At 41.4% G+C, this 71693-nt stretch overlaps 3 protein-coding genes across 3 annotated transcripts; 1 reads left to right on the top strand and 2 right to left on the bottom strand.

Moving 5' to 3' along the window:
* Window positions 1-478: 478 nt before the first annotated feature.
* Window positions 479-9749, bottom strand: pld5 (phospholipase D family member 5). Its single transcript, XM_080880351.1, has 10 exons — window positions 9510-9749; window positions 6901-7037; window positions 6401-6584; window positions 6103-6211; window positions 5473-5600; window positions 4239-4436; window positions 3483-3634; window positions 3092-3257; window positions 2880-2970; window positions 479-1260 (listed from the first exon to the last, which is right to left on the bottom strand). The coding sequence occupies exons 1-10, from the start codon at window positions 9540-9542 to the stop codon at window positions 998-1000; spliced, it is 1461 nt and encodes a 486-aa protein (XP_080736477.1). The 5' UTR covers window positions 9543-9749; the 3' UTR covers window positions 479-997.
* Window positions 9750-17150: 7401 nt separating this feature from the next.
* On the bottom strand, window positions 17151-32321 carry cep170ab (centrosomal protein 170Ab). Its single transcript, XM_080880333.1, has 20 exons — window positions 32236-32321; window positions 31010-31090; window positions 30549-30694; window positions 30335-30424; window positions 29280-29358; window positions 29010-29068; window positions 28397-28559; window positions 27494-27631; window positions 26930-27388; window positions 26468-26826; window positions 26260-26379; window positions 26012-26144; window positions 23098-24561; window positions 22708-22951; window positions 22368-22476; window positions 22012-22173; window positions 21396-21484; window positions 20931-21024; window positions 19977-20028; window positions 17151-19822 (listed from the first exon to the last, which is right to left on the bottom strand). The coding sequence occupies exons 3-20, from the start codon at window positions 30651-30653 to the stop codon at window positions 19560-19562; spliced, it is 4182 nt and encodes a 1393-aa protein (XP_080736459.1). The 5' UTR covers window positions 30654-30694; window positions 31010-31090; window positions 32236-32321; the 3' UTR covers window positions 17151-19559.
* A 2039-nt stretch (window positions 32322-34360) lies between these two features.
* LOC308395461 (B-cell lymphoma/leukemia 11A-like) lies at window positions 34361-67344 on the top strand. Its single transcript, XM_080880340.1, has 3 exons — window positions 34361-34649; window positions 37273-37665; window positions 62027-67344. The coding sequence occupies exons 1-3, from the start codon at window positions 34595-34597 to the stop codon at window positions 64012-64014; spliced, it is 2436 nt and encodes an 811-aa protein (XP_080736466.1). The 5' UTR covers window positions 34361-34594; the 3' UTR covers window positions 64015-67344.
* Window positions 67345-71693: the final 4349 nt, after the last annotated feature.

The following is a 71693-nucleotide window of genomic DNA, read 5'->3' as shown; positions in this document are numbered from 1 at the left end:
AGGTTAAAGATGTAAACCACAGGCCTGAGCACGTGTTTGAAGAACAGAAATTCCTCTTGCTCAGTCGATATAGGTCCCCCCGACCCCTAATTGTTCAGCACAAAGTTACGCCAATGGTCCAGCTCAGGGCAAAACAATCCCAGTCCTGAATACTCCTGCTGTCATGTTAAAAAAGTGTGGGTGTTGTGGTGCTGACCCAAATCTCAAACTTGGATTTGTTAGTAAATTTGTCTTTTTCCAGTTATTAACTGTGAAGTGCTGGTAAGATGAGTCACTTGAGAACTCTCAAATCCTTTATTTAAATTATGCATTTTTAAACCAAAACTATTCAAGGCTTATTTTTTGTCTGCAGGCTTTTGAGCATTTAACTTGCAGCTTATTACTGGCTTGGATGGAAAGACAGGATAAGGCAAAACATACCTATAAATACTTTTGTTCTGTCAGCAATACAAATTTGTATAGTGAAACATTTTGGGCACTAAACATACCAGCAGACTGAAATAAAAACAACACCAACAAGGAAAAAGCTATGTTTTATGAAGACAGATGAATAATTTAAGAGATATGATGAACAGAATAAAACTACTGCATATGCCGGTGTGTGCCATTTCAGGATCTGACCTGATTACAGTTGCAGCCAAACTGTAGATTTAAAAACATATAAAATGCAATGAAGGACTTAAAAATAGTGGATGTATGTAAACTGTTTTGGTGGGTTACACATAGAGAGAATTGTTTTTGTCACATTGCTTGTGCTAGTATATAGTTAATACTGAGTTAATACTGAGATATTGCTTTTGGTATGCATGCAGTATTACATGCTTATATAACAGTCAACAATTAAACATATATTATTATAATACTGAGTCAAAGCAATACTTTGGCAAGTCATACAGTATAGAGTAGGTTTACATTCTTATTTGTGTACATATTTGTAAGATCTAGCATATTTAGGCTTATGGGGCTTTAAGACATACTGGGAAAAGACATTTTGTGCTTATAAATATAAAGGGTAGTTCCATTCATTTTCCTCCTTAGTTTCCATATATTTTTTTCCCTGTTGCAAGTTTCTGTATTTTCCCTGCTGATCCTTGACTCCATGTCGGCTCTGAGCGTAGCGGGACCTCCAGTCCCTTTCAAAAGTAGCTTTGACATGTTCCAGGATTGTCACTCCTCTGTCTTCAGCACTGCCGTTCATTTTGACCACCAATCCAACTCCTGCATTAATAGCAAAATCACTGCCAACCCAGTCATGGTTCCCTGTGAGCGACAAAGACAACAGTGTCAGATAGCGCCCGTAAAAGTCATTATTTAAAAAGAAATAGCTTTACATTACTGTATCTTGAATCTTGATATGTGTCTGCATATGTATATACCACTTGGTGCTTGTGTGTCTTTGGATGAGCGAGTAAGAATCAAATATAGCAGTGCTAGTTTAGTTTAGCAGTCTTAGTTAAAAGACATGTCCCCTGTTTCACAAAACATCCTCTCCTGAACTGTTTCTTGGAAAAGCACAGTAACTTTCTGGAATTTTCTCACAAACCTCTGTGATGATATGACTTCCCATAAAATGTACTGTAGCTGTAAGGATTGAACTAGCCATATGTGAGACACTTTGTGGTTGTGACTTGTCCTTTGACTTAAAGCAGCGGTCTCCAAACTTTTTTGCGCCACGGACCGGTTTATGCCCGACAATATTTTCATGGACCGGCCTTTAAGGTGTCGCGGATAAATACAACAAAATAAAACTAGTACCGGTACCGAAAAAAAGAAAATTTATTCATAACACACGTGAAAAGACCCAGGAAAACCGAGTAAACGATAAAGACGATAACAAAATAACGCTGAAAACCGATAAAAACCCTGAAAACTATACATTTCACACCTGAGCCTCAACTCTCGCGGCCCGGTACCAAACAACTCACAGACCGGTACCGGTCCGAGGCCCCGGGGGTTGGGGACCGCTGACTTAAAGTATTTATCTGAAACTCACAGTCTTTTATTTTCTTCTCATCTTGCTCTTTGTCTTTTCTTGTCTATATGCTCATAAAGCAAGCCAATACAGCAATGTTTGAGCTATTGCTCAAGTTAAAATGTTCAAGTTTTATACATTTTGCTTTGGTATGTGGTATGACTCACTAAACCCAGCTACTAAAAAAGCCAATAAAAATCTGTACCTCAAAAAATTTATTTCCCACTGTTTTGTTTTATATTGAATTAACAAATGCAATGTAAGATGATCTTTTATTTCCCTTTGGACAAACAGGCTCATTGTCCCATTTCAATCTTTGGATAAAGCTATGATAAAATAGATACCTCCTGGCTATAAGTAATAAAAACAAAAAGAGAGTGGTAACAGCATACTTATGTATCTCATAGCATTTTCCAGTTGAACATCTGTTAAATGCCAACCCTAACTTAGTATGCTTGCTGACCTTCTTCATCCCTTCATGACCACAGTGTACCCATCTTTTAAAGCAGTTTCCAGCAGCACTCACTATGTCACAAAGCTCAAATCTTCTTGAACATGACAATGAGTTCACTGTTCTCAAATCTCCTTTACAGTCACTATTCTAAATAAAGTAGTGCACCTCTTGGGAAGTCGTGGAACAGGACATTCTTATCACGTGCTGCTTGATAAATCTACATCAACTGTTTGATGCTTTTATGTCATTATGGACAAAAACCTTTGGGAAATGTTAACATTAAGAATTAAGGTAGTTTTGAAGGCAAAAGGGGTCCAACTCCATACTAGCAATGTGTACCTAATGAAGTGGCCAGTTAGTCTATGCATATTTTTGTTGTCAAAAACTTTATATTAAGATACTTTGAAACCTGCACCTCAATAAAAACCCCAAAACACACATTATATTTCCTACCAATGTAGACTGCATTGTCGGTCACCATGTACTTGTTGTGGTTGAGCCCAAGCTGAATGTCATCGTTCTGCTCCTTGTGACTAAAAAAACGCTAGAAAAAACAACAATTTAACAAAAAGCATGTATAATAAGAAATAATAATTCATAAGTGCAGTATGAATTAAAACTTGTCCATGAGTAGTTAAAACTACAGGTGTAAGTGATTCGCTTACCACTTCCAGGGAACAATTGTAAAGCTGAACGCAGAGTGACTTGAGGGAGGTCACAAAATTAAAGGTGAGTGGATGAGTTTTCTTCCAGAAGCTTATGAGCAGACGAACTTTGACCCCTCTTAATACCACAGCTTCTCTGATGACTTCATCGATAGACGACCAATACCTAAAAATCCAACTAGTGTTATTATTGTGGACAATGCTTTTCAGTCTAAAGATACTGAAGGGCATAGAGTTCGAAAATTCCACGTTGCTATATTCTGGGTATATTCTAGTTTGCCATGAATTGTGTCCTCTGATACAGACACACATGTACAGTATGAATGTAAAATGACCTCATAAATGTTCCTGTAAAAAGGATTTAAATGTCAAAGCTTGCCCCGGCACACACCTTGTGACTGAGGTTCCTCTGAAACTCCTTTTCACCAGAGGGAGATAGTCTGTCACTGATATGAAGATAAATGTCTTTGCACTCTGAATGACTTGATAGATGGCATCTACATCTCGGGTGCGATCTTTGGAGCAGAAGAGTTCAGGAGAGGTCTACAGAAAGGACAAGGCATGTTTGGTCCCCAAAATTATGTAAAAATCACAAAAATGAAACAACTGAGACACACGGTTAAAGTTTAGGATAACTTTCAAAAATGTGTGTGTTTCAATTCAACAAAGAATACACAATCCACTAATAAAAATAGGTATATACATTTCAATGTAACATTTCTGCAGAGAAAAAGGAAAGAAAACAAGAAAGCACATTTCAACGACCATTTATCATTACTAGAATAAGTGGGGCAAAAGATCAAGGTTGGTTTGCCAACAGCCTTGACAGTATGGCTCCATTAGTTTCCTATAAGATGATAAATGTTTTAAATGTAGCTGATAAATGCCTTGTCGCTTTGAGAGCAACAAGATTCATTAACGTAGTGAGATATTCAGACTCAAGTTGCTCCTTAGTGCGATAATAAGATGATTAATCATTTTCTGTTTATATTTGTTATTAATATGTAATAACACTCTTATAAAGACATTCACTATAAGCCCCGAGGCAGGAAATTGGTGCCTCAAGAAGTATATGAACCACTGCATTTTGTGAAGAATTGATTTATGTATGCACTAAGTCCTGTAACATAAGAAAGCTGTTACTCACAGACACATAAGCGGTGGCGGGGGTGGAGTTAAGTTGTAGCTGCAGGGCATTGTTCTTTCCATAGAGAGCAGTTACTCTCTTTGACCAGATGGAGGGGATGTAGTCCCTTTCGTGGAGCTGCCAGTAAAATGAAAAGACTCGGTGGAGGTCCAGAGCCAGACAGCTGCAGTTATACACCACCACCCCCAGTTCTTTCCTCTGTGGTGTGTGAGAAAGAAGTAGGAAGAGGTGATGCAGCAGAAAAGTTAAAATATTGAGTGTGCTCTGCAGACGTTATAGAGGGTATAAAAGAATTAAAGAAAGGGACTGAGTTCAGAGAGAGAATAGTAACGTTTCATGGATTGATGATCTTCTATTAATTTTCAGATTAAATAGGATAAAAATGAAGAGCGAAAGGTACTATTATAGAATATCACTAATTTAAAGGTATTTAGCCAAAAATAATATATGATAAAATGATGCTAAAAGAGGAAAAAGAGGAAAAGTCAAGACAATAACAAAGGCAATAAGCTGGATGTCATCATAGATATATAATCATTTCAAAGGAATCTGTCTAAAAGCGAATAAGCTGGATATTATTCCAGTCCTACCAAAGAATTTAAATAACTGGAGCACAAGCAGGCTAACACTGCAATCCACAGAGCTGCTAGTGTGGGTAAAAACAACAAAATGAAAGAAGAAGAGACAGATGTCCTAAATACATTCTTGTCTGCTCATTAAATAGATGGCAGAAAATTTCTTTTGTGTTTGGTGTTTCTGTTTTTTGTCTGTTTCTTTTTTAACGTGTGCCCCTGAAGGAGGAACACAGAGGTTTCAGTTTGTTACCACAGAGGGTCAATTTCAGACATATGTGTCTGGCTTGCAGTGCTTACTACACACATCCAGTGTATGTGTGCTATTCCTTCATTCCTTCTTGCTCATTGTGACTTACACTCATACAGCAGTCCTACCTCCAACCAGTGCTGAAGCACCAAAAAGGGCTGGGCAATCACTTCAGGTTACAGTATGCTAATGCATTCTGGTTCCTGCTCTATTATGAATTACATACTAAATGAAAAGTGAAATGCTACTTGTCTTTCTGACCATCTCAGACAACAACCTTAAATCATTCCTGATTTCTGTTGGCAGTGCTGCAGTACCTGCATAAAGAAGTATAAGAGGAAAGCGTGGCTAATTTACATTATGTGTTACTCTTTAAAGACCCAGCAAACCAGATGCTGATGTGCGCTTTTACCTTGGAGAGTGACCTCCAGTCCATATCAGCGCTCCCGATGTAAATGTGCTTCCGATCCACTATCCAGAATGAGGAATGGAGTCCGCCTCTGGTAAAAAGTGTCATGTTAACAAAATGAACCTCTGCATCTAATCCGTGTGAAGGATAAAAAGAGACAGAAAAGAGAGAAAATGAAAAGTTTAAGAGAAAAAGAAAGAGAAAATTGTGTAAATCTGACAGTTGGCCTTGTACTGTCTGACAAGAACAGGGGCCAACGCAGGCAGTCTGAAAGGCAGTATTTGACAGGAAACCAGACTGTACATTTTCATCCATTCAAGGTTTTTTGGCCTTGATTGTGAAGTCTGGCAGATGCATATGGTGTAGAGCTCCTGGGTGCTGCTGCATGCTGTAAATGCATCTGTTTTCCTTGAGGCAGGTCATTGATATTTCATGCCATACCTACAGTGTGGTTCTGCTGTCCTAAAGTGGGTTGCTTAAGAAACTCAACTAAATGTATCCTGGAGGATGAGAATCTCGTTAATAAAACTCTATAGGGTTGTCGGATGAATTGTAAATGTATATCTTCGTTGTTGTTTGCCAAAGTGACACAACAAATTGCCTTTCTGAAATAAAAATGCCACATCCACTCACTGTGTGCTGCCAAGGCCTTCAGCTCAGTCGAGTTTGTCAGACTACTGGCAATCTTCAGCTTAACCCCACGAGATTTTAGCCTGAGCAGTCTCTGGAACAAAAGCTGACCCTGAGGAAGAGAATGATGTTCTGTGTTACTGTAGCGCAGCGACTGACCAATGTTCCTGCATTTCTTTTAGAAGGGCAGCTCTTATTTCGTTGCAGGAATAACCTTATTAAATTGCATTTGGTTTTACAGATCAAATGGGAAATGCAATTGGCTCATTGTTCTACCGGACTGGTTACTGTGACTTTGTACCTGTTTGGCGGGGTTTGGGATTGTCTCCAGGTCCCAGGAGTTTAAGTCCCAGGCAGATGACACCACTTCAATTGAGTGCTTCGCCTGGTCCAACAGTGTGTGAAAGCCAACGGAGACAGGAAGGTGGGGTCTGCCATCCATGGAGAAAGAGAGGTCGTCTGGAATGTTCTCCACAAGTACAATGCTGAAAATAAAAGATTCCTTCAGTGTCTGGAGCTTTAAAGAGGAACACCACCAACACAGCAACCCAGCAGCTCAAAGCCTTTACACATAAATCCTTTTATGGGTCTAGATTTTAACAATAAAAAGTGAGGTACAGATCCACATCAGAAATCTCTACCAGAATTAAATAATGAAATAGTAATATGTAATTCTGAATTGGTAATGATTGAGTCCAGATTAAGACTATGTTGAGTTAGTAGAGACAGTCGCTGTGAATACACTGTGCTTTACATGAATGGAACCTCCACAATTTCCTTTAATCTTGCGAAACATCCTACTGGCAGTCTTTGCTGCAGTTTTCCTCGGTGATTCCATCTTCATCGTCCCCCCAAATGTCCACAGATGAGAAGATCAGTGCTACCAGAACAGCAAAGCAGCAAACAAGGGCAAAGATGGCAATGCACTTCTGCTGGGTCTGGAAGATACATTAGAAACACACACGACACTAACAAATGTCAGACACAATGTTTTATTTCTGGAGGGGTTTTTTTTTTGTGAACAGTGCTGCAGTAACTTTTCTGCTTTTTTTGTGTGTCCCTTTTGTGCACTGTGGGCACATAAACACTTGTGCAATGTGAATAATGACGATCAAAATAACAACTATGGCCTTCGTTTGACAGCAGAAACCTTGCTTTGATAACCAGTATACTGCAGATTTCAATGCTCTGGAGCAAAAAATCCCCCAGCTTCAACGATCCCACTTTATGCTACAGAGCCGGACAAGTGAAGTAGAACATTCTCCAGCTGACAGCAAATTGATGCACACTAAATCCAGTCTATAAGGTGTATTGGAAAGTGCAAGTTTTTGCTTCTCGTCGTACCGACTGCTTTGTTGTCCATGCAATTCCCATCTGAAAAGGGGTTTTATGAGCTCTGTGTCAAGGTGGCAGCCAACGTTACACTTATGTTAAGCAATATTGCAGGCAATATTTGTGCGCATGTATGTGTGTGCAGTGTATGTCTGTAGGGTTTGTAATATAGGTAGAGTGACAGTCAGTATGAGGTCAGAGGTTGTAATGTTGGAGCCCTGATCCAGCCTGAGGAGTCTTGATTTTCACAGTTTTAAAAGTGCACTTAGGCGTTTTTGTTTTGTTTTGTCAGTTGGTGAGCTGTCAACATCACATTACATATTCTCTTTTGTTGTGTTCTATCAGTCAAATGAATTGCATCCCACTGATTATCTTGGCAGCATAAGCAGGGGGTTTTTCCTTAAAAAGAAAATTTCCGTCTAAAAATTCTACAGCTTTTATTAAAAAAAATAAATAAATAAAAAAAAGCAATTCAGCATCAAAATATAGAAATATGAACAGCAGGAGGTTTGTGGACTCAAATATTGCCTCGGGCAGTGAGGCTGAAAGACAGGTGCTAGCTGGGTGCACCATACACTCTTCTGTTGGCCTCTGAGGCCATTGAGCTCTTCATTACATTTAGCAGAGTCAAGGACCATGCTTAACTTGTGGATGTGCACATGGCTGGGAGGAAATGAACAGAACTGACAGTGTGAGATAGGTCAGCCACTTACAGAAGGTACTGATGCAGTATGTCGCTGTAAAAGGACAACAACACATCTAATATACAGGAAAAAATAGCCTAATATGGCAAGGAGTGAATAGATAGCTGTTCCAATAACTACTAAATAATTTGATCCATCCATTCGCTTCTGTTTATCTATTTTAGGGTCGTGGGTGGCGCTCGAGCCTATCCCAGCTGTCTTAGGGTGAGAGGAAGGGTACACCCTGGTCACCAGTCTTTCGCAGGGCTAACACATAGACACAGACAACCATTCACGCTCACATTCACTCCTGCACTCAGACCTATGAGCAATTTAGTGTTTCTATTTAACCTAACCCAGGGGTGCCCAATCCCGGTCCTCGAGAGCTACCGTCCTGCAGCTTTTAGATGCATCCTTGTTCCCACACACCTGAATCACATGAATGGCTTGTTATCAGGCCTTTGCCAAACATGATGGCATGCTGAAGAGATCAAACCATTTGATTCAGCTGTGTCGGAGTAGGGATGCATCTAAAAGCTGCAGGATAGTAGCTCTCGAGGACCGGGATTGGGCACCCCTGACCTAACCCCACTAACTGCATGCCTTTGGACTGTGGGAGGATGCCAGAGTACCCGGAAAGAACCCACACCAACTTGGGGAGAACATGCAAACTCCACACAGAAAGATGCTGGCCTGATGGTGGAATTAAACTCAGGACCTTCTTGCTGTGAGGCAACAGTGCTAGCCACCGTGCTGCCCTAAATAATTTGAATTATTGATAAAATAATTATTTATCAAGCAAATATTATGTGAGTGGTTACAACTTCTGAATACTTCCAGTTTGGACACATTTGATTGGGTTCTGGGCAATTGTTTTTGTAATTTATTAAGTTATTTTCTTAACTTTTGTAATGTTTGCTACTGCATTTAAAACAGTGTTTGTAATTAATAAACTTATCTTACATAATTGTTGAAAAAAAAAAGCAACATTTCCAGCTCTTATATGCTAATAGTCTCTTTCTCAAAATTATTTTACATCAGATGTTTTTTGGTGGCAACTGCAACTACTGTGCACCGAGCTATAAGGATGGCTGTGTTATTTGCCATTTTGCATCATTTAAAGACTAAAGGAGAGACTGATTTATATTAAAAAAATCTTGGATAGTAAAAAACACTTTGACGAAAACCTAAAGTTTTGATATACATATGAGCTTTTAGTTTTAATATGGTTTAAAAAGATAAGGAATTTAAGAGTTTAATCAATCAGGCAGTGAAACACTGGTGTACTGAAACCTAGAGAAAAAAGTCCAAGAAAAAACATGCATTGCAATCCACCTATGGCCAAAAGGAGACTAACATTGCCTATTAAATATAGAAAGAGCTGAAAAACATCACCTTTAATGGCTCCTGTGGGGTTGGTCCTGCCATGAGAGCAGCATTCCTTTAAACTACAAGGTGGGAAACAGGAGCTCAGTCACACATCTTTGCCTCTCTTTTCCACCCAGCCCTCAGCCTGTTCAAATCTGATGTCTTCACTCTTGGTCCTTGTCTTCATCCTGCAGGTACCTCAGTGTCCCAAAAGGTCTGTCTGTGTGGGCATCAGCTTCTGGTTTGTTATGTGTCCTGACATGGTTCTTCTAGCAGCTGATTGTGTGTGTGTGTGTGTGTGTGTGTACTTGTGTGTGAACTGTGTGTGCAGTTCACTGTCTGCCTTACAGTCGAAGCGGTGAGAGAGAAGATGAAAGACCAACCCCCTCTTGTTCAAAATGGCCAATAAAGAGCCGTAGCTTTGAGCTCCAGTACCCTCCTCCCCCTCCCTCACTTTCCCTCTTCTCTTCCTTTTCCAGCTGTATTTCCCTCCTTTATCTGCCAAGTGAATAAAACTCATCTGGCAGCAAGCAGTTGGTCTGTGCTTAGAAGGGAGCGATGCTGAAACATGCCATTAGTAAATGTGACAGCTGCAGCAAAACTCCCCCAAAACATTTTGGACTCAGTAGATCGCACATGCCTGCTCACCATACTGTATGCAGGCGCATGCACACCCACACTCAGCATTCACGGTTACACTCAGAAAATATTGAGGCATCTACAAAAGCCCTATAGCTCCCATTAATAATTGATATAAATGGAAGTTGGCATAATTATCTTCTTTAATTCCCACTTTGTTTAAATCACTGCAGTAGATTTGCTTTATTCCAGTGGAATGAACCATGTTTCAATTCTGCTATAGCTTTAAGAGCTCCTCATATTATTGCACAGAAGGGTCTCAGTGGGGAAAAAAATGAAATATGTAAAATCCTTTTTCCTTCCTCCTCCCCCCCCCCCACAACTCTTTCCTCACAGATGAATATATGCTTAATGGCAGCAAAACGACATATGCTCCAAACTGCAGGTACGCTTCTGTTATGTTTATGAGACCTGTATGTGAGGTCGAAAAATGTTAGGAGGAATCTGTATGCACTACTGCATTTAAGTAAACTTTAAAGAAATGTGTTGATTTTTCTAATTTTAAGTTATACATACCAACAATTTCATCAGTAAAAAATTTGCTTTAAATTTCATATCTCCTTCATGCTGAACTGTAGTAACTTTAGCGACTCCCTGAAATCTTATGCAGAGCCATCATCCGGTGCAATTTTCAATTTAAACATTGTTTAATTGATGAACAAATACCTGCAAAAATAAAACTTCCATCAGGGTGTGCCTCAGCTGTGCTAATCAGCAGATGCAGTTGTCTCACTCAGCATTTATATAGATGCATGTTAGTAACATTCTTGCCACAAAAAAAGCATTAGCACTTAGCTATGCCACAGAGGCTGGAGGGGTTTTTGCTACATTCACTCTCTTAGGCAAAAACAGATGTATTTGCATGGCTGGGAGCAAATAAGAATGACTCTCAGAGACAGGTCAGTAAATTATGCTACTGATATAGTAAGATAGAACTGCTTGAAGTAACATTTATCAGCAGACTCTGTAGGCTAGCAGCAAAATATTGCAACAGTGCTAGTATTCCATAGCTTTGTGGACTTTATCACAAATTAACCCGTCAAACAAGCAATTTGTGCTGTAGAGTTTTGGAGTGACTCTTTTAATACAACTAATACTCATGAATACATTCTTTCTTCAAAGCTTCAAACACATTAATACACAAAATGCATGCAGAGTACAAAGTTTGAATTTTAACTAAAAAAAAAGACACATTAAGACGAGATCTCGTAGTAGTGGAATAAAAACGTAACAGGGAAAACTGCTTTGCCTGTCTAGGACAGGTGCCCTCTGCACGTCAAACTGCATTTGTGTGTGTATGTGTGTGTGTGTGTGGGTGACAGAGTGAGAGAGAGAGAGAGAGAGAGAGAGAGAGAGAGAGAGAGAGAGAGAGAGAGAGAGTGAGAAAGAGAGAAAGGGATGGGTCAACAAAACTATTTGAGTTACTTCCCATGAGAGGTGAATGTTCCTAAAGCTGCACACATGGGGTCATACAATCACACTTTCAAACTGAGAAAGAAACAAAGTGACATGCCGAATTGGATTTTCAGTGTTCCCAACCATCACAAGCTCAGACGGAGTTATAAAGGGCAATTTATAGCTCAGCAACAAAGTGAGTGAGACTCTGGTCACTGGCGGTCATGACAGAAAACTGTTGACATAAACAATTTAGTAACTGCACAGTCATTTCACTGATAGACTTTTGAATAGTAAGGCATGGAATACCTACCAAGCAACAATGAGCAAATGATCCAAATATAAGGGTTCTATAGCAGTAGAGGTATGTGTGAAAAATGATGATGGTGAAAGTATCTTGAGGTGTAAATGTTTCAGCTAGCTTTATTGCTTCTGTTTTACAAAACAGGAAATGGATCCTAAATTTCTTCAAATTTTTTGTCCTTTCTGTTAGAATTAAATGTTTCAAGATGCATTTAAAGCACCTGCTTTTTAAACTCAATTTAAAATGCTTTATTACTTTTTAACAGGCCATCTGTACTGTCCTTTGAGGCTTACATTTATAATTACTCTATATGACATCTTGTCTCCTTTTACTAGCTCCACATTAATTAAGGTGACCTCCCCTCCCGTTAAAACACCCCCCCTGTGATTGCCTGTGAAGAACGCTTCTGTGTATAGGTGTTTCACCTTCACACCGAAAGCTCAACAGCAGGTTTTCCATGAGCGCACAGGACGTGGTGTTTTCTAACGTCATAGTCAGGGTGATGTGCTGAGTGAAAGCTGACTGGGCACAGCGCCACAGGAGACAGCTAGGCAACATGCCAAAGGGAGTGTGGATGGGGTGCAGATAGGGATCCAGCAATGAAAAATGATCCTGTTAGGTTGTCTCACTCTATCAGTAATTGTCTGTCCCCAGCAGAGCACTGGGTTTACTAGTTCTCTTCAGCTAACAGGCCACATGGTTAAAAGACAGACAATCAGTTAATGTTTAACTTTTTTTTCATGACCAAGAATTTGCTTGATACAAAATTATTAAGATCTCAAGGTAAGCAGTCATTCCAGAAAACTGTTTACAATTTACCAGTAATGGAGCTTTGTTTACTAATTTATTGAATATACATTATATTAATAATGGTGATGCTTCACATGCTCTCTTTTGAAGAAATGCTTTCTGCAGGAGGCTTCAGAGGTCACAGCAAACTTTACACTTCGTCCCTTCCTGTCTCTCTGTACAGGACATTTTCTTATGTGCAGTAGAGTCCTCCAACACAAAGAACTAATTAATAGTCTCACATTTAAGAGCCACACAGTGCTAACACATTAGTATGTGTAATTATGATGATTTAAAAACCTTGCCATGCACACATTTTGGCTTTATTACTACAAGAATGAGAACAGGGTTAGCTAGTTTTTCTTGACAATTCTCTTAAATGTAACAACAATATCTCAGTGGGCATTTAAGTTACTGAAATGCAGATAAAGTGGATTTTTATGCTATGATGGACAATTTGCAGCAATAGGAAAGGGAATGTAGAGAAAATGGCTTTATACCGTTCTGCTGCTTATAAACAGGAAAGAAAGTAAGTGAATCTCTTGGAAGGACACCCCGTAAATGCATAGCTTCATCAATTCTGCTCAATATTTTAAGTATATTAACTGGCTTCCGAAGATCTAATTGGCCTAACTGGATCTAAATCATGTCTGGAAAGATTCGATTCTGAGTTAAAATTCTGTGCAACAGAACTGTGTTGGGAGTAATGGTGCAATGCTTTAAAAGGAATTAGAAATATTAGACATTTTTCCCTTTTTGTGAAAAATGCTAACACATAAAATGGTCAGAGATACATATCAGATTGATATTTATCCAGCCACCAAGCAGGAGGTAGCATAGGTGAAGATTTTAAGATTTTCATAGGCAGTGACCATGATGGACAGGTTTAGAAATTAGTCTATAGAAGCTATCAGCTTAAGTTAAGTGATTTAGAGCTAAAGTTAGAGAGGCATGACTGAGATGGTTTGAACATGGTGCAGGATAGCGGATATACTGGCATAGTTCACTGATATGAAACTACCAGGGGAAAGAGGAAGATTCGTGGAAAGTGAAGGGGGACATGCAGAGGGCTGGTGTGACAAAGGATGATGCTAGAGATGAAGTAAGATTGAGGCAGATGATTCGGTGTGGTGACTTCTAAAGGGAGAAGCCATTGCATAGCTTACTTTTCCCTTTTTGGATAATTCCTTATTTGCACCTCATCTCTCATCATGTGATTTTATCATTCTGAACAAATCATCAATCTTCAATCTTAAATATAATCAGCCTATCTCTATTTATCGGCTACCATTGGCCTTAAAGCTAGCAGTAGTTAAACTGTTACTTGAAAAGCCATCACTTGAACCACCTGTCTTAAACTTTCATTTTATCTCAAAAATTTCTCGAACAATTGTAAAACAGCTAACAGATCATCTGCAGGGGAATGAAGAGTTTCAGTCAGGTTTCACAGCTTTAAAGCATAATGTTTAAAGAAATACTTAAGTAAACGCAAATGCTTATAAAGACGAGAACGGACTCAAACTCTAAGAAATCTGCAAAATCTGGTAGGTAAACCTGAGCATTTGTCCTTTTTGGGTTGATGTGGATTTGCTGGGTGTGAACCAGCTGGAAAGAAAGTTGTAATTTATTTTCATTGGAGGCAACAAACCTCAGCTGCATACTCCAGTGTTAAAGCAGATACATCACAAGCATGCAAAGTGAATGGATTTCCAGCAGATGGAGTGAATCGCTCCTCTAAACTCACAGAATGGCTCATTGCATATTTGACAGTTGCTGACACCTTTTTTCTTCTAGCTAGTTTTACACATCTACAATAATCAAGGTTTAACTTTACCTCTTCACTTTTAAAAAAGTAACTGATGTTTGTAAGGAAGTTGCTTACCCTTTCCAGCTTTTCTCTGTTTCGCAGGTAGATGGATGCAGAGTAGCCATGCTGCTGGATTGCACTGTAACTGCTGGTTTTCAGTTGGGACACATAGGGCAGAGGTGTTGGGGGAGCCTCGTCTTGCTCCCTTGACCTTGGATCATCTGACAGTTCCATTGATGACCTGTGTTCTGCTGCTGTCTGCTGGGGTGCAGAGATGCTCTGAAGTACACACACACACACACACACACACACACACACACACACACACACACACACACACACACACACACACACACACACACACACACACACACAGAGATGCTGCCACTCCTGTCCTTTTTTTTTTCTTCTCCAATCTATCTTTCAGAAGCTGAATCAGCCACTTTTACTCTCTGTGGTGCCTGAGCTACAGTTTGTAGTACAGTCTCCCAGGCATAATGGGAGGGGCAGAAATGGGCTTCTGTAAGCTTGTGAACAGGGCGGAGGTGCAATTTGAGCAGCTGCATGGATGTACTGAACAAGACAGAAAGCATCAGAAAGAGATTAATCTTATTGAGAAAAGTGTGAGTACGCTGTGAGACACGTACACATTCTCTTTCCCACACACACAATTGTAGGAAATCGAATTTCTGCCATTTGCACTTCACATGCGGATACTGATACTGGCAGAGACAGAATGTCCTGAAGTACTCTAACTTCACCTTAAGAAACCTTTTATACAGGACCATATGCCAGGAGAGCACACACCGCACACACGAAGATTTTTATAGCCACGACAGTTTATGTTGTGAATACAAAAAGGCTGCTGGTGTAAGAAAAACTGACTTTGCCCCGACCTACTTCACAACACAAGTAACCCTGTGACCACTGTGTTCATAGTACCACAGTGATATTTACATTATTTGTCTCCTCATTGATTAAAGATTGATGGCTGAAATTATTTTAAACAATAGAATTTTGGAAATGCATTGAATGTGTTGTTTTACAAACTGATGATTTTTAACATTAATGTAATGATTATATTGTTAGCAGCCAGTTACTTTATGTTAGCATAAAGACTAAAGCCAGGATGAACCTAGCATGTAGGCAATCAATTCAGTGTAGCATTGTTTTGGTATTTTCTGACACATTGTACTTGAGTATATTTGATCCAAAAGTCCAGAAAATTTGGAAAGTGTGGAAAATGTGCACCAGTGAAGTCATATTAAATAAGCTGTTTCCTAAGTCTTTAGGAGGTGGCTTACATGATGTCAGGCTAACATTTGGAGGCTGCATTCTGAAGTGGAGCATTTTGGCCATTAGTGTTAATGTCTGGTTAACGGGAAGGCAGGGCAAGCACAGAGCATCATTCTTGTTACCGTTCTTCAATAGAGATTATAATATACAATTCCCTTTCCTTCCAATTAAAAAGCCATATGATAATCAATGACCATTACATTCACATTTTATTGACAATAATCTAAATTATCTCTCTGAGCACGGTTTCTGCCATCTGTACCACTCTATAGTTAATTTGAACACCCAGTTTGCTGACAAAGCTTCTCCTGTTGTTCTCCTCTCCAATGCAGTTCCACACTGATGAACATTCATCAGTGTGGAACTGCAGAATATGTAAATTACACAAGTAGCCCAAACAGTCACAGTGTAGCATCATACACCTTACTCACACTGAGGTAACAGGATTACTATTGCTGTAATACTACTATTGCAAGTTAAACTGAATAATGTGTAGCATGTAAGCTGTGCATGACCTAACACATAATTTCAACATTATATATGTTTAAACAATTACTTTTGAAAACTTTTTTTTTTTTTTTTTTTTTACAAACTACCAAACAGATACCTCAGATCTCAAAAACTGCAGTGTTATGAAAACTTTATTTATATGCAATAAATGCAGTGTGAGGGTGGTAAAGCCCATAGGGAACCTGAACTTAATGAAACTAAGTGGGAGCAGTTTAGTCAAACTTAGCATTTCCAGTAGATGAGCACCTGCACAATCCCTGATGTGCACCAGCAGTTGTGGTGAAAGTTGTTCACAGGGGAGAAAAACCCTGACACAGCTTTAAAGGATTAAGGAAGTGGAGCAGAATATCTGAAGACACACAATTAGTAGTGCGGTAACTCTAGCAATGTGGCCTCTAAAACCTAATTTGTCGTGTGTACTTTCTTCTGCAAAGAGTTGGAGTGAAGCCAGACTGGGAGGTGGATTGGGCAGATTGTGGTGGAAGGATGGCAGTTCAAAAGAGATTGTGAGGTGATGAAGGGCAAGAAGTGGAAACGTAAATGTAATTAATTAATTAGTATTACTAAAGTTAGACAAATAAGTTTAATAACACATTATTAATCATTACCAGTTACATTTTTAGTGGAGGATGAGGGAGTTTTAAATACTTCTTAATTCAACCAAATATAGAAATAATATTGTTATAAGCAATGCAGTTAAACTCAACCAGCCTTTTGTCCCCCTGAGAGTGGAGGCAGTTGAAAAATCCATCCATCGGGCCATTTTCTTCTGCTTGTGCAACTGGCCCAGAGCCTATCCCAGCTCAGAGCCACTGAGTAAGCCGTGGAAAACAGCTCATGATTATCATGCATTTTATTGAAAATGAGAAAAACACTGATATTGCAAGGTTGACATTTAAACCTAACATCAATACAAAAAAAGCTCATACAAAACATCCAAACAAAAAAATCTCCAAATGCTCAAACAAAAGGAAAGATAAAGTATGCCGAGCACAAAATGCAATTATTCATCTTTATTAAAGTTGTTTTGGCTAAAATGTTATTCAACAGTTCTGATCAGGATACATTCATATGTAAACATTGGTATGAGGCAAGACATTGGAAAACCTACCCAGTCATTACACTGTGGATCATTCAACAACAAAAAGCAGGACTTGGAGGTAGTCCCTGTCTATGCTGGTTCAAACACATTTAACTTGCAATCAGAAAGTAGTTTGATAAACCGTTCATCTCATCACGGTCAAAGACATAAACATGATAAAGGAGTAGCATTAGGGTGCATTACATCCTGGTCCCTCAGAGAATAATAGCAACATATATTGGCTTTGAAATGCAAAAACAAAAAGACGTCTACCTCCTTCTCGCCATCTTCCTTACATTGGACTCTCTAGTATCTAGGATTATAATGATTGTTTGAGCCAGGGCACTTGTGACAAAATGCATTTGGAAGAGGAAAATCCTATTCTGGGAGCTACATTTCAGTTCACAATTTTCATTAACACATCGGGTTTATCTTTGATAAACTGTCTTCAAATGACATCAGCACAGGAAAAGGGGCATGGATGTAAGTTTTAAACGTAACTACTTTATAATATAACACTGGTACATAACAATATAGGCACCCAGTTCTTTTCCCAAAAATAGGCACGGTGGCCGTTTCTCATGGAAAATCATTACTGAGGCTACCTTAGGCATTGCTATTGCAAACAGGACAAAAATATATAATTTGTAGGGGTGCAACAATACATCGTTATTGAACCGTTCGATACAGTGCTTTCGGTTTGGTACGCATCTGTATCGAACAATACAAAATTTTTTATTTAATGTATCAACTTTTCTTCTGACGATGCTGTCTGTGTTGAGAGCTCAGTGGATCTGGGTTCGACTACTCCGCCTAGGCTGCACTGTTGAGTGCAGATCCACTGAGCGCAGCGCAAGCTAGCAAGACAGAAGCTAATCTCGTTGCAACATGGCAACTGCCTCAACGCTACCCGAAATTAAACCTCCCCCACCTTCATTCAGATCTGGCCTTTGAAACTGTTTTGGTTTTCAAGTGAAGCATGACCCTGATGGTAAGTGCGTCATGGACAAAAGTAAAACAGTTTGTCGGATGTGCCACGCAATGCTCAATTGGTGGGAAGTAGTGTGTTAGCGCAGTTAGCTAGTTAATGTGTTGACGCCGTCAAGCCCCATGCATGGGGCGATATGCGGTAACTTGTTAATGAAGATTTGCCGCGTTATGGCGTTAATGTCATTTTAACGAGATTAACAGCACTAGTGGGAACACAACGAATATGACTGCACATTTACTCCGACATCATCCTAGTGCAAAGACAAGTGGAAGCAGACAAAAACAACAAGCACGCATGCTACAAACTTTACCAGAGTCATTTAGACAGCCGTTAGCACATGATTCTCCTTATGGGGACCTGATATGTTTAATATGCTGCTGAGAATATAGCCCAGAAGAAGCATATAGTATAGCTTTTATTTTGGAAAGAGCCATTTCTCTGTAATAAACTCTCTTTTCCAAAGATGAGTGATTTCTCGATCAGATAGATTTTTTTTATTATTATTTTGTTGTTTCAGCAACATTACATTTAAAAACTGTACTTTTGAGTTAAAATATATATTTATAATTTTAATAAATGATAAATTAAAAAGTCATGAAAATTTCTTTGTGTCGAAAAAATATTGAGTATCGAACCGAACCGAACCGTGAATTTTGTGTATCGTTGCACCCCTAATAATTTGATAAATAACTCTTAGGCAGGACAGAAGAACACTTTCAAACATGGCTCCTTGACACTATTGCACCTTTTCAGTTTGGGTTTCCATGTTGGCTCTAAGTCTGTCAAGCTTTTGTGTCACTTGCAAAGAATGCAAGGTAAAAGGTTGGTCTGCTTTTGCTCATTTCAAGCCAAAACAGTAGAATAATTAAAAGGGAATTTGGTAGGTTTAGGTTTAACATCACATCTGCCCTTTTTCTCAAATGTTTTCAAGGATAATGGGTAATGATAATGAGCTGCAACACAAAAACACAGATGGGTTACTGTATATGATGTCAAAGCTTCTTCGTTAGCCTAGCAGTTAATAGTGTAATACTGTCATATAATAGAGCTGTCATCTCAAGAGATTCCCTTTGACAGTGTTGGAATTTTAGAGTCCTAACATAATTTAGTTTGACTGACAGAGCAGAGAGACTTTTCCATATAAAAGGCATTGCTCTGGGTCCTCATCTTATCTCAGAAAAACTTCTAACCTCACACCAGGGTCTGCTCTGAGGGTGTCTGATATCTCCAATTGATTGCATTCTGGATTAATCCACCGTGGAATGTCAGTTGTAGGAATTAGAGCTCTGCTGTAGCCCTGGGTCTCGTTCTGACACTTCTGCATGGTTTGAAGATCCAACAGGTTCAGTGGACAGTAATTCAGGCCTGGAGGATGAAAGTGTGCGTGAAGAAGCTTCTGCTTCAGTTTGTAACACAGCTGCCCTCTGCTGAGCCCCTGGGCTGATCTTCTGGTCAGTCAGAGGACTGGTCAAGCCCAGGTTGGACAGGGCATCCAGAGTTCCATCTGGATCTACCATCATGTCAATTACTGTCAGTTTGGAGCAGAGAAAAACAGTCCCACTTAATACATCATAAGACTTCCCGTGGTGTAGACTGCAGTAACACTGCAGAATACAATACAACAATACAATATTTCACGCTTTTCTTCCAAAAACTAAAGAGAAGCATAGGTAGAGCCATACCCATCAGTTGTCTTTCCACCCTCTTCAAGTCTTGAATGATGGTTGAAATTTCCTGTTAAGAGAATGTGATAGAAAAATGAAAGCTGGTCTCAGGCCTGATTAAGTAAGTGAAGGCTCTTACAGCAAATAAATCAACTCGATTAATCTTTTCATTGCCTCAGGAAAAAGTTTGGAGCCGAGCCCTTTATACTCAGTAATGCTTTACGAGCCCTTTAACTTGTGTCGTGGACACACATATCTCTTTTCAGAGGTTCACATGAGGCCAGACAGTGTTACAGTCAGAATTTATGATCCTGTGCTGGAGAGAGGTAAAAGTGTGTAGAGGTGAAGTTGTAAGTCTTTTTTTTTCTCCAAACAGTCTAATCACATTTGGTGCCTAAATACTGAAATTTATTTGAAGTTAATCTAAAGGGTGTATGACATAGTTGATTTCATTCTCCAAACAGCTATAGCACTGTGAGCACTCACTATGATTGCTTAGAATAAGTAATCAGAAAATGGTAAGGAATGACTGGATTGAAAATAGTGTTCAATTAATTCAAGCCAAGAAAAGGCTAAAAGATTACTTCTATAAATGTGTACTTATGGAATATACTGTGACTGTGGACTTCTTTTTTAAAATTTGGTTGAATTAAACTGTGCCAAAATAACCCCAATAAGGAAAGATGAGTTTGCGGTTGGTTATCTATCGGCTCACATTCCAGAAGCTTCAATACATTAAATGTAGAGTCTCCATAAAATAAAGACAGAATCGGATCACAATCTTGTTACACACTGTATCTGTTTTTCTCCATTGCAATCCATCCTTTTAAAATATTTCACGGTGAACAAGCGCTGTACTGACTGATGGACCAAAATGCTACACTAATATTGTAATTTCTACACCAGTGCTGCCTATTTGGCTATAAATATCACAGTCCTGTCTGTTTCACAAGCCTTCAGCAGATTCATCACCTTGTTTGAGCTCTTGAGCAGTAAGGAGTCATGCTCTGCTTGCAGTTTGGTCTCAATCTCATCCCATTTTCGTTCTTTATCCTTGAAGAGGATCCTGCAAAGCCAGGTTGTTACAAAAATAGGATAAAAGTGAAATACATAAAACATGTTTAATATAGATTAAGTGACTGCTTAAATTATTTCATTCAGATGCCATCAGCACATTGTAGCATTGAAAAAAATCTGCCTTTGAATTGTCATTCTAATGAGAAAAATATGTAACTGGGTGGCGGAGTAAGCCTGTGTGATGTGTCATTCAAACTGTGTCACCTGCTATTTCCAACAAAAAACACAGACAAGAATCTGTACACACACAGACAATATTTGTATCATGCAATCCCTCTTTAGTGTGTGCATTGAATATATAAATAACCACAACAACACGTGAAAATCAATTTTTGTTTAGCGTGGTCAAACAATACTTGCCTGATTTTGCAGGTTGTTCTGTCAACAGATTGGCGTATCCTGGTTGACAGCTGAGTCACAGAAGCTAGCAGCAAATTGTCTGGGACCGCCTGAAAGACAGTAAAAAAATATCATCTGAATCTACCAGTTATAAATTACTGGCAAAAAGTGATTAATTTACACGGTAAAATGTAAACAACCTGTACTATTGCTACATTTAGTTAATTTAAGTACATCATTTTTTTCATTAGCTTTACCACTGCTTTTAGGTTTACATTGGCCTATTTTTTTATTAGTCCTTTATTTATCCAGGTAAAAAATCTCATTGAGATTAAAAATCTCATTTCCAAGAGAGACCTGGCATCATGGCAACAAAAGTCACATACCAATTAAGGGATGACTGTAACTAGCATGTATCGAGCTCCCTCTAGTGTCAAACAGTGGTACAGACTGACATGAACGTCTTGCTATTTTTGCTCTTAACATAACTCTAAACTTGCTGTGTTTGCTGCTCCACATACTTTCACTTTCTAATGCAGAGAAGCACATCAAATTCAAAATCTAGATTAGCAGTATGGTACATAGCAGGCCATATATTGAGGAGAACATTATATTTAAAATTGAAGCAAGGCCTTACATCATCTCTATTCCATGTCTGTCGCCGAATGGACCTGGAGCTCTGTCCGCTAGACCTACGAGATCGAAGCTCCACAGACTGCCCATTGGTTCCCAGAATGCTATTATGCTGTGTGGAGGAGCCGCCGAGGTCCAAACTGTCATCAAACACACGCTCCTCCAACTGAAACGGAAATAAAATATATTGAAAATTGATATTCTTTCCTCAGATCCAATTTTTTTGTCCATGTTATGTAATCAAACTTAAGAATTAAGAATCTGTATTCTATTAGCATTAGGATTGCTATAAATGTTATTGAATAAACTGAATCCTTATATTTTGTATGCTATAATTAGTTTAAGATGCAACAACTATACCAGAGCTCCAGGGTCGGTCGCTGCAGGGCTCACTGAGTCAATCTCCCCTGCCACATCATGAATCTCTCTGGCTAGCATGGCCAGGTCTTTTGCAAGATCTTGACTTATCCTGTGGAGCAAACATAAGTATGATGTTATTTTGTTGTGTTATTTTGTGATATTTATTTAAAACAAAATAACAGCTGTAAAATAAGATCCAATAAAAAGAACTGCAACCCTAAGCTAAAAAAAAAGAAGCAATAAAGAGGCACATGCCCTAAAGCAGGAAAAATGTGTTAGAATACTGCTATCTGACTCATTCATCCACTCATATACACAGGAGTACTTCTCACCTACGTACCTGGCTATTTCCTCGCTGTGTGCTGTCCAATCTCTCATATACTCATCCTGTTCCCTAGAGTGCTGCTTCACGGTAGCTAGGCCTGCAGGATTTGGGGTTGCTGGAGCTGAACCTCCAAGCTGGGCTACTCGAGTAGACGGGAATAGCCGTGTGTGCCCCTGCTTGGATATGTGACGATTTGAGCCATACTCATCCTCTGAGGTGGAAGCATACTCCACTGGTACACGGCGCCACCGAGTTCCAGCTGAGGAAAGAATGGCAGTGAAGCTTAGATGAAGCTTAAGATGCCAGATGAATTCTTCTTTAAGTAGATAATTGCAGGTAACTGTACAATCTTTTGGCAGTCAAAGCATAATTAGGAACATTTAAAAAAAATGTGTACACACTTACATGCAGGTGTGGCATGTGATGAGGTTCCTTTACTCTTGTCAGGTAGCTTGGAGGCACTGTTAGCTCTTGCTCTGGGTCCAGGCATTGAAGTCATATTGGACCCTCTCAATCCTTGCCTGATGCCATAATCACCTGCACCGCGGGCCCCCAGACCTCTACTCCTTGTCACAGTGGCCTCTGAGTCACTCTGGGCAGACGGGGAGCCCACTCTTGGCCTCCTTGGCTGTGCCAGAGCTTCTATTCTGGACATGCCTCTTTTTGCCATCCCTGTCTTGGATGTGGAACTAGCAGTGGAGGCCTCAGAGGCCACAGACATCCGGTCTAGGTCAGCAGGTTCAGTGTCTGAGGAATCCCCCAGCCGGGCTCGCCGCAACAGTGATGCCCTGGTAGGCCTGGGCTTGGGGACACTGGTGGCTTTACTGGCGGAAGCAGAGGCAGGAGCTTGACTGATCTTAGCCCGGCTAGACTTAGTGCTGGCTCCAACTGTTGTGCTCCCTGTCTGACCTCTAGCATGTGAGTTTTTGGAGTCTTTCGTGGAGGTGGGCTGTGAGTCTGATAAGAGAGAATTGGAGTTGACATCATCATCAGTGAGATCCAGGGAAGTCCAAGGACGGTTTGGCTGTGAAGGACCAGAAGTTCTATTCTTGACCCTCTTGTCCTGGGTCTCCCTACCACCAGCAGGACCCTTGCCAGATGAGCAAACTACAGTTTTTTCTTTCTGCTGTCCTGCTAGAGTTCGGCGTTTCTGGACTACTTTCCTTGCTCCATCAGCTTGGCTTACTGTACTTGTCGTGTCAACATCTGACTCTGGTGACATGGATCCTTCAATGGACTGACTTGGGGGATCGCCTTGGTCTGACACAGTGGTTTCTAGAAAGGCTGCTACAGCCTCTGAGTCTTTCTGCAGTGTGGCGCTGTCGATGCCAGGCTCTCTAGATTGAGTTTTGCCTGTGAGACCATCAATACGTGGTATGAGCTCTATAGGGACGTTGGAACTTGGTTTCTCCACAGTGAAGCTCTCCTGTCTCAATAGGGGTTTCCCACTACTTTCCCTGGCTTTCTCCTCTTCTTTTTTCCTCCTCCGTACTTCCTCCATTCTTTTTTCCCCGCTGGTCATGGGACGAGGTGGGAGCTTTGTCAACACACCTGACTGACTTGACCTCCCACCACCACTATCCTGCGACTTGGCTGGTGACGAACGACTAGGGCTGCCACTGTGACTGCCCACACCTCCTGTGCACTGGCCGGGTCGAGTCTTTCCTCTGCCCACCTTTTCCTCCTGGTTTTCTTTCTCCTGTAGCTCTGTGTCCTGTTTCTCCCCCATATCTGCACGTAGGCCTGAGCCTGGGGTCCTCCTTCCTAGGCTGAGATCCTCACCAGGCAGCTGGGGTAGGGTTCTCCTCTTGCGCTCTGTGTACCCAGTAGAGGCAAAGGAGGCTGAGTGGCTGGATTCACTTATATCAGCTGAAAAGAAAGAAAATATTTGATCAGAATGTGCATTAAACATACATATATAGTGGATTATATACTGGTAGAATCAGTGCACTGTTAGAGGTGTTTGCCAGATTTTTAATTTAATAGTTGGCTATAATAAAGATCCTTAATAGAAAGTCCCAATAAAAATTTGTTCAATTATTTTTGCAACTTGAAGCAACGAGAAGCTAAAACATAAAATTCAGATACAGTGGAACCCCGACTTACGAAATTAATTCGTTCCCGAGGGTCTTTCGTAAGTCAAAAATGTTCGTAAGTCAAAGCACCCATCGCGCCTTTTGAGTGAACGATAGGCTATAGGCTAATTGCTAACTGCAACAACAATACGTCGTTCAAGTGGAACAGCGAAGCGCAAGTACGAAAGCCAAGGGGGTTGTCATATGATACGGAAGGCATTGTGGGCATTCTGGGCTCAGCCAATCAGAGCCAGTGGATTTCGTTACACGGGTATTTTGCCGTAACACGGGCAGAAATATTGCCGTTACGTGCCTTCGTAACTTGAATTTTTTTGTTAAATGGGGTATTCGTAAGTTGGTGTTCCACTGTAGTTAGTCAGAAAGGTTATTTTCTTTAAAAAACAAAAAAGCTGCAATTTCAGACCTTTGACTGAAAGTGGCACACGTTAAGAAACTATTTTGTCTTCCACTTGTAAAATATTGCGATACTTCAATATTTTAACATGAAACCTCTGGCTTCACTGTGGTCACGTGACTCTATTGTGCCAAATGCAAATAATTACAGTCTGCTGTATGTTAGTGAAATAATCAGGAATAAATCTTCCTCTTGGATATGAAAAGTTGCTTGCCTAATGCCTATTTGGTGAAATGTGACCAGCAGCCTGGCAGCTATGTTAGCTAACCTGAAGTAGGCGTCATACTCTTTCTGACACATGCCATTTTAGCTTCTGTGCATTTAAGGAGACCACCTAAGCTAACTTTCTTCTGAGTGGCTGCTGTGGGCCTAAGATGGCCACTCTATTTGTTGTCCACAGTCTGAAGAGTAGAAACTACATAAAGAGAGTGATAAGTTGTCATTGGTTGGCTATATTGCACAAACCAATTAAGAAGAAGGCCTGCAAGCATTCATATCCTTGACAAATTAATTTAACTTTTATCTCATCTGGATTACTCTTTGCATTGTAATTATCCACCACTGTAACAGTATACCATAGCTATTACAGAAAAATGACAAGCCTAATGTGACAGACTGCTGTATAACTGAATTATGAGTAAATTTGTGACACCTGTCTACTTATGCTGCTTTTACAACGTGTTTATCATTTAACCCCAGTGTGTGATTGGACCCTGTGGACTTTGTTTAGCAAACGTTTACATACTGAAGCATGAACAAAATGCTGAAATTAATTTAATAAATATTAAAGGAATCCTTTTTTGAGATTTAGTAAACCTAAACTTAATACCTCTGTCCTCCGTGACCAAGATGTGGCTTTCGCCTCCTGACCCTTCAGGGTCAGTCCTAATATGACTGGCAGCTAGAGTAGCCCACTGTGACACCCAGCGTGGACCACCCACCATCAACTCTTCAGACAAGACCTAAACAAGCAAACGTGGAAATAAAACAAAAACATGTCAATAACTGGAAACAGATGTTGCTTTAGTCAGTCAGAAGACAGCTTACTGAGTATAACTTAGAAGAACGCTGTTACACCTCTGTCTCCATGCGTCCGGGTTTTCCTCGGTCTCCAGTGCCAGACCTTTGGGAGGCGAGTCTTTCTCTCTGGTCAGCACTCCCCACCCTGGACCCAGACTCCTGGTCCACACCAAACACCTAACATATACACAAGTAAGAAAACATATTATGATCAGGAGATTAGATGATAAACTATAAAAAAGAGTTATAACTTTAACATTTTTACCTTGTCAATCAGTTTCCTAGCCTCTTCTTCTTCATGATCTCCATTCTCCAGCTCGATGGTATAAGTCCCTCTATCACTATAATCATCTCCATGATGATAGCACTCGTCGCGCCCGCTCTGTTGATGGGGTGCTGAGCCACGTCTCCTCTCTGCTACTTTGGATGTTGAAGGTTTACGACGACGTGCAGGACTGTCTTCCTCTGCAAAGAGACCCTCTGGTACGTTTGCACGACCCTCTCTGATCTTCATCCCCGTGCTTCCCCAGAGTCCCCATGAGCGCTCTTCTAGCGCTGCAGCCCTGCGCTGTTCACCCAGTGCATTTTCTGAATCACTCTGAGTGCCATCCTCATGTTTACTTCCTGGATAGTGAGGTAATAGATCAAAATGTTGCATAAGAGTGATAAAGTAAGTATCGCGTGTAATACTGTACACTATACCAAACTCTATATCATATAAACACACCTTTAAGACTCCGCAGTTGTACAGGCACATCGCTTTTCACGCTTTCGCCATCATCCTCTGCAACCGTTTCTTTTAGAGCCAATGGTAACTCATTCTGAGCAAGCCAGTCAGCAACTTTGACTTCTGCTGCGACCATGGCTGTCTGAAGAGGACTCAGCTCCTCCCCAACAGCCCTTTTAGGGCGTGGCCTGGTCTCTGGTCCTACCTTCGCAACCCTGTCTTTGACAGTCACTTTACCTGAGGCCCCAGGATCAAACTCAATGGTGAAGGAGGCGTGGCCATGGGCAGGCTCTGCTGCAGCAGAAGCACCACCCTCTTGTTCTCTTGAGATGGATTCACTGCTGACTTTACTTCCTGAGGGATCCTTTGCATCCTTTGTTGGGATCTCGAAGTAGCTAGGCTCCTGATTAGAGGCTGTTTGCAGGGTACACTTTGGGATCTCCTCACTTTTCTTAGATTCTGGCACAATTAATACAAAGATATTTGTCTGGCACCATAAAGTTTACAGAATATTTGTAATATTTCCAAAAAAGTAAACTGATAATGAGCAATAATTGTTGGTACCTGCTTCAACTTTTTCTCGTTTCCGGTCTGAACTCTTGTCCTCTGACTTTCCTGGATGCTGGTCTTCAGTGTCTCCATCTCCCCACCAGGCAGGCTGGCCATACAGGGGGGTGCCCCTGTGCAGCACTGTGACATCCCCTGCCAAAACAGTACATTTCTTTATATATAGGAATGCACATATGTATTAATTGAGGCTTAGAGACCCTAAATAGGCTTCAGGTAAAGGTCATTGTAATGCAACATCCCCAATATTACTGCATATAATTTGCCATCTATATTTAGGCCCTTGATTCAGTTAAATTCTATTTATATAGTGTCAAATCACAACAGTTTCCCAAGGTGCTTTTTATTGTAAGGTAACAACCCTGCAACCCTCTGTGATCATTGACTTTAGTTGTTTTTCATGGTCTTTCAGGCCTTGGGGTGTTGCTGGGTGGACCACTGCATTCCTTTGTTTTCAGAATGCACCAGATTGTTTATTTTGACACCGTAAGATTTTGTGTCTACATCTCTTTGGATCATACTAAGAGTTCCCGAAAATGGATACCAAATGCAAGTTCAACATTTGGAATTAGCTGTCTTTTATCTGTCTAATTTGTCATTAAATAATAACAGAAAAGACTTCATCTGAACCTGTGAAAACAGGGAAATATATTTCACACATCTTGACTGTCTGATTTTGAATCCTCTGTGGCATTATACAGAAGCTAAATTACCAAACGTCTGCCACTGTCCTAGAGTACGGCTGCTATAGTTTGTAGTCCTAAAATCTATTTAAGAACTACCTCTAAAAATTCTTTCATTATCAGTTTATGTATCTGGGAATATTTTATCGATTCAAGGTATTAGATTTACTATATTATATGTGTCCAGTGTCCTTTAACTTTCAATGCTCAGACTTACCTGTTGCCTTGTCCTCTGACCTGTTGGCCTCACTTGGCTTGGCAGTGGCTCCCTCACACACCTGTGCAGCTGCTGCCTCAGGTGGTTTGACTTGAGATTTGGATGATTCTGCCTCTGGGAGTTTCTTCTGGTTCAACTGAAGTTGGCTGCTAAACTTTTCATGCTGACAAATTAGACAACAGAAACAAGGGGAATTAGCCAAAGACAAAGGTTACACAATACTGTCAAAATAATTACGATGTATATCTTGTCTAGATTTTTTCTTGCTTTTTAATCTTCCAGATAGCAGTATGGCATACTGATCGTATGCCATACTGTTCGCATATATTTTGAATGATAATGTGCTATGTTCCTCTAGCTCATGAATAAGAAATCTGCATTATTTTTTTTTCTGCAGCTACCTGGGCAGTTTTTGTTGATGAAACAGCAAATTCATCAATCTTGAAAAGTCATTTTGCCCACTTCAGCAGAACTCTTTGATCTATTCTCTACAATATTGCTCCTAACTGATGAAAAAGTACAAGATCTTTGCACCTATCCTGTTTCAAACACAACTATTTACACCGTCTTCAAACATATGAATATTGTTCTTCTGTGTAGCGTGTCATCTAACCTTGAGGGCCTCCTCAGGAATATGCATCTCTCCTCGAACCACAGTAAACAGGTTGGTATGTGAGACAAGTTAAGGTAAAAGATGACGAGCCCTTTGCAGGGATGAGAAACCTGCACTGATAGCCTTATCTATTATGCAGTAGGCAGAGTGCAATGAGAATTCACAGGCTATTCAAGAACCGATAAAGTTACAGTGCACCCCATGTTCACTGACCTTGTACTGTGTGCTACTGGGTTTGACAGATAACACAAGAATACATTCAAAGGATATCATATCCAAACCTCAATTTGTCATCAATTTTCAGCGTGACATAGATTTGCTCCTGTATTCTGACATCGTTGACAAATGTCTGGGAACAAACAAAGAAACAATGTGGTTATGAACAACATATGAGGACTTTGTACAAAAGTGAGATTATTTAGAGTCTCCTGAAATCTCAGTACTGCTTGCATAACAATGATGCTGTCCATAACACACAAACCAACTGCCAATTTTGTACCAGACCTTTAGTCACAATCCTAACCAGATCTAACACAAAAAAGCTTATTTCATGTTGAATTTAAGCAGGGAAACATCTGTACACACATAAAAATGTTTGTACTCTGCCACTTTTTTCATCCATCTGTCTTAAAGCTCTTACCCAAATTAGGATCATGGGTGTGACCCTGAACATAGACAAACACACACACACCCACGGTCAATTTAGAATCACTAATTAGGATAAAATTTATGTCTTTGGGTTATGGGAAGAAACCAGAGCACTTGGAGGAAACCCACAGATTCACAGGAAGCACAAGAAGAACATGCAAGCTCCACAAAGAAAGGCCCCAGCCGACTAAGAGGTTTGAACCAGGAGCAGTGAAGTGACAGCGCTAGCCGCTGCACCATCAAGCTGCCTGTCATAAGCTATGTATAATATTTGCACTACCAAAAATGACGTCTTTCAGTTTATTTAGGGTTGGAAAATAATTTAAATCCAAAGAAAAAACCAAATTATGTTAGAACAGGTTCACGACTACTTTTGTAAGCAGTAAATTGCTGAAGCAGTTAAGGGGCACTCTGGCAATTTAGTACTCAAAGTAATGCATTTCCTTGAATACTGAGGGCTTAAGAGAAACTAATAAAAATTTGTAAAAACGGAAGCAGTAGAAGATGAGAAAGCCACGGCCCGAAAAAGAATAAATAAGAATAAATAAGGTATACTTTCAGGGAAATGTTTGATATTTAATTTTGGGACACACTGATGTAGATTTTATTGCATTAAAAAACATTAGGCAGGGGTTGCTTTAAGACACATACACATAAATTAAAAAAAATTCACTCACCCCATTTAAGCTGCCCAGGTCCTTAACTTTGTGTTCATCCGTATTTGGCTCATAGTTGATGACAGCATGCTGTTTGTCCACACTACGGGACTAAACCATACAAGATCCAGTCAATCACTATAATCCTCACTAATCTCAGTGCTTCAGATAAAAATCCAGTCAGAGTAAGAATGACAGCTCAGATCATATGTCGGGTGGATTCACAGTACAGTACCTGCAGCATAAGCTCACAGTCATCCCTCCCTACAAAGATCATCTCTCGGGGGAGACGATGGCGTGTCCCCCCACCGCTCACCAGGAACCAGGAAGTCAGACTCATCTCTGCCTGACAAGTTCACATGTGCCCCTTAATGCATCCTGCTGAAAACAAGAACAGTGTTAGACTGCAGTTTATAGCTATAAATCTATTAATGAGACCATTAAATATTTATCCTTCGATCAATGAAAAAATATACTCTTACACTGTAAACAGGAGTGGGTGAGGCATGCTGTTTCATATAATTACATAAAGCAAAAATTATTTCAGCATTTGTGCGTGTGCTTGTGTGTCATATGCACAGTAGCTATTTCGGTTATCACCCGAGGACATTGGCAAGCTTATCAGTCCATGTAGTGCAGCTAACAACAAGAAATTTAAAAAAAAATGTAAGTTCCAAAAATAAAGAGACAGCTTACAGTATTTCAGGCATTCTTCTAAACTCCCAAAGTGAGTCGCTCAGCAGGATTGTCCTGTCATCAGCTTCACAACGCACTCCACTGAAAAAGGAGGAAGAATAGTTAGATACTGTGCAAAAAGAGAGTGCATGTGAGGGTGACAGGGAGATGGGGCTTAGAAAGAAAGAGATAATAAAACATGTAATATGACAGCTAATTCAATCAGATCCAGAAACTCTGAGCCAAACAGAAGACAGGCATATACACCGACCACAGGAAGTCAAGGAAACAGAGAAAATACAGACGTAAATAGAATATCCACTTCTCTGCTCCCCATGATTCTCTCATATGATTTCCAGGCAGTTGTCAGGATTCCCATGCACACAAAACAGCACAACAGCGCTTTTCACTGACACAAACACCCCGTCCCCTCTCTGCATTATTAGTAGGCAGGCCTGCTGACTCATGCTCCGAGAGAGTCATAGGTGAATTAGTAAGATTTAATTACGCACACGTTGTCATATGTGAGGCTCCTTTTTGTACGTCAGCTCAAGCCCAATGGGACAGCCCCCAACCTCCCAATAGAGAACTACGTGGTCCATCCTTTCAGTAGGCTGGCTCCTAGTGGCCCAGATTTTCTCTTTAGACGCTTGATCACACACACGGCTTCACCCACTCTGATATGAATCTCCTCTGCAAATGACCACACATCAACTGAGGCTGCAAGCGGCAGCAGCTGATGAGTTAGAGTCGGCCAATGACTGAGCCTGAAAATTAGCTCGGTTAGGCCATGTCTCAGTCCAGCGTTCATCGTGGAGCCATTTAAGAATGATAGCAAAGACCAGCTAATAATAAGCAAAAAGTATCATCTAATTTCATCCCAATATCGCGCAGATTGTAGGATAAACACAAGACTGGCCACAATGAGTCTAACATTTATTAGCGACATGTCATCTGAAGCGTGCATTAATCTGTCACGTTCAGTACATCCCTTTACGCACACCTTTTAAGCCAAACACAGGCTAATTTAGACAGATATCTGTTATCACGTGCTTTAAAGCCAACCAAATCATGTTTAGGATGCTGCCTGCTGATATCCCACGATCGACCATTATGGGCGACGTATAGGTCTGTCGCACAAACAGCGAAGCTCATTTCACTGTCTTCATCCTTATATCAGAGGAAGCAACCAAAGGCATCAGCGCAGGCCTGTTAGGGAAATAAAACAATGGCAAAATGTCTCTCACCAGGTGCTCTATGGGCAAACAGCATCCGATGAGTAGAAGGTTATGAACAGCGATGCTGCTGCTGCTCCTGCAACCCCTCTGCCCAGCCTAGGTCCTTCAACACTGCTGTGTCTTGGCCTCAAGGTGGCGCAATGCGCTCATGTAGGAAAAGATGAGGTTATGTAATATAGACAGCGAACCATGAGTGGCCCATATTAGGTGGATGATGGATCATTTATTTTGGGCAGTGACTCGATAATTAAATTGAGTTGGCATATAAATTACAGTCGTAAGACTGGAAACGCTGAAAGTATAATAATAGGAAATTAAATGCATGCATTGTATATAAATGATACGATTTGATTATATTTGCATTGAAACTTTTTAAAATTACAATGTAGCTGCTATGTTAGTATTTCAATGTTTTAGATTAAGCGCTAGAGTGAGTAATCTACTGGTTTCCAGCTCCGTATAATTATGTTAGGACACAGCTTATGATAGTCTATTAAAGGTCAGTCTTGTGTTGAACCACTAGATGGAGCCAAAGTACTGTGCTGTGATTTCGATGCCGACGTAAATTCAATTGTTGAGCCTGATTAGGAAGCTAGTATATAATCAACAAAATAAAAGCAAACCATTTTTAAAAGTATGGGTGCTGTTAAGGTCCTCCGGCTTTATTTGCGTTAAGTTAGAGAAGGGGCTTTTATGCGATTCTAATAAACTTTATTCATCATGAAACCAAAATAAATGAAAAAAGAATTGCCCAGCATCTTTTCGGCTGTTCTGTAACTGCATAACGACATACGAAGGTCAGGTGAGAGAGTATAGGGTATAAACCTGCCCATCAGGCCACCCTAATCCACTTGACACACACTGTTTTTGTTGGACATGCCCCCTATAGGTTCCATTAGTCATGAATTACTAGCTTTGTTTAAAAGCAAGCGCACTTGACTGTACACGTTAATCCAATCTGATCACTGGAAAACTTGGAAAAAATTAAAATCCCACATTGGCTTCAGCCATAATGAATGGGCCCAATATTTAAATGCAACAGCTGAATGAATGAAGCTGAGACTTAAGTTTTATCGGTGAGTTATAAAATTCCATTAGGTCTGGAATGCATAATATTACTTTTTTTTTATTTTATTTATTTTGTTGTTGTTGTTGTTGTTGTTGTTGTTGTTGTTGTTGTTAAGTATTTCAGAATGCTTTACTGAAATGTTGCTTACCTGTAACATAAATTAGACCTTTGGAGTGGATAAGAGTTAAATCCACGTTTCTCTTCAGTTTTGGAATACAGGCTCAGGTGCATTACACAAGCTGACAGATTACAAATTGTTTTGTAAATCAAAGCACGTTACACTCTAACTCTAATATCTTTTTTCCCTTTCTTTATCTTTTACACGTCCACCATCGAAACAAAACGAGTACATTATATCTAAATATATTCTTATATTTAAGTATATTATATAAAACTATTTATGAATCTCATTTCACATTATTTTAATTGCAGGTAGTTAACTTTAGGTTTCCCTGTATACAAGGCAAAAGCCCAGAGAGAATGGCCGGTCTATCACCACTTCTCAAGAAAGCAAACAACAAATTCAGCAACAACAACAAAAAACAGAGTTTAGTTCATCCTGTCGGAGAATAACATTTCAATTAGTTTAGCTCAAGAAGGCCGACTGAAATAAAAACACTTTATTCAGTGTTAATGACATTTCCAGTCTGCACTGTAAATTTGCATAAAGACTGCATATTCATAGTGGCTTGAAAAAAACCCCCCAACAACAACTAATAAACACGAGTGCAAGAGCTGGGTTTATCCACCACTACATCCTTGTTACATACGCTCTTTGGTTCACGCGCTTTTTACTGCTTTCCTTGTAAAACAGTGTCTCTCTTTCTCTCCCTCGCTCTCCCTCTTAGCCCAGCCCCCTTGATCCCCTTCGTCCATTGGTGTCTTCGGGGTCTCCCTTTTTTCTCTTCTCTTCCATAGGTAGTCCATAATGAGTGTCCATTGGCTTTTATTATGACTTGTCCCCCTCCCACTGGCCGCCTTCGCCCTGCCCATGTTTTGTATGTCTCAGTTCGTCCAGCGCCTGACGTTCAAGTTCGCAGAACGTCACGTCCGCACTTGAACTTGCAGCGCAGGGGGCTTCACTATACCCCCATCACTCTCTCTTTGCAAAAAAGTCATGAAGAGCTCCGCACAGCCCGCACCGCACTACTCCTCACCCTCTGTATGATCAGCAGCTCATTGCTTTTTTTTCCCTTGTTGGCTGTCAGACGCATCAATGAAGATATTTCATTTGGAGTTTACCTTGTAGGAAAGGATTTCCCAATGTGAACTCAGCTGAAAATCCGTCACTAAACCAACATGTCTCGCCGCAAGCAGGGCAAACCCCAGCACTTGAGCAAACGGGAGTTTTCGCGTAAGTGGAGATACATTGCATTTCGACTTAATTTCATTGGTTTTTCCTCTCGGTGACCCATCTTTTTCTGTATACGGCAACTTTCTTTTAATACTTAGGATACGTCCACCGCTGTCCTGACTAAAATTACAAATCGCAAACATATCCAAGACTACAGGTTATCTTTATAATCATCACGAGGTCTTCTATAGGAAGTTTTGGAGCAGCGTGACAGGGAAGCTCAACTTGTGTTGGTTAACGCGTTGTATAACACAGCCTTCAAGGTTTCTTTCGCCATTAAAGGGCATGCATGAGCTTTATGGCCAGAGACCTTTGCCTATATGAAGGCGGCACAGAGTTACAACTGCTGCCATTCACTTAAGTTTCCATGTGCACCTTTTGAAGCCACAGCACTACTACAGTGCAGGTCCTTTTTAACTGTAAAAATGCATTTACAAAGGTCCTAGTTGGTTTGGACACAGGGAAGTGGTGTTTACACACACACACACACACACACACAGACACACACACACACTTGTCCGAAGCGCAAAGACCTCGTGTGCGTTACCTACAAGGAATGCAGTTTCTTTGCAACAATTTTTTCACCGCTGGCGTTTAAACACGGCATATCCAATCCATTTGTATCCATAAATTGCATAAATACGCAGAAATCTCCGTGCGCGACACTGTTTTGAGATGAAGGAAGAGAAAAGAAGTACAGTCGTTTTACGCGCGTGTAAAACTGCAGGGCATTGATTTTGATTGAATGTCACATTCTTCGCACAGTTTAGACCAATTGTTGTTTGCCGAAGAATTATTTCGCTCCATTCGTCGGTTAAGAGCTTTATCAGTATATTGCTTTATCAATGCACTCTTCGCGCGTCAGTAAATGCGGAGACGTTTCCAGACTAGATAGGCTGTTTAAGTGTAAGTTAGAGATCGAAATGAACAACCTGTGCTTTTCTTTTATCTTTATTCTTGTATATATTTCTGCATGCTTTTCTTATTGCCGCTGAAACAAATTATGCTCTGGCAACATTTATTCTATGATTTGTCGGAAAGCTGTCAGATGGGTTGCCAGTGGGGGGCGCAATTTGATTGTAGTCCTACAGGCCACTCGTGAACTTGAACTTGATCCACTTTATCCTGTCCTGCTTGACCAAGCTCATGCACAGGATCGGTTCAGCAGCAGTAGGTTATTACATATTTTATGTTCTCTTGAATGTATTCATATTTTTTCTAAAGGTACACTAAAGGTACAATATCCCCCACATTCAAAGAGGATCCAGAAATAAAGTGTTTACAAAGAAACAGTTACAGACCTTAAATTATGAAGAAAAAATGACCAAAGAGTATAAATATGCTTTTGTTTAATGACATGAAGATTTTGCTTTTGACCAGTATAATTCTGTTATTGGTTATGACCCAAATCTGTTTAATTTACTTTGGAATATTAATTGTTTTTTTTTTAATTATTGCAAAATAAATAAGACTGCATGAAAACACTGCAAAATTCTGTTCTAGTGCTAATTGTCAGCTTTTGTGTTGCAAAAAGGCACCATTAGAAATTTAAGTAGGCACTTCCTTTTAATTTTTGCATTTATTTTAAAATGAAAATAATCCCTTTGGTGTTTTCAACGAGGGACTGTAGAATACAATGAATGATCTGCCGGTATTACAGGGAGTCATAATACTCTAAAACAGTAAAAAAAGACCTAATGATTTTTCTGATAGTGGAAGAGACCTGCTGCTGTAACCCAGTGGGAAACCTTCGCCTAAACTACTTTAAATTCTAGCACAGTGTGATATCAGAAAAAAAAAACACATTATATTTTAGCTTTCAAAGTTATTCACATCACTCTTGCTTGACATCAGAATGAGATTATTTGGTTTGAAGAAAATCTTTCCACCTAAACCAATCTCATACACCTTGTATGTGTCCATGGCATAAGCTGGTTAAGATAAGTAAAATAGGGGTGAATTCCCTCATCTTTAATGCAACTCAACATACAAGTAACAGGGCCTATCTTGCATAGTCCCTCACCACCTTCTCATCTGACCTGATATAGAATTAAAGCTTGAACCGGCGGCAAGAATTCATCACATCTTATCTCAACATCCCAGTCGGGGCGCCAAGTGTCGTTTACCATGTGGCTAGATGACTTCTTTTAAAATGCTCTCTCTGCTCACTCTCTCTCTCTCTCTCTCTCTCTCTTTCTCTCGCTCTACTTCAGGGACCTACTCCACATCCAACCCCTCAATGTCTAACCTTGGTTCACGAGATCCCAGCACTTTTAACGAAATGGGGTCCAATCATCTTGAACTCAAATTAGAATCTATTTTTTGATTCTCAGAGGTGTTAGGTTCATTAAAAAAGCGAGATTGGCAGCACAATAAAGAGGGTCAAGCAACTTAATCGTTTGACTGCTGCCTGCGAGCTGAACATGTCAGTCCTTATCGAAGCTGTCTGTGTGCTCTTTCTTCCTTTCTGCCTTCTTTCTTTCCTAAAAATCCCATCTGCACATATACTCCTCGGCCTTATTCCTTTACAAGAAAATATAATAACAGTGTATGTAAACTCAGAAAAATATCAATTCTCGCTTCACTACATGTCACAACTGTCTTTCTTCTTTTCCTTATCCAGCTGAGCCGCTCTCAGGTGTTTTACCAGAAGAAGACTCTCAGGACTCCCCCAGCCTGGGAGTGGCTCAGGGCGAGCCCCTAAAAGGGGACCAGGACCTGCTGACCTGCGGCCAGTGCCACTCTCGCTTCCCCTTAGCTGACATCCTGCTTTTCATTGAACACAAACGGAGGCAGTGCCACGGTAGCCTCTGTGTGGACAAACCTCTGGACAGGCCACCATCCTCCCCACTCGCCTCTCCTCTTTCCACATCCTCATCACACTCGCGGACCCAACATCAGCACCAAAGGAGGGTGCGTCAACCTGTCGAGGTGGCTGTTCAGGTGTCACCGCGGGATGAGGATTGTTTATCTGCACCCTTGCAAGGAATAATCCCTAAGCAGGAGAATATGACAGGTAAACACACTGGAAGCTTAACATGGCTGCCATGCAAGAGTAAACAGATGAGCAGGAGAAATTTGCATTCAAGTGTGAATAGAGTCTTGAAGCTCTAGATTGTGTGGAGTGGGTCACACTTTTAAGGTTCATAGGCAGTTTATCACAGAAGACAACAAATACTCGCTGAAATTTCCCTTCTAGTAGTGAGGATGTGTCCAATCAACGTAACCTGACGGCGAAATGTCTGCTGCTACATTTAGGAGTTGCGAATTTCCCTCAGTAGAAGATTAATAAGGATATTGATAAAAGGCACCGAAAAAGACGCATGGAGACAGACAAAGAAACAGATTATAAAAAGACAGAGAAAGAAGAGATCAGTTTCTTTTGGTTTGTTGCTGCATCACAGATGTGCTCAGATCCTTTGGACTTCACATTCTCTCTCATGTGGTCGCGAGAGATGTATCTCTATCCCTGCCTGGCTTATTACACTGCCATATCTCTTGTACCCTCAAATATGCGCCTGCTGAAGCTCACTGTGATTCTAAAATTAAAGAGATAGGAAAGAATGTAATTACGTTGATCTGTCAAGGAAGAACTGTTTATTTGAGGAACACTACAGCCACTAATTGTCAGTGTTTTTCTTGATTTGAGTAATTAAGGACTTCTTAAGGCAGCTAGTTGGTTTGTTGGTTGTCCACTGGGGCTAAATGAGGCTGTTGTGAAAACATGAGTTGCTGTGCAAACAAGCATGGGTCCCTTATGACTGGTTTTATAGAGTGGAGTTTGATTTTGACCAGCCCATTTTGATGTTTATTCATTTCCTTTAACAGATCTGATAGCATGTGCCAGACTGCGCTGATTGCCTGGGCAGTTGTGATTGAATTTGAAGCCAATTCAGGCTGAATGCATAGAGGGTAGTTTTCAATAATGAGCACTACTGTGCTGTATTAGTCAGCGCTTCAGCTTTGCAGATGGCATTGTAAAGGGCTACTGTTACTTGTTGTCAATGTTTTAGCACTCTGCCATACAGAATAACCACTGTTCATTAGTGTGCGGTTTGTTGAAAATCTTTCTCACAAACTGGGATGGACGCACACATGCTCAAAAAACACACATTCTTCTGACATGCCTCTTGGCCTTGTCAGCTGTTCGAACACGCCTTTCCTTGCTCACTTGGATCATCGTGCAATGGAGTTCACATGATATCATGAGGTCACTAACACTGTGCGAAGAGCTTTATTTATAGGTCTCATTTCTTTGGACATTGTGTAACAGTCAGGATTTCCTTGGGTTAATAATGAATAGGTTAAATTGACTGTATGTGGTGCAAGATTGCATCCTGTTGTGACGCCTCACCTCACCTTTTGTTATCATCCTGTTATAAAATCTGAGGTCAAAATTAACAGTCTGTGCTGCAGAGTCTGTGCAGGACATCATATCAGTTATATATGCATTGCATATAAGATGGCCTCGTCCCACCGCTTTTTTTTTTTGTCCAAGATTGATGGATACAGACTGGCAGTGCCAGCGCGCCACCCCATACTCCATATGCTAGCTGCCATGTTCTCTTACCCTGCTCAGTTAGAGGCTGACACTGAGCTGAGGCATCTCAATATATACTGTTCCTATGCCTCAAGCCCAGTCCAATCCAGGCGAGTGTATGATGAATTACACCCTTAAAGATTTCCCTGCATCTTGCTCCCCTGCATCATTCAAATGAAAGTGACCCTTCCAATCTCCACCCCACTCCTGAAATATCACTTGACACGGACGGATTTCCATATGGACAGCAGTTTGCGAAGGCAGCGGCTCTGGCTAGGTTAAGGAAAGTTGCTGCTTGACTAAAGGGAGCTGACACCCAGAATGGCTGAACTTGTAGGTGGGGGGATATGAGAAGGGTGAGGGCTGAGGAATTAGGGGCAGTACGTAATAGACCGATAGCTCGAGATGAAGCTGTGCCCCTCAGTCTGTCTCTACAGGACAGCTGAGGCCGTCTGGGAGTCTCATGACTGCAGCTGGGGTTTGGGTCTGCAGTCTGGGGCTCTGAGCTGTTAGACGAGGGCAGAGCAGCCTGCGTACCGTCATTTGCATGATAAACAATTAAAGATATGCATAGAGACATCGTAGCTTGTCTACAGACCACGGTTGTCCCAGAAATAGAGCAGATGATGGCTTCTCAAGCAAATGTGATTGCAGCGTATAAAGCTGCTTTTATTTCCCAGCATAAAATTGCTATTAAAGAGACAAACCGGTAAAGTGGATTCAAAGTTTTCATTTACATTAATTATTTCATGGAGTAAACGCAATTGTTATTAGCACAATAAATAAATTAGAGTCTAGTCTTTATAAATTAGATACACAACCACAGTGCATATTGTCTTCTTCTTGACCTATTTACAAGAAATTACAAGAAAAGATTGCATGAATTTTGTACCACATTTTTTGAGGTATTATTACTACATTGTTCTGCCCTGTATTTATCCATCCCAGCATTAGCACCCTTTTGAATTCTCACCAGTGTAGCCACGTGTGTTAATGAGGCCACTGCAACTGTGGAAATCGACCACCATCTCACACTTCAGCTTCTTTCCAGCGCCCTGCCTCCATTGTAACCTGGACTCTGAATCGATACTGAGTCAATTACGGCAGCCACCTTTCACCCTTTTTTCTCTATGAGGAAGAAAACATTCAAACAACAGAGAAGCATTTCTTGCAACACCTCTGTGGCTGTGGAGCATTTTCTTGCAGCAGCTTGCCTGTCCTGTTTCTCCCCGTGTGTTGTGGAGACAAAGGTATTTAGCAGGCTCCATATTGGCATTGTGCCACCTTTCTCCAATATCCCCTCCTTCACCAAGCAAATACATATACACACAGGGTGCCTGTCATGCAGAACTGGGGGGCTGGGCAGTGCGTGGAGATTGTGCATTAGTGGCGGCGGTGGGGGGTGGGGGTGGGGGGCTCCTTGGTAGCGATATCTTTTCCTGTGTCCAGTGTGCATATGCGTCAGCAGACATATGGGTCACTGTGCAAGTTTATATCCGGTGCTTTTGTTTGGGTGATCACTTTAATTGATACTGAAAAGGCAAAGATGCGTGCTGCTGCAATGATTGGACAGCAGCTAATATTTTAACATAAGGACTCCATTGTCTGTAAAAAGTGACTCTAATTTGATCCTACAGTCGCTTTGGGCTGTGATAAAATCAGTCCTATTTTTGGCAGTGGGCTCCACTACGTTTTAATGAAGGTGAACAGGAGTGGTTTTTAGGATGAATTTTTCATGGAGGACATTTTTGTATGCTGAAGCCAAGCTCTAAACACCCACAAATGTTGTCAGTGGAAATTCGTCAGCCTTTGTTGTTGGATTAAATGTTAGTGGTTCTGGCTGTATTCAAGTCTACTGAGTGTTTACATCTTGAGTGCGGATGCTGTGAAACTAATGTACGTGTAAATGTGTACATTTATGTGTGTATAAGTGTGGTTTTGACCACTTAAAATGTTTATAGGTTTCCGTGTGTGTGTAAAAGTGTGTGTCTTGCTGTTTGTAGCTTTACTACCCTGGGCGTGCAGGCTGAACATGAAAGAGTCTTTGACTTGGCAAGCCTTGCCTGAGGACACCCCTCTGAGGACTATGCCAGGCCAGACTTGGCACACAGCAGTGGGCCTGAGGGACAGGCTGGGCCTAAATGTGTGTGTCTAAGAGGGAGTTAGAGGAGGTGTGTCTGTTTTGTGGGTTTAGGAGGCAAAACGTATGGTGAGGTGGTGGCTATGACTGACAGTGGGAGTGTGTGAAGTTAAGAGCAGGTATGCAGTAGATTGTGCGTGCTGTCCTCAGGGCCTCCTGGCTTGGACTTCCTGTGCCTCTGTTTGTCTTCTAACAACTCCGGCATCACAGCCTCGGGCCATTCAGGTGGAGGCTAGCTGAAATATGCACACACACACACACACCTACACACACAAACATGCATGTGAACATTCAAAAATAGGCTCCCACAAATGCATGCACGCACCCACAGATGCACACACACCTGTTCTATGAACACAACAGTGCACACGCCTCCTTTAAAGATGCACACATATGCTACAGTGCACACATACAGTGTAAACCCCCTCCTGTGAACCTGTGTTTTGTCTGTAATAAATGTGTTACGGTAGAGGCCCCATGATGTGTTGTGAGTTGATGAGATCTGTCAGAAACATATGATCCTTATTTTACCCCCCTCCCCTCTGTCCCTCCCACTCTCTTCCGCTTAGCCTTTCCTCTCTGTCCCTATCTCTTTCTCTCCCTCCCTCGCTCACAGCCTCTCTCCACACATCGCTCCAGTAGTTTGTCTTGGGGGAGTGGAAACTGAAAGTTTTGGCTACATTAGTGTGTCTGCACCTCTTAAAGCCTTCCAACGTCCACTCTAGAGCTCATTCTCACTCTCGCAGATTTGGCTGCAGAGTGAGGCAGACATAAACACTCACACATACACTGCCTCCATCCATCCCCTTTACCCACTGTCAAACAAAGCTATACAACAGAAACATTCTTGTTTGTCTACAGCCACGTCATGCTGGATGAGAAAGTATCCTCAGAAATAAGCATGTCTTGCTGCTGTCCTGTCAATACTGTGGCAGGCAGTCACATCACGGGGTCAGAGGGCATCTGACAGCATCAGGGCCTGTCATGCCAGCCGCCGGCTTCACCACCTGCAGGTTAATGACTTTATTTTTAGACAGAACAGAAACAGAGAAGAAAAAGTGTCTTTGATACAGCTGTTGCTCAGGAAGTGGCAGATGAGAGCAGAGAGGAGAGAAGTAGTATTTTAGGAAGTAGGCAGGTTAGTTTGAGGTGAGAATGGGAGCAGATTTGACAAAGTAATTTTCCCTTTGATATTTTCCTAAAAAAATACCCATTTTGTCATAATCCTGTAAGTCTTTATTTAGGTCACTGAAACCGAACCAGATTTGGAAATTTTGTATCTCTAAGAGTAACACACTATCACAGCTTCTATCTCTATGCAGAATGTCATCTCAACCTCTGATATTCCTTTTGTGACTGTAGCATTTAAGGGTGTAGTGCTGTTGGATGGTTGCTTTGTCTTTCTCCAACTGAAGGTGATAATTCTGAGGCCATGGGAGAGCCACAGTGACAAGGACATTGTGTTAGTCTGATCCCACTGATCCTGGTCACTATCTAGTTTCTTCCTCCACAGTCTGGCTCACTACAGGTTTCAGTGACAGTACTGACTTGTCAGAACTGTGAGTCTGTTGGTGTGTGTGTATCTATTTGTACATTTGAACTTGGTTGGATGGTTGCGGACACCTCAGTCTTGCCCACCTCATCTCAACCACAAAGTTACAGGACACAGGGCCTTTCTGTCTGATGCTGCACTCGTGAAAATTCCCAACCTTTATTCTTGGTATATTCCTTGGTGGGTGCTCAGAAATGCATTGCCTCCTAATAGCTCAAATTAACCATACATTTCATCTTAGATTCAAATCCCAGATCTTTTAAACATTCAGAAGATAGTTAATTCATTTACTTTTGAGAGTATCTTGATTTAGTCATTAGATTAAATTTAGGCTGTAAGGTGGTATCGGCACACTGCAGTTTGCTTTGCACACAAGCATACGAGCACAAGCTTGCACACAAATGAGAGTGATGCACACAAGGTGATCACTTATGCACGGATGCATGCATGCACACACATACTTCCACAACTGACCCCCAGCCATCATTCCACACAGACACACGCATGTACGCACACTCATAAATGCACACTCCTGTCCCAGGCACCCTTTACTTTTGCAGGCTGAATCTCACTGATAACATGCTGGCGCCCTCATTTAAATTTGAAGCGCTTCTTTAATCTTCAAAGGCCTGATTGCTTTATGAATATGCATGGACTGAGCTGACTCTCAGTTCATTACCTTGTTGTAAATTCTAATGACCATTAGGGCCCTGCACGGTAATTGCCAATTGTTTTGCATTTTTGATTAGCCCATTACCGAAGCACATTCTGAACATGTCTGCCCTGCCTGCCTGCCAGGCCACAGCAAGAATCGGAGGGAGGGGGAGAGAGAGATGAGAAAATATACGGTAAGAAGAGAGTGCAAGGGAACCTAGTGCGAAGGGTGGTGAAACACGGTTTAGGCAGCGTAAATTTTGAGGCTTGGCTCAAAGTGTTGTTTCGGGGGGAAAGTGGGGTGAGCTAGAAGGGGGCAAAAAAAAAAAGAAAAAGAAATGTAAAAGCTGTAGAATTGGATGTTCCCTAAGCAAGCTCCATCGTGCTTGTTTCTGCAGAGCTTGAGTGCAAGAGTGTGTACCTCACTGCATTTATGTCAGCATGCGTATTTGTTGACTCTGTGTGTGGATGTCAACTTTACTATGTGTATGTACCCAAGTTTGCGTGCAGCTGGATAGGGAGGGGTGCTGTGTTGGGAGCGGAGAGATTCTGATAGTGCATCCCAATGCACGTTGTGTCTGGGACTCATGAAAGATTGATGGTTCCTAGCAGAATGGCATCAGCCTGCTACAACTTGATAACATCTAATGGATAATTTAGCACTCTAAAACCTGCAGGCCAGTCCACCTCTCTAGAAGGCTAAAGAGGACAGCAGCTGCTGGGCTTTCGGGGCCGCTGCTGTGACTGTTTGTTGGAAAAATAAATGAGAACAAACAGAAAGATGTGTAAGAGAGGGAGTAAACGAGGCAGGAAGACAGAAATAAAATGCAGAAGTGTTTCTGTGACCACGATTTGAATATCTCAACTGTGTTGATTGCCCAGCTCCGGTCACAGCAGCTTAAAAAAATAAAATAAAATAAAATAATGCATCTTAACTTGAAAATATTTCTAACACAGTCCTCACTAGCACTTCAGGAGCTAAACTAATCCAAATATCTAATTTAGAGCTTGTAGAGGTGGTTTACTGGACATGAAGCAAAAAAAAAAAAAAATCAAATTAAAGTAATTATAACCTTATTTTCCTTTTTCGCTCCTTGCTGCTACAGTTTCACAATTGTTGCTTCCAACTGTATTTATAGCAAAAAAAGCAGAGAATATAATTACAAATGGAAAAGTCATGTCACTGCATTTTTCTGTATGACAGACCACCCAGATATTTTGATCCATAAAATATTGCTTGTGTGAAGAGGGATACTTTCATTCAGTTATGATTCTTCTTCTCTCTCCCCTCGCTCTCTTTTTCTCCCTCTCATGTACCATTCATAATCTCCATAGTGTTTACACAGAGCTTCGAGGCCTACTGTCAGTCTCTTATTCCCAGACTATTAAGCTGTTGACAGTTTGGTTAATCGTCCCACAGTTTGACTTAAGGGGAATCAGAGAGAGGTCAGCAATGTCTGTCTCCAAGGTGTGTTGAGAAAGTGGCTTACATGTGTGCGCTCTGTGGCATGCCTTTTATTGGGAGTTTGTCTCATTTTGGATGGGTGGGTGAGCAAGCTGTCAGTTTGTCTTTGCCGTGGTTGTGGAGGAGCCCCAAACACATTACAGAAATGATCAAGATCTGGATCAGCTATAGCAAGTTCCTAGTTAGAGTTAATAGGCTGCCTGGATGGTTTATATGCAGCATACGGATGTTCATAGTCTCATTCACATGTGAGAGAGAGACATAACAGCATCAGCAGGAGCAGCAGCAAGGCCCAGTATGTCCAAAGGAGGCTTGGGCAGACAGCATGATAGATGGCTTTGTTAAAGGGTCCCAGGGTGTCCCCTGAACTTGAAGCACTCTGTTTATCTTGAATAGGAGACGCACATAGTATTGGGGGGCAGTGAGCAGGAGAGGGAGAAAGAGAATGATATAGCTTTCAGGGGAACGAAGAGGGGAGATTGCGGGCCGGGCTAGTGTCTGAGCAGGCCTGCATGGGGGTTGGGGAGGTTAAGGGGGGGTCGTGAGCAGGCACGGCTGCTGGAGAGACAGAGAGGAGGGAGGAGGGGTGGAGGGGAGGGGGGGGGGAGCTTTCCTAGTAGCTGTCCATTAACAGATGAACTTGGCAATGGTCCAGGCCTCAAAGGTCTTGGGAGACAGACACACATGCACATATATTCACACATACACACACATAGACAGATGTACACTTTCCTGGTACCTGCTCACTGTGGATGGAATGCCACCATGGTTCTTTTTTGTCCAGAGGCGAAACAGGACACGTCTCTGGTTCACCTATGTCAGAACCAGTTCAGACCGGTTAGTCAGCCAGGCCGAAGGAGGCAGACGGACGGGCCTTGTTGCTCAGCCCTCCTCTTCTCTCTCTTTCCTCGTCCTCCTCCTCTGTTTTCCAGGCTTTAGTGGAAGGAACAGAGAGAACCTCTAACCTGAGGGCACAGGACAATGCAGAGGAGAGAAAAAAGAAGCGGGGGAGCGTGGGAACAAAGCGAGAGACGAATGGATCCGGTCGCAAACAGGGTGGGAAGAGGAGAGAAAAGTGTTTGGTTGTTGTTGGTGCTCTCCTCTTGATGGGGCAACATTAGCTTAACACCACTGCTGCTATTGTGTACTGAAAACATGACGGCAAACACGAGATTGGGGGAAAGAATTTGATGTGGAAAATGCACATAATGGACTGTTGTGCTGTGTGGGCGAAAAACCGCCTGTGTCAGTTGCAGCCATATTCCATATAGCATACTGTATGTGTCGGCGTTGATGAACGTGTTTGTCTGTGTGAGCTGTAAAAAATGTGGACGCAACTTCTCTCCTAATTATGACTCGGATGTGTCCCTCGAGTTTTGAGAGCAAGCTGTTCGCGATTCTACTTCAAATGTTCTCAGCTCACACACAAACCTTCCCTCAGCGTGGCAGATCAGAAGGCTCTGTCACATCACGAACATCTAAGGAATTCTCGGATGCCACATTTTTGTCACTTTATGATTGCAGGTTTTGAAAAAAACAGAGCCTCCCTCTTTAGAATATTTATGATTTTAATAAAATTGCTTCTGTGATTGACAAGATGTTTACATTTTTGGCCGCTCGCATACTCATAATTTTAAGTGAAAAGTGGGGTTATGACTCAAGCAGAAGTGCGTAATGCTAAGGTGAGAAAACTGACTTTTTTAAAAGGTGTGATACTTGTGTGAAAGGTTGGTTGTGAAGACGTGGGGATGTTTAAGAAAAGGAGTGGATTAGGTGTCACCTTTTCAGCTAGCCTTGCAGGTGTCTGCCACTCTTTTTTTTTTTTACCTGATGCCTGACTTTCTCTCCCTCACTTCTTCTTCTCTTCTTCTGTTCTCGCTCAGAGCCTTTTGTTATTTGATTATGACAAATGGACACCAGGGAAAATCTTTAAAGTTCAAGTGCAGATTTTCTTATCTTATCTTAATTGCAGTAATCTCTTTGATTTTTCCCCCCAAGTTTAGAAACAGTTGATGACTATAAATGCAATGATTTTATAAACAAGTTCACATTCGAATCCAAAAATAGACAAGTGTGATGTTTTAATATAAGGACAATAGATGTGATTATACGTACCCATCACATGCATGCTGCAGGAAAAATGTGGATAATATATATTTGCATGACTGTGAGTGTATGCACTTAATTGTCTACATGTAAATGTGTGCAATCCTATTTGCATGTATTTCACACATGCCCACATTAGTTTGTTATTTATAAAGAAGGTTCTTCTTTTTATCTTCCCCCTTTACTTTCAGCCTTCAAGCTATTGCTCTATTTCTTAGAAACATGTTTTCTTTCCCAAAAATCTTGTGTGGCTACTTTGGTGCTGAGGCCAAAAAAATATCTTGCTTTTATATGTGTGCGTGTGTGTGTGTGTGTGTGTGTGTGTGTGTGTGTGGGAGAGAGAGATGATGGCTGTTTTTATAATGCCCCCTGCAAATTTGCATATGTATATGTGCAGATTGTATGAGAAGAGCTCTCACACTTAGAGCAGTTGGATGGGGAGGGTGATGGGGGCTGCTGCAAGGGTTGTGTGTATGGTTTATGTGTGTGTGTGTATGTGTGTGTGTGTGTGTGTTAAAGGGGAGTCTTATTGGCGCTTTCACCCCCTCAGACAAAGCCGGCCACTACTCCCAGATGGTAGCCTGCTCTCTTCGGCCATGTGTCTGGTATTTGTATGTGTGTGTATTTGTGTGTGTATGTGTGTGTGGACACAGACATCCAGAAAGACTGAGTGATGGAGAAATTTGTGAGTGTTTGTGTGCATGAGATTCAAGCAGATGCTGAGAGATGGCCATAACTTGAGTAAGCATACATAAAGACATCTAAAGACTGTGAGGCTTTAATTCATCCTTTGGATGGGTGTGGATGATGTGCATCTTGTTTGAAATGCATTGGAATACATAATTCAAGATAGATGGACAAGAAAACAGAAACGGATAATTTGAAGACTCAGGGATGGACAAAATGGGACAAAAAGATGGGATGGAGGAGGAGAGACAAAGATTGGTCATTTTTAAAGGTGATGACCTAGAGATGTCAATGGGCACCTCTCTAATGGGGTCAGCCTTGAAGACTAGGCGTCAGGATTATGTTTACCTCAACTGTCTGCTGGGAAGCAAGACAATGAGTCAGGACCTACGAGTGTCTCTCATATGTCATGTAAAAAGTATTCAACTTGGCAAATAATTCTAACGGTATAGGAGTCCAGATATTCAATATGAAATCCTGCTTAAGGGTTCTGTCTAAATCCTGGTGTCTCCCTGGGGGTGTATGTTAAAGCAAGCCTTCAGCCCTGTTAAGAAGGGGCTATCTATTGCTTGGACAGACTCCAGCTTCTCTGACCTTGATGTTTGTTTTCCTTGTATCCCCAGACATAAACATGCTTCTCGCATCCAGACACACAGACAGTCAGGAAGTTATCCTCGCTGATGTTTTTCTCTTGCATCTGGCTCCTATGTGAACACAGGACAGAAGTAGTGGGTTTGAAAATTTGTGTGCACGAGAACAAAGTCAGGCGAACACAAATGTTGTGTGAATTTTTCAGTGTGCATTTTTTTACACCCTCCACCACACACACAAACACACACACACGCCTCCGACTCAGGCCCTTCTCTTCTCTGAGACCTGTCAAACTGGTTCTCTTTCATTAAAGCAAAGCCCTTCTCCGTTTTCTTGACCAGGTAGTATTTTGTTATCAGACAAGAAACTAGATTCCCTTATGACAACCTTTTGCCCCACAGCTCAAAGTGCCAAGATAACTATTCCCTTTTTATACCTTTATTGAGGCAAGCCCTTCTCTGCTGGTGAACGGTCTGGCAGTGCTTTCTGTGCTGGACATGCCCTGTTCTCCCCAGGCTCTGGTACTGCATTGGTCTGCCAAGTTGCAGGGCCAGATTGCCTGTAATAGGCCTGCCATTTCCCTCTCATCATCTGTCAGCACTCTGGATCCAACTGCAGGGTCCAAAGAGGGCTACCACTCTCCAATTAAAAAGGTTAATTTGCCCTCGCCGATCTCTTCCGCCTCCCCCCCCACAGCTTTACTATGTCTTCATTAACACTCATTTGTGTCGGTGTAGCTTTCTTTTCTCTTTCTCTCTCATTTTACTTGGTTTCTGTAAATACTGCTTTAAGTTGAAAAGGTAAGACTGAATGTCCATTAACATATTTTTTGAGCCAGCATATGAATTAAATTGCTGTCAGTGGTTTCAGAGTGCTTTTGTAGCCTTGGCCAAGCAAATAATGTTAAATTCAGCAATCAGTCTTGAGCGCACAACTTCCTGCTTAATGTCACTTTGATTAACTGAGCAGTCTCAGTAGAGGATGCATGGGCTTAAAGAAAATATATTTACAGCTTTCTTGGAGAAACTAAGATGAGAAGATAATTGCAAATCTTGCTCATATCTATCTATCTATCTATCTATCTATCTATCTATCTATCTATCTATCTATCTATCTATCTATCTATCTATCTATCTATCTATCTATCTATCTATCTATCTATCTATCTATCTATCTATCTATCTATCTATCTATCTATCTATCTATCTATCTATCTCTGTCCAGAAGAGAGAGTCCTAAGAACAGCAAAGATACTGCGCAGGACCATAAAGCTCCCAGGCAGCTGGAAGAGCCCAGCTTGAAGGATAAACTGGGGCGTGTACTTGTTTTGAAAAGTTTCCTCAAACTCAATCAAGCTTAACAAATACCAAAAACATCCTAAGCTTTACAGTAATTCTAGGAAGTCCATGAGATGACGGTGAAAATAAACACATGCCTGTCCAGTCAAATGAGGAGAAAGATTGACAGCTCTTTCCGTCTATATGGAGGCCATACTTCATTGTTATTATCCTCACACAGTGATGTCAGTCTCTTAAGCCTAAGTCAAACCTGAGTGGATGAGCAATGTGCAAGTGAGACTGAGAGCCACCTCATTTAAACAGATGGAGAGGAGTACTCCATCTCCAGTACGCTTGGTACTTTGGTATTTTCTTTTTTCCTCTCAGTTACCTCTTTCTCCCTGATCTTCGTAGTTCTCTTCAATGTTGCAATCTTTTTATCTTGGAGGGAACTCCTCCTCATCCTCTCCCTCCCTCCCTCCTTCCCTCCCTCTCTCTCTCTGTTTTTTTTTTTGCCTTAAGCTTCAGCAGCGGTGTCACATGGCAAGATATACATGTGGACATGTCGCTTTGTGATCCCAAAGCTCAGGAAGGAAGCTGCCTCTAACCGCTGCCTGTGCTGCTGCATTCTGTCAGTTAGCACTGCCGTCAAAGCTCCATCCTCGCGTCCGGCCAGCACAGCTAATAAAATATTTGGTTTGTGGATCTTTTTGAGCAGGATATTGAGATAACTGAAATATAGATAACGCTGGATTTGGATTTGCACATTTCTCTTCATTTGTCATAACTCCTTTAGCCATGATTTTAATTATTTTAGACATTGGACAACTTTTGCCGTAAGTTATTCAGAAGCCTTTCTCCTTACATAATACAGCTATGGTAAAAAAAATAAATAAAAAAAATTAGCTAAGCTAAGTTACAAAAATATGATTTTTTTTATTCTCACAGAATATAACACACGTTTGATGAGAAGCAAATTTAAATTAACGAAAAATTCAGCCTTGTCTGTACAGTTATTTTACCTAAATAAATCGGTTGTAGCAGCTGTGTCATCATCTGCTGTTGAGTATGAAAGCTGTTAAGTATAAATGAAATTGGGGGGTCATTCCTGGTAGTTTAAGTGATTAACATAAGCTAATGACTTTGGAAGGATGAACAGGAGGTGAAGATAAAGGGGGGGGGGGGGGATGTTGTCTGGCTCCCTCACCCACCATTAAAGGCCTGCCCCTGGACTGAAAGAGTGGGCCAGTTTCCCATGCACGGGCAGCACACGCAGGCCCTCTTTGGTTACACAAAATGTCTGCCTGTATGGCTACGGAGAGAGATATTATTAGCGTTATTTTGCCGGAGTTATATGAGAGCATGGTGCTTTTAGGACCCCTTGTTTGAGTGGCTGACAGACACTTGAGTTTGTGCTGCAGATTAAATGAAATTTTAGCAGCTTTTTCTTGGGACTAGGCCATAAAACCACACAAAGGAAGCAGCTGCCACTAATGTAATCTAGAATGGGGTGCTGCAGTGTAAAGCTGTCCACCACTCTTTTGTTTTTCCATTCTTCTCTTCTTTGCAGCTCTTTATGCCTTTCTTGACACCCTTCAACTACACCCCTTCCTCTCCTGATAATATCCTTGTTCTCTCATTGCCTTTAATTCCTCTTTTCATCAGCTACCCCTCCATGTACTGTAGAGGTGATGAAACTGGGGGAGAGCAATAAAGGGCATGTGTTTTATGAGCAAACATATCTTTTTATGTCTTTATATATCTATACAGCGGTGTCAAAGGTACATGAGATAGCATTTGGGTCATCTGCAAAGCATTCTCAGCCACCTTGGCTTTATTTTCTATAGGCCTACACTATATCAGCTAGAAATGTATGGAATGAGGAGCTATGCAGGTTAACCTTCTGCAAACAAAGTTAATTTTTCAGAATGAAACACAACCAGTCTGCTGACCCTTGTGTCAGTTGTCATGATTTCTCAAAATGACAAGGTGGATCTCGGGAATCTGAGAATTGAGAAAAAAATTCTGCGATTGTATGAGTAGCATGCGGAAGAAGCTGTGGAAGGAAGACTTGTTTGAAGTTGACGTTTGTATCAGCATAGCAAATTTTTTAACTGGCCGGCGATGCTTTACTCAAGTAGTAACTTCTGTAAATGAAGTTTTATAGTCTGTTAGAGAAGCAATGGCACAAACATCTGGCCCATAAATCTCAGGTGGTGCTGCAGAGTGCAGTCTGAGGAGCCAGTTCTATCTATCCCCTGATCAGCCATTAATCCAAATGTCTGCATTTCCACATGCATTTATATAATGTTTACAAGAAGTCTTTCTATTGTAGGCATTGCACTGTGAAGTGCTTCTGTACTGTCTAATACATGTGAAAATAACCTGAAAGCACAGTTCAATGCATTGCTTCTGCAGTGTGCATACAGCAAGTATATGAGTTTGTATATTTCCTATGTTTTTTTTTGAATATGTCTTGCCACTGCCTGTTGAGGAATGTCTCAGCTCATTGGCCCTTTCTGTAAAGAAATAATGGCTTTGAGGTGGACTCAACCAGCCTGCCTCCCTGCCAGCTAGCTGTACATGCATGTGTCCTGTTCTGCAGCTGTTTGTGAATAAATCCTTCTGTCACTAAATGCACACAGGCTTTCTTCACCTGTCCTGCTTATCAACTCTTTTTGAGAAGTAAAAGCTCATTTTGGTATTTTTCGAAGACATCTTTTACTAGATTTAAAGTAAAATACGATTGCTTATTTGGAGATTATTCTTGCTGAAATTTGGACTTGTTACTACTATTATCTCTCTGATGTGCTCAGTCTGCCTTGGATTATTTTATCTTGGTTACCTTTGGTTTTACGCAGCCTTTGTAAAAACAGTAAATTAATGTTTTGCACACTTGCCCACCAACACAACATGTTTACTTAAAGCTGATGACTTCATAGAAACAGTTCTTTTCCCCCTTTTGCCACCCTCCCTTTTTGCTCCTCTGCTTTGCTCTCCCTCTTTCCATCCTCAGGGTAGGTTGCTATAGTCCCCCTTATAAACATAGTAATCTATAGGAACCCTAGACCCAGACAGATTTTTGGCATGGCTGTACAGGTAACATTCCAGCACGGTTTGAGATCTTACGGCCCTAGCCTCGTTAAAAGCCTGATTTATGCTTTACAGCTGGGCACAAAGGAACCTACAGGTTGGCTACCTTAATTAATATCACGCTCACTACAGCTTGGACCTATGCAAGGATCTGACACACCTCCGGGGAGAATATGCAGAAAGATCCACGTGATGGTAGATGGTGTGAGTGTGCACGTAACTGAAAAGACAGCTGAAAAAACAAAAACAAATACAAAAAACTTGTACCTGTGTTAAGCATGCTTTTAAAAGCACATGCAGTGCAGCCAAACTGAAGCCATCACTGATATATATGCTAAATTGGTCTTCAATAGCAATATTGGTTATGGGTGTTGGCGTTCTGATCTGTAAGTCCCATTCTGTACTGTTTGGCCCATTATCTTCCATTCTTTGCTATAGTGGCTGATCAGACCACATGTCTTCAATTAGTAGGCAGGAATCTGGTACGGCGAGACTCGAAGATGAAGAATTGTGTGAAGCATGGCCTGCTATTGCCAAGCATATGGCCCATCCATCTTACAGACTGTTATCGATGGTAAACGTTACATGTACATGAACTGAATGCCTTAAACCTGCTCAGTCTTCTCTCCTCCAAGTTGTGTTGCTGAGAAAAAATATAATTTAGCATGAAGTGCAATCAAACTTCAAATCACTGATTTGGCAAATTATTTTAAGGCATTAGACCAAATAACAATGAATAAATAAAAAACAAATCAACAAATGTTATGTGACTTTTTGGCATTAACCTCTCGTAACACTTCATATTACAACTTGGTAATAACATGGTAATAACATGGTAACCATGTACAAATAAAGCTGCAATAACTACAGTGAGAGCAATCCTGCTGTAAAGGTCTAGAAAAGGAGCCCAAAAAGAAATATATATAGGTCACTTTGGATCTCTGACCACTTCTTCGCTCTCTTATGTCTCTCCCTGCTTCTGTAGTAAGGGGCTGAATTTAGAGCTGAACAGGAGGCCATTTTGCAATTTTAATCAAGATTTGGAAAGCGCCTGGGCAGAGCAATGGCCCAACACAGTTTTCTCCTTGATGAATTAATAATGTAATGGGGAATGGAGGCTTGGAAGAATGGATGGTGGTTGGTTGGGGCACTGAGGTCTCACTGTTAGGGCCTGTGTCCTTATTATGGGATCAGAGAACTTCATGTCCTAAGCTTCAATTCCAGTGTGCTCTTCTTGGTAAAATAAGTGCTAAGATTAAAAAAGAAAATCACAGAATATAATGATCAAATAATTCTGTAACTTAAACTGTGTCTTTTTCCTAAGGAAAATGGATTTGTGAGCTAGATCTGACCCTGAGACACCCCTTGATCTAAAGAGTCTGGCTATTGATGCTTCCTTAACCACTCGACCACCGTGTGCACAGTCACACACACCAGATGGGACGCGTGTTAAACCCTCAGCCTCCACAGCTCCAGGCCACGGGACACTCCAACACACTGGCCCTCTTGTTTTAAAGTGCCATGTCCCTCCACAATGCCTTGAGGCTCCTATGCATAACGAGCTGCTATGCTTGGCCCAAGCTCACATGCCCTGGTCCTCTCACCCTGAGGTGGTAGGACAGGGTGAAAAATAACTGCATGTTTAAAACAGCCCTTGTTCACTGATATCCAAATGATGACCCATGCCTGAGAGCTTCTGGGGCTACTGTGAGCGTGTTTATGAACAAACAACTCAGGTCAACATCAGGCAAAACTTTGTGTTTTCTAAAAGCTGTCCACTTTTGCACAAGGCAAAGAAAATATAGTACTGGTATAGATTACTGTTGATCCAAGTGCATCTGAAGCCTAAAACCACCACAAAGACCATCAAACAAATGCACCTTCAGTGCTGATTTTTTTTTTTTACAGAAGTATTAGTGCAAAGAGTTTATCCTTCTCATTTGTGTCAAGTAAAAGTAACAGAGAGTCAAAAAAATTTGCACACGCTGGCCGAACGGATACATTTTGAGATATACCTGGCACAAAATACATGCGAGAAGAAAATGAGAAGTATTTTGAGACACAGGTGTTTATAAGTGAAGAGTCCCTTGGGGTTTAAGAAAAGAAGGATTTAGAGAAATTTTTTTTGCTTGTGTGTGAGTTACAGTATCTGTGTGTGATATAGGCCAAAGGTAAAAGCTAATAGATGCATTGAAAGGGGCAAGGGAGAAGCTATGGGTGGGTTACAGAGTGTGTGTGATTGCGAGAGAAAGACCTGCTCTGACCTCTTTCAGTGCTGTCATCAGAGCGTGTTAAGAAAATAACGTGATGGAAAGAGGAGCATGCAGGCTGCATCAGGGACAAAAAGGGAATGACTTCAACCTTAGACAGGCTTAAGTGTTTACTCAGTCCAGACAGATACACTGTGTGTATGTGTGTTACAGTGTGTGAAGCTGTTTTTATCTGTTTGGATGTCCAGAGATGCACAGACTACAGGTCCGTGCCTGTAGATGAGAGAAAGTCTCTTTAACTTCTCTTCTTCTTAAACTTAGACCAACTTCGTGTTTATTTTTCATCTGCTTTGTGTTTTACCCCGACTTTTAATTTATTATTTATGTTTGGCTGTTTGTGCAAGTCCATCTAGGAGTACATGGTAGTGAATGCAGATCTTGCCTCATACATCCACACATTTCACTTAACCTAGTCCCTATTCCAGAGGAATAGAGGCAAACGATAAAATACCATGAAATTCAACATGAGTGTTTATTGCAAGAGAGCATCCTGTTCTTAAAGCTACTATGGATTTCAGTATCTTTATAGGTAGATAGGAGACTGCTTAACTGGCTTTAAACAATTTCTATTTCATAAACGATACAAGGATGTTGCAGCCTGGCTCATTCTGTGCTCTGCCCAGAAGCAAATGAAGCAAAAGCACATAAAGACACAAATATGAGGCTTTATTTAAAGTAAGACAGTTTTTCAGGTCTGCACTTTGTGTTTCCAAATTTTAAACTGCCTTCTTATTGCTCAGAGTAGTCAATAGCTCTGTTTATCAGAGCTTTTCTGTAAGCTCTTTGGTAACGTGACTTCAGTATGCATACATTAGATCTTCAGAATTGCTTCCATGTGGCATTTGTGATGTTTTGTCCATCTTCCTACATGTCTGTGAAGACATGTAGTGGGGGGGAGGTCAGACACAGGGGCCTGTATGCTCCGGTGAAGCCGTATCGCGTCCTGGCAAATGGTATGCAGGCTCATAACGCGCTCCACTCATCCAATAGCCGGAGACGAAACAGTTTTGACAGTGTTGAATGCCCTGCCCCGGGGGCCTTATCATCCTTTGCTGCTTGCCTGCCTCCTTCCCCTGTTTCTCTTCTCCTGATGCTATCTATCTAGAGATTTATGCAGAAATGTGCAGCTAGTCGACCTCACTGGTCCCCTTCCATCCTTTCTGCAGGGACGGCAGCCTGTCATAAGCTGAGCTTTGCAGAGATAGTGAAGCTCAGGCTCTGGCCTCATGTTATACGAAGGCTATCTTGACATTGCACTTGAAACACACATGATGCTTGTAAGAAATGACAGAGATGCGCTCATGTGAATGTTGAAGGTTGTATAACCCAAAAATGTTCGTGTATTTACAATAATCTTTTGTATTCCACTGATTTCTAATATATTGTGTTATGCTCTTTGTTAGCCTATTTTATTCTGCTATCCTCCCCCTAAGCTGCAATTTATTGAGACATATCTTTTCTTTGACAGAACACTTTTCACATTTCCCCTCTGAAGTGCTCAGAGACTTCTCACCCATCTGGGATATTGCCCGAGTCCAAAAATACTCCTGCTTGATTAAGTCTTCTTATGTACCTGGATATGTGTGCTTAAACTGACACTTGGCAGTTTGCAGTTTCTTTGATTCCCGTCCTTTATTTAATACCTTCTCCACTGAGCATTGGCTTTTGTTGACGGTGGTTTGATCCTGTGAAACGGATCCCAACTCAATAAATAATCTCTGCGGATGCTTACATAAGCGACGGTCCATTTAATTAGACTGGTTAAGCTTAGAAGCCCAGAGGTCTTTTCACTGTACTATTAGAGCTAGGATGAGAAACAATAGTGCGCGGCCTCCCACTGTCACTGGTAAGCAGAGAGCAAATAATGATCTGCATCAGAGACACGGCTGGCCCTGCCTATTATAAGGTCTGCCGGACCCGAGCCGCACCCAAACACGAAGCTGTCCAGCTGCGCTTAGTCGGAGTGGATGAATGGATGGAGAGAATGATAGATGGAGTGAAAGAGAGATGGATGAATGGGTAGATGGATGGTCAGTTCAAACACAGTTCAACTGAGAAAAGATCAAAAAGACTAAGGTTATGCTGGGAAACAGACAGCGTAGAGTGATGCAAATTTAAAATTATTCTGGCAAGTGTGTTGAATGCAAATACACAGACATGAATGCATGGATACTACAGGAAACAGTCATGTAGTCATTCTAACAGTGAGTGTGCGTGCTGATTACAAAAAGAAAGTACGAAATTATACGAGAACACACATTTGTCTACTGTGTATGGCGCATTCATTCATTGGCCTCTGTGTGGGTGCCATCTGTGGTTTCTTAGTGGCTCAGAAAAAACTCCCGAGCTCAACTGTTGCTCTTATCACCTTTCATGAGAAGGAGAAAGGAAAGGTAAGAAGTGTAAAAGTCTGATTGGGAACAAAGCTACAGCCAGCAGCTTACTTTATACTGGCACAGGCCTTCAAAGACCACCATGCATCTTTATCTGGAGATCTGCACCCCCTCCCCTGTCTTGCTCATGCCAGCTGCTTTTCTTCTCCTAGTCTACCTCTGTCTTTCCCCGTTCCTTTCTGTTTTAGCTCTCCATTCTTCCCCCCCCCCCCCCCCCCCCTCATTGTGTGTCTCCTTTTCACTTTCCCTACATTTGTGCCTTATGTAGTGAGTAGTGGTCAGCTTCCCCATACTGTATAATGTGTGACTCCAACACCAGTCAGTGTTGGCTGGTTTTCTGTTTAGTAAACTGTATTTCCTGCATCCGGCTTTGTCTCAGGAACAAGTGTTTGTCAAACAAGCCTTTTGTCTGTGGCCAGTGGCTTAGCGCACCATAACGAGCCTGGCTGGGACAAAGAGCTGGGTGTATGTGGCTGTGGCAGAGAAACACAGACAAACAGATCGAGACGTAGAAGTAAGAAAGAAGGTCAAGGCCAGTCCATTTGCTCTATCAGGTTTCAGACACACACACAAAGAAAAAAAAGCAGAGACAGAGAAAAAACGTTAAGGTGATAACATGTATGAGGCATATGACAGATCCTTCTCTTAGTCTCTAAAGCTGCTAATGAAAAATTACAGTTCTGTTGTTAACTGAGCTGAAAGTCATGTAAACCAAGAAGGCCCCTATTGTGAGCTTCTGTTACTCCCCCATCTTTTTCCTCAACCTCTCCTTTCCTGCTTCACCCTTCACCCCTGTCCAGTCCCTGACTGTGAATACCCTAATGACATAAACAGAGTGGTAATCACATTAACAGGAGTTACGGCCGAGGCACTCTTAAGAGGCACTGTATTGACAACCCTCTGTCTTCCCGAGGCACTCACTCCAACACCTATAAACACTTATGAATATTGGCAAAGACCTTCTATTAGCATAATCACTTTTCAGGTGTGTGTGAGTGCTCTCTCGAGCCATAGCGACTGATAACTTTGAGAAATGGCAGTGACACACTGTGTCCCTCGTGTCTTCTGTCTCTGTGGCTTCCTCCTCCTTTGGAAGCCAAGCAAGCTAATCCTGTTAGCCCATTCCTCCATTAGCTAAATGACCAATATCAGTGAAAGCTGCATGGTCACACCAGGACAGGCTCAGCCCACTATCGCAACTGGTCAAGGACAAAAATAAAAATAAAAATGGAGGGCATGGTAAGTCTGCTAACTTTTTATTGTATGGCTAAATAGTTGTAAACAATACATCTGTGAGTGGTGGGTGAGGAAGAGAAAGCTGTTGACATTTTTGTGTCAGTGCATCTTTAACTTGCCAGCACTTGGTCAATGGGTTGTCTTTGTGTCTGTTACTTGATTTTGTTGTGGTTTTGCCAGTGTTTGGGCTTATGGGACAACGTGGAACAGGGTGGTATAGCTACTCTTTGTGTAAGTACATGTTGTTGAGAGAGTGCAAGTAAGACTAATTATGGGAAATGGGCCATTAACGATAGAGGAATATGCACAAGCAATGTGTTCCTCAGTTGCCTAGAATTTCAGGATTCTGTATGACTTTGGTCAAAATTGTTGGCTACGATGTTTTGTGAGTGTTGCTGCGAGGCTACCTTATCTTCTCTTTGACTTATCATAATTTCTCTTCTGTCCTTGCAACAGGCCTACCCCTAGATCAAATCATTTCTCTCTGATATCAGTGCAATGTCCATTAATATCACAATAATAGCCTCCCGCTGCTTTGTGTTGCAATGCTTCGAAAGGCTTTGAAGGAATTGTTAACCTCCCATTTCATTCCTTTGACTGTGTATCTTCTACTTTCTATTTTTCTTTTCTCTGTCATCCTTCTAACTTTTTGCTCCCAAACCACCTGCCCTTTCTCACTTCTTCTATATTCTTTCTGTCTCCTCTTTCCTTCACAGTCTCTTCTTTCAGCCTCTGCCATGAAATGGCAGCTAAGGGGTTGTCAGTGTGGTTTCTCCTCTCTGCTGATCCTATTTCAAAGGGACGTGTAGATTCAGCATTAGCTCCAGCTCTCTTGCTCTTCTGCTCTCCAGCCCTAACTCATCACAGACTTAAAGTTACTAGAAGAAGAGAAACGGACTGAGAAAGCGAGGGAGAGCTTTCCTTTATTCTATTAGAGGACAGACTCATTTATAAGATCATCCTTCCTCCCTCGCACAGTTTCGTGCTTCTCCATACAAGCAGAAAAAGGAAAAAAAAAACCCTTCAAGGCCATCAAACGCCTCGTCAGAATGTCTTTTATCCTTTTGAAAAGCTGTCCTTCCATCCCTTTGAGGACAGCTATTAAGGACAATAGTGGGCTTATTTAGATATCTCCTCTGCCATTGTTGTAAATCTGGGCATGTGTTGGTCTGGCTTGTTGATGCCCATCAATGTGTCCACTGCTCGGATGGGAATAACAATTATCATCACTGCTTGTGGCATGAACACAGTTTGTCAAATGTCTATAGATGGAGTAGTGATTGCATAGCACAAGACATGCTGGTTTTGATGCATAAGAAAATGAATTGAGTACTGGCTTTGAAGTGCATTCTTGTGGCTCTTGTGTCCTTCAGAAATATGGTGGGTTGTCATTAGGAATGTCTCCTTCACGCCACACTTCTCTCCTTTGCTCCCTTCCTTCCCCCTGCCTCCTTCCATGATCCTTTAGTGCTCACTTTCCTCTAAAAACATGGACGTCTCACATTCCAGCCAGCCCCTCCTTTTTTCTTGTCCTTCACAATAACAAAAAAAATTAATCTATTTTCCCCCCTCATGCATATATACTGTGTGCTCGCACATTAAGACGGGGATGAGGAAGCGTGTAGACTGAATCAAAGCAAAGTGAACGGGAGAGGCCAGGTTATTGCAACTGTTTTACAAGTGACACGGGGCTTTCTACTTAAAGCCATAAAAACACACACATAATAAGGAAACATACATATAGCAGTTAATGTAATGGGCACATTTTATTTGTGCTTATGAGAGAGGGAGAAAAAAATGTGTATGGGCAAATGGCTTTTTTATGATGGAAAAATTCCATAGTGGGTCAAAGCCCCTTGCAGGTGGCAGCAATTAACTGTAATTTTTGCAGATTGTAATGATCCATAATTTACCAGTATACCCCCTTCCAACTCTTTTCAGTCAAGAGAAAAAGGTTTGTGTGGAGGTTTGATTGGGTGCACATTTTAGCTGTGTCCTGGTCTTTAAGTGAGATTGTTCGGAGGGGGCCACATTGACTCTGGACACATAAGATAGAGATACAAACCAAAAAACACCAATCCGTTCCCTATGTTGCTCATCCACCACATCCCTCCTCTTTCTTTTAGACTGTCACTATATTTTTCTGGCCCCTCTCACCCTTTTTCTTCAACAGTAGAAGGCTTAAAACATGCAAAACTGTCCATCCACCATCTTAGGGATCACCCATAGTTTCAATCAGGCACACATAGCCTATCATCCTCTCTCCCTTGTTTTCCCTCTTCAAACACAGTATGGCCATGGTTTGGGTTCAGCATTGGCAAATGACTTCAGAAAAATGCCCTCAAGTGAAAGAAGAAAAAAGGGAAGAAATGATAAGAAACCCCAAAGATGAAAGAGGGAGCACATTTGCAAGTGGCGGATGCTTCTTATTTTGCATATCTCTCACTTCTTCTTTCTCCTTCTTCTCCTTTTCTATTCACCTGAGAGGATTTAAATAAATCCATAAAGCATGAAATATCAGAAATAGAAAAGTAATGCATGAAATGCATTTTCATTGGAGCCTCCCCACCCACACACAAACACACATACCCAATTTTCCTCTTCGCTTCTTTTTTTCCTGTGAATGTGTGTTTTTTGTGATAAACGCTGGTACAATTTATTAACATGTGACCTCTTATTTGTATTCAGTGTTAATATGCAGCATCAGATACATGTCCCACTTTAGCCCTGCTAATTCTGTAAACAAGGCTTTGGAGGGGAGATGAGTGTTTTTAACGAGATTAGGCGTGCATTGTCAGGCAAATCTCAGGTCAGTGTGCAAGTGCTATTGAAAGTCAATTATTGTTTTAAATATTCCTATGCCTTCTTCCCGTGTAATTTGTGTGTTTGTTGCTCTGTTAAGTGTTAAATCTAAATTCACACACACACCTACACACACACACACACACACACACACACACACACACACACACACACACACACACACACACACACACACACACACACACAGTTTTCACATTTTATAGCTGTGATATTGAGCAATAACAATTTTACTAAGACGAATAATTTGCTCTGTTTAAATAGAGTGCAATTGTAAATTTTTTTTTAAAAATGTTATTCAATACCTTCATCTAATCATAATAGTTCTGGTCAGAAGTGATCGCAGATATTTTATAGGCTGTTGTCAAATTAGTCTATATTCTCTTGGTTTTTGATAATTACTTTACCTATTTTAAAACCCTACTTGCATTATTTAAGCATCATGTTTCCTTTTATAATAATATATGGTGTTAATAAAATTACTAATGTTCTTTTTATAGTTTGAATCTCCCAGTTTACATTTATTTTCTCTCTGTGTGTTTCTTTTTGTCAGATAAAGATGAGCCCAGCAGTTACACCTGCACCACATGCAAACAGCCTTTCACCAGTGCCTGGTTCCTGCTCCAGCATGCCCAGAACACCCATGGCTTCCGTATCTATCTGGAGAGCGAGCCCGGCAGCCCCCTCACCCCTCGTGTGGCTGCAGCTCCCGGAATGGGGGGTGACTGTAATTCCTCCCAGCCCCCTCTTCATGCTGTACACTTGGCTGATGGCAGCCCTTACAGCCTCCTGAGAATGCCGGGTTCTGGGTCTGGTCGGGATTCAGCGTCCACGCCTCGTGAGGGCCGCTATCCCCGAACGCCACCGCTATTCAGCCCACCACCGCGCCATCACCTCAGCCCTGATGACTTAGCCTTGGCAACACACCATCCCAGTGCTTTTGACCGGGTGATGAGGCTGAACTCTGTGCCATTAGAAGCCCCTCAGACCATGGACTTTTCTAGACGTCTACGTGAGCTGGCCGGAAATGCCACAGGAGGTTCTCCGCCTCTTTCCCCTAACAGACCCAACCCTATGCAACGGCTGCTGCAGCCTTTCCAGCCAGGTTCTAAGCCTCCATTTTCAGCAACACCTCCCCTCTCCACCTCTCAGTCACCTTCTGGCTCACGTTCCACACCTAATCCTGTAACAAATGCAGTCCAATCGACCACCCCTCTCAAAGCAAAATCTTGTGAGTTCTGCGGGAAGACCTTCAAATTCCAGAGCAACCTTATTGTTCACCGGCGTAGCCATACAGGGGAAAAGCCATTTAAGTGTCACCTCTGTAACCATGCCTGCACACAGGCTAGCAAACTAAAACGTCACATGAAGACACATTGTCAGAGTAAGTCTTCACTGCTTAATGCCAAGTCAGATGATGGTCTTTCAACTGCTAGCTCACCTGAACCTGGTACGAGTGAGCTGATGGGCAGTGCCACAGATGCACTCAAGTCAGTGGTGGCAAAGTTCAAAAGTGAGAACAATGGCCTTCTGCCTGAAAATGGAGAGGAGGAGGAGGAAGAGGAAGATGATGAGGAAGAGGAAGAAGAAGAAGAAGAAGAAGAGGAGGAGGAGGAAGAAGAGGAGGAGGGGGAGGAGGAGGAAATTGAGAGAAAGCCTGGAGTAGAAGAAGAGGGAAGGAATGACTACCGATTTAGCTTGAGGCTTGAAGGGGCTCGCCATCACCAGAACAGCGAGGCTCTGCACCCACATCGCCGGAGCTTATCCAGGGAGCCTATTGATGAAAACTCAGCCATGGAGTCAGACCGGGCAGATGATGGAACCACTACTACTATCAATGGCTTGAGACCTCTATCTAATGACAACCTGTCCAGGAAGCTGTTGGGTGGAGGGGTCAGTCCTGGTTCCCTCAGTCCCCTGTCCAAGCGCATCAAGGTAGAGAAAGACCTTGACCCTCCCACTCCCACAATCCCAAACACAGAGAACGTCTACTCTCAGTGGCTTGCTGGCTACGCTGCCTCCCGGCAACTCAAGGACCCCTTCATCAGCTTCACAGGTGGGGACTCCAGACAATCACCCTTTGCCTCTTCATCTGAGCACTCTTCAGAAAACGGCAGCTTGCGCTTCTCTACTCCACCCGGTGAACTCGATGGGGAACGTGCCGCATCAGTACGGAGCGGCACCGGCAGCGGGGCCAGCACTCCCCACGGTGTCAGCGGCAATGGCAGGCCGAGCTCGAAGGATGGTCGCCGCAGTGACACCTGTGAATATTGTGGCAAGGTGTTTAAGAACTGCAGCAACTTGACTGTGCACCGACGCAGTCATACTGGAGAGCGGCCCTACAAATGCGAGCTGTGCAGCTATGCATGCGCTCAGAGCTCAAAGCTCACCCGTCACATGAAGACCCATGGACAGATGGGCAAGGACGTGTACAAATGTGAAATCTGCCACATGCCTTTTAGTGTATACAGCACTCTGGAGAAACACATGAAAAAGTGGCACAGCGACCGCCCTCTGGCTAATGACATTAAGACTGAGTAGGCAAAGAGCAGCATGCTGGTTGCTCTCTCTCAGCTCCTCTGGCTAAAAAGCAACCCTGGCTAACTAGCCAATAAGTAAGGGGAAAGGACAACAGGGTTAGACACCAGTACACAGTACAGCCCTGTTTTCATCCCGACTGGAAGAAGCTAGATGCATGATCCATTACCGGGGCAATACTATTGCATCACACTTAAAACTTTTTGAGCCTTTCTATTGTGCAATAATTTACACGTTTTGTATTTTTTGTAACTGGACAGCATGCTCTGTGTGTTTTGGCTACCTAGAGAGAAAATTGTCCTCAGCTGGTGGGTTTGGTTGTACATGTGTTGCTGTTTATACTTTTGATTTCTTCAACATAAAAAAAAAGACTTATTAAAACCCATGCTGCATACAGTACATACTGTTTTACATATCATGTACAGTTTTGAGTTCAAACATAGTGGGCAGTGTCATATAATCAAAACATCAAGACAAGCAGGGTCACACTTAAAAACTGATCTTTGTGAAAGATTTTCCATGCAACATTTAGATATGATAAATATATATAGAGAGAATTAGGCCGCCTATGAAATGCTAGGCACTGGCGCCATTAAATATTTCTTTTACAAACAGCAGTGAAATTAACAATATGGTGTGAAATGACAACAACGAGTGCCTTGGATATTTTACCTGCATTAGTTAATCCTCCTTTTTGCTATAAGCTCGGAGTTTCAGCTATAAAAGATTACACAACATTTTGTGCACATATGAAATAAGCAGGTCCTTGCATCAAGCACCTGTACGACCCTTGTGTTTTTTTTTGACTTAGTGGAGCATAGAGAACCAGCTAAAACAAAAAGAAAAAAAGAAAAAAAACATTACGTGTATCTCTGGTGAATCATTTATCTGCTTGCCTCCTGTAGATTTTTTTTTCGAGATTACAGTTCTGTTTACGGGCATGTTACATGCTTGAGTTTGGTGTAGAGTTTTGGTATAGGTGAATATGTTTTTTGGTACCGTACTGAGGGGGTACTCTGGCGAGTTGTTTTACCAACATAAAGCTCTTAATTTTTCAGAGTTTATTTTCTTTGATAATTAAACAATTTGCAGGTGTTTTTTGCAAGTAACACAGAGTAATGTTTCTTTGGTGTCCGCCAACAGCCACTTGAAGACCCCAGTGTGGGATTTAGTTGTTGTAAGCCAGACAGATTTTTTCAGGTGAGGGTTGGGTGGGTGTAAGAGCATAAGGGTGGATGATGTTCAGGGTAGTAAGTGGGGAGTGGGTTTACCAGGTGTCTCTACAATTCAAAAATCTATGTCGCTGTAGTGTTATTTCCCGTCACCGCATTAGATCTTAGAAACTGTTTAGCGATCCAAATTTTTTTTAACAAGTCACACTGAAATCCAAAATGTGATTCTAAATCAAAGGACAAGAATATTGAAAAAAATCAGCAAATTTTCCCTCGCAGACAAGGTTTTAAGTTTTCACATTTAGTTTTCTTTTCGTTTGTCTGGACCTACGCGTGGTAGCCATGTGTGTGTTTTGTTTTGTTTTTTTTTAATTTTTAGTCTTCACTCCCTGTCATTGTTGATGATATAGCACTTGTCACTCTGCCTTGGATTCTGTATCTGTCTCTCTAATCGGAGGTACAGTCGGTTGAGTATAAAATGAGTACCGGATTTCAGGTCTGGTACTGCCTACGTGCACTGTTCAATTTTCCCAGTTTACAGTCGGACGCTCAAGGGAAAACTAGCTCTTATGCTGACAGATTAGTGTGGTGTCATTGCTTTGCATTAAAAGAAAAAAAGAAGAAGAAAAAGAACGTTGAACTAGAAACTGTTGCCAGCCATGTCTCCTTCTGAGAACTAAACATTGGTTTGGATCTTGGAAGTAATAATGCAGGAACTGCCATAGAAACATCCTGCTTCATACTACAAACTATAGAAATATACTGCTCAGTACAGAAAAATAAAAATTCTACAAATTTGATTTAAACAGATAAGTAAAATGTGCTGTTGATTTTTTTTTTTTAAAAAAAGGTAAAACATCAATATCTTTAGGGGAGAACCTTATTTAAATTTTGTTTGTTTACTGTTGTTTCTCTTTTCTGTCCTGGAGACACCAGGACTTGATCACTATGTAATGAACTGTAATGTCTCTCATGTTTTTTGCCTTTACTATACACAAGTCTTCAGGTTGAACAAAAATTTGCATTGGGGAGAGATTTATGATATATAAATATATAGAGAGAACTTAAAATACTTAGGAAATTGCACACTCATGTAAGTTCCTATGTTCAAAACACATTTATGGTCTACTTTTTTTCCTGTATTTAGAATGGTATTTGAAATTAATGTTCACTTAGTGTAGGCACTTATAGTATTTATGTTGGAGCCTGTATTTTTAACTGTTTTGCCTGTACTCTTTAAAGGTTTCAATGTACCCTTTTTCTGTAGTGAAAAAAAAAATCCCAACAAGCTGCCACCGTATATTTTCTTAATTTGGCAGGATAATATAGTGTGAATAATTTGTATGCTTGAAAATAAGTATTTCTGAAAAATAAAATGTTGTGGTGTTCCCCAAGGGTGAGAGGTCATATGATGGCCTTTTCAGGCAGTCCCGCTGGAGTGACCACAATGAGGTAAAAACAGGTGGTTGTACATATCTTTTTAGTTTGTTTTATATATTTTTCTCTCCTGCCATTTTATATGCAGTAATACAAGCTATTGTTGGGTTTTCTTGGTAGAAAAGTTTTTACTGTCTTTGATCATGTACCACCTAAAAACATTCCAGCTGTTTTGCTTTTTTTAAAGGACATTTTGTCATATGCAATCAATTCAACATTAATCTGAAAGATTTTTTTTTATTTTTTTTGCTACAGATTGTTTTTTTTTCATTGCCAAAAGATCCACGGTGCTTTATAATTTAAATATGGTACATCTCATATGCAAGGCATATTCTAAATAACTGAACTCATGCGAAGAAAAGTTTGGTACATGTTATCCATGCTGACGGTACTAAGGTACATATAGGTTTTCAACCTTATTTCATCCTGTGTATTTACTCTCAAGCTGTTTGTTCAAACCTGAACTTGAAGTTCACCTTTGGCATTGGTTGACATTATTTATTATGACTACAAACACGCATGTTCCATTCAGAACACAGTCACTGCAAAACAAATCTGTTCAGTTTTCTCTCTCCTGATGAAGTGTGATGGCTTAATTTCTATGATGACCAAAGGTCATTGACCAACATTTACAAGTTCTTGCTTGAATTAAAGAATTTATTGTTGTTGTTTTTTTTTTCAGTTATGGAGATGCCACTCTATTTTCAGCCGTTGTCTGCATTATTCTCTTCACTCAGCCATTTTGTCTTGAAAAATAATAAAAAGTATTACATACATATTTGAATTTGGTGCTTTTATTAATTTTTTTTGTCATAGTATGCACAGTCACAATACTGTATAAGACAATTAATAGTGTTACATAAACATTTTAATACATTCCACAGATATGTTTGCATGGGTCAGCTTGGATCACATGTCATCAGGGTGGAAGTTTACAATCATATCTGTGGGCAGTGGCCTTGTTAGGTCAGCTAAAGATCTGTGTTATATCTCCAGCAAACTTCTATTCACCCTACCCCCCTAGTTTCCCCACCCACACCTCTAGCAATAGCTTTCTTTCTGTCTCTTTTTGCCCTTCTTGCCTTTGGTCTTCACTTTTATCGTCCTTTATCTGACTTTATATATGTGCCTGTGTCCAAATCTCTTTTTTCTTTTTCAGACCACTCCTTTCCCTGTTTCCTCCTAACCCTGCTGAAGCACTGGAGGGCAATGTGACAGACTAATCGCTTTCCTTGTCCGAGCCTGGTGCTGTTTGCCTAGCAGGGCCAGATTAAAGTTCACAGATAGAGAGAGGTTCCTGCTTAGGCCAGGTGTTGACAGTTGAGATAAAGCAGAGTTGCAAGGAAGTGAGGCTGGTTGGGTGGGTGTTGGGAGAGAGGAACCCTGTGTGTGTTCTTGCACATATACACACTTCTAATCTTTAGCAGGGGGGTTACTCCCGCCCACTAATCTAAGATCACCCAAGTTCAATGTCAGGAGTACAACAATGCTTTGGTCCACAAATCCTGCCACCAATCAACCCATGCATAGCAGACATACTTTTCCCATAGCAGACTCTTGGCCCTTGCCTGCAATTCCCTGCCTTCCTCCTCCTCCTCCTCCTCCATACATAAACATATATCCTTAACTCCTAAATTTAACAGTCGCTGCACTCTGACTGCAAAGTTTTTTGTCTTGTTTTTTGTGAGTTTTACATGTTAAAAAATGCTTATAATCTTAGACTAGTTTTGTTCATGAAATTTGGGAAAATAATGTCAGAGAAAATAAAGAATATATTATACTAATCTTACAAGAATTCTCAGTTGGAGGGCAAGAAATGTATTCGTTTATTATGTAAATTAAAAGACTTCACAAAAAGTGCCGTGAAGATGAAGATTACTACCTTCCTCTTTTACTTTTCCTATAATTTATCTTTCTCATTCGCACGTGTTTGATGCTGTAAAGGCCTCCCAGCATAGCTCTGGAGAGCGCGTCCAGCAAATAGCAGGGACGCTAAATCAACTCTGTAATCCTCCCAATATGCTGCTTCTCCCTGCCCAATGCTCCCTCTCTGTCTGTTCCTCTACCTTGCTCCTTTTCTTTATTGCTTCTTTTTCCTTCTTGTGTCAGCTGTCACTGGATTGTGCTTATTTATCTCTCCCAACCCCCCGTTATTCATTCCCTATATTATATAGATTCTCTCATGCTTTATTTTTGTTCTTGCCTCTGATTCAGCCTAATTTTTTCTTGGGTCTGAGCCTAACTCACGAGTGTCAGTAGAAAAGGCTGAAGAGCAGAGATGGCGAAGCAGACTGCAGCTGTGCTGGGGTGCAGCGAAGAGGGGCCTCGTCCGGACTTCTTGGAACAATATAAAAGCACTAATCACCCAGGACAGCTGACACCCAGTGCCTCACACATATACACACCGTTTCATAGACACACTCACACATGCACAAAGATCTGAGGATTGCCATTATAGGGTGGAAGGAGAGAGCTCTGCCCAGACAAGACTTGCAGGTCTGGCCTGGCTGGAAAACAAAGTCTGTGTTTTGTCTATGGGCAGCAATGCTTCAGGGCTGAAAGTGATTTCTCATAAACACGGACATATGTATGTACAGTGTGACTATGCACGCAGATGCTTATATCTGCTACACAGCAGTCACGTATAGAACACACGCATGAAAATTTAAAAGGCAGTTAAGTACAGAGGGGTATAAAGGAAAATTTACCCCCATGCATGTTTGTACGCAGACAGACAATCAAACACACATGCTTACTCGGGAACACAAACCACATAATGGATTGGGTGCTTGCACGCTCACAAACACACACACAGACACACACACGTGCGCACACAAAAGTGTCTTCGGGAATGTGACCTTTTCCCAAAAGCCTCCCTTTCCTGCCTCAGCTCCCCTCCCCCTCTGGCTGTGTGAAGACTGAAGGGGTCAAGGGTCAGGTTTTGGGGGGCTGGAGATTAGGTTTCACATGACTGAGCACCTTTGTTGGGGCAGGCCGGCAGAAAGGAAACGTCCAGGAGGGTAGCTGTGTCTGTCTGAGGAGAGCGAGAGATAGAGTGAGGGGGGGAAGGGAGAAAAGAGGGACAGACGGATGGATGTGTGGATGAAGTTGAAGTTTGGTCAGCGACGGCTGAAGTCAAAATGCAAGACTGAAGAGGAAGTTTTTGAGAAGGGCACAGGAGAGGAACAAGAGATGAGAATGAGAAAATGTGAGAACATAAAAGAAAAACCAGAAAAACCTAACCCACATTCCTCACTCGATAGCTCTGCTTGCCTTTCTCCGTGCATTTCTCCCTCTCCTCCCTCTGTCTCCTTCTTGCTATGACCATGTGGCCTCTGTGTCGGGCTGCGGCCAGCCAGTGTCCTCAATGCCTGCTGGCTTTGCCGATCTCTCCATGACCACACAGCGAGAAGAAAGCCCCAGCCAAAATAGTAAACTGGATCACAGCAGAATCAACCCCCTCCTTTGCCTTCTCCTCCTCCTCTTTCTCCTTCGCAACATCTGAGTTGTAGTCTGCCCGCTAGACAATATATGGCGTAACTGGCAGTGAAAATCTTGGCGGAGACCTGGATTACCTCGTTTGTGAAGTATTGCTTTAAATGTCTCTGTGTGTAATTTTTTTTCCTTTTTCCTACTTCTCAGACCTAGAGAGAAATATTTTAACGACGTGCAACATTTTCAACTAAATGACTCACAGAGGTGGGACTGGTACTGCTGATGGCTTCCAGATAAGGTGAAAACTTTGACCTCACAGCGAAAAAAAAAAAAGGACAGGGGGTGAAGCAAAGAATTTCTTGAATACAGCACTGGCCATAATTGGGTGGCCTCTTTTGGTTTCTTGGTGCACAATCAAATATGGGTCTTAGGATAGATGTTGTAATTCTGCATATTAATTATATCCCAATGCCGTATGTGTCTGTACTGCTTTACAGGGAGGCACTATATATGTAAGAGTCACTGCTATTGCATTGTATCAGTATGTGGTTGTTCTACCTTTCTTTGAAGACTACACGATTGGCTCATTCCAAAGCTAGTGTGGTCAGACTGGAAGAGAGATTGTGGACGATGGAGCAGAAAAGGGCAGTAGATCTGAGACACTGACTGATCTGACCTTGAACCTCTGTAAATTGAGCTTAGAGTGACACAATGTTTAACGGTTAAACACCTGCATCTTTGCTGTCGTGGCCAAATAAAATGTGTTTATATGTGTATTTGTGTGTGTTACGTGTATTACACTGGGGTGGTGTGCATGATATATATGTCCAGTTTAGTGCATGCTTATATTTTCATATTTGTGTTTAGGTGCTTGTGTGCTCTCCAGGTGCAACAGTACTGGCAGAATTTATATGGCCAGTAAAACAGGGTCATGCTATCCATACCCTCTTGCCTTGTGTGTGCTTTTCATTTCACCTGCATGTGTGTCTGCATGTGTGCGCTGTATGCTGTGTGTGCAACTGGAGACAGCAGGGCGCCTGTTTACTGTCCTGTGAATAAAGAGCCAAAGTTCATCCTGCTGGCCTCTTCATGTCCCTATATTGCATATTTCAGTGCCTGTTAAAGCTGGACAGTAATTTATAGCTGCTAAACTATGTCACCCATCGAAGCAAATCTCCGAGTTATTAATTCTGACTTATATTTAACTACCAAGATAATCTTTACATTGTATTTTTAAATGTGAAATGAGAACACTGAAATCATGGTCATACATGTCCAGTAAATATAAGGTTACAGCCAGATGACTGTACAGAAGCATGTTTTATGAAATAAAATAAACCAGTATTTGCCAAAATGACATTCCCAGCAGTTTGGCATAAACAAATAGACAAAACATATGATTGCAATATAATTGCAAAAATCACACATTTTTGGTAGATAATGTAAAAATTCTCAATAGGTGTAAGTTAAGGTTGTGAAGAAAGAAGATGAAGTTGTGACCTTAGTAGCCCGATACTACGAAGTATTACATGTACATTGATTAACATCTCTTTGCTTTCATCTGCTGACAAAGGTCAGGTAGCCAATAAATGAAGAAGCATAGCGCTTGCTTGTCTGCGATTTTGGTTGGGTGACAAT

This window comes from Rhamphochromis sp. 'chilingali', assembly GCF_963969265.1.
Source record: "Rhamphochromis sp. 'chilingali' genome assembly, chromosome: 4".
NCBI classification, from domain to species: Eukaryota; Metazoa; Chordata; class Actinopteri; order Cichliformes; family Cichlidae; genus Rhamphochromis; species Rhamphochromis sp. 'chilingali'.
This window is presented reverse-complemented; position numbering and strand designations above follow the sequence as displayed.

Bases quoted from the DNA above. Each gene is read 5' to 3' on its own strand.
- LOC308395461 (XM_080880340.1), top strand. From the start codon at position 34,595: ATGTCTCGCCGCAAGCAGGGCAAACCCCAGCACTTGAGCAAACGGGAG. The intron at 34,650-37,272 runs GTAAGTGGAGAT...TTCCTTATCCAG, and splicing joins GAGCAAACGGGAGTTTTCGC to CTGAGCCGCTCTCAGGTGTT. The intron at 37,666-62,026 runs GTAAACACACTG...TCTTTTTGTCAG, and splicing joins TAAGCAGGAGAATATGACAG to ATAAAGATGAGCCCAGCAGT.
- pld5 (XM_080880351.1), bottom strand. From the start codon at position 9,542: ATGGCAGGACCAACCCCACAGGAGCCATTAAAG. The intron at 3,258-3,482 runs GTGTGTGCCGGG...TTGGATTTTTAG, and splicing joins AGAGGAACCTCAGTCACAAG to GTATTGGTCGTCTATCGATG. The intron at 1,261-2,879 runs GTAGGAAATATA...TGTCGCTCACAG, and splicing joins CGACAATGCAGTCTACATTG to GGAACCATGACTGGGTTGGC.
- cep170ab (XM_080880333.1), bottom strand. From the start codon at position 30,653: ATGAGTCTGACTTCCTGGTTCCTGGTGAGCGGTGGGGGGACACGCCAT. The intron at 29,069-29,279 runs ATATCCTTTGAA...AACTTGTCTCAC, and splicing joins CAAATTGAGGTTTGGATATG to ATACCAACCTGTTTACTGTG. The intron at 24,562-26,011 runs GTATTAAGTTTA...CTTTCTTTTCAG, and splicing joins CTTGGTCACGGAGGACAGAG to CTGATATAAGTGAATCCAGC.